The following is a 72089-nucleotide window of genomic DNA, read 5'->3' as shown; positions in this document are numbered from 1 at the left end:
GTTTAATGATGTCATATAATTATATGCAAAAGTACTAAAGTATGGCACACACTAGGGACACTTAGATTAGTGTGGAAACATACCTGAACAGCATTCCGATGTATGAGAATTTTCGGTGCTAACTGTATAAGATAAAAGACACTTTATTCAGTCATGCATCCATACAATGTGTGTGTAAATTTATAAATTGTTTGTAAATTTGAATACAAATGTTTGTGTATTAAACTGTTTATAGTCAGCTATTAAAGATCGATCTCCTGCAATAATGAAGCTGTTTTGTTTTTAATTTTAACACCACACCAGAACTATTTGCAATCTTTCTCACTAAGATGCTTAGACACTATGTTGGACCTCTACAATTCTCTTGAAATGAAGTGAAGTGAAATTATTTTTATATAGCGCTTTTTCCTCAAGTGACTCAAAGCGCTTTACATAGTGAAACCCAATATCTAAATTACATTTAAAACCGGTGTGGGTGGCACTGGGAGCAGGTGGGTAAAGTGTCTTGCCCAAGGACACAACGGCATTGATTAGGATGGCGGAATTGGGGATCGAACCTGCAACCCTCAAGTTGCTGGCACGACCGCTCTACCAACCGAGCTATACCGCCCCTTGCTTACACTGACTGTATCAAGGCTACATTTAGTAGGCTCTAGTATTTTGCTCCCTGGCTCCCAAAGTCCTAGTGGCAGGTGGTAACCACAGACGCCACCTACAGGCGATCAGCCTAATTCTTACCTGTATGATAAAGCTATGGAACGCCTCCACCTTGGAAGTCTGTTGTTCACCCGACAGCATGGCGATATCTTTCAGCAGGGACTTGTTGTTGACCACCTCCTCCAGTTTCACTGCTGAGCGTGAACCTAAACATAAATTTAAAATAGAACAATGTTTCTACTAAAATGTTCCAGTCAACTTGAAAACATGTTATTTACTTACAAGTTTATCTGAATTTTTTGACTTTCAAAAGATGTGCAGGAAAATACTGCTAGTCCCTCACTGCTTTCGGGCAACTTATTTGCTCAAATGGCTCAAACTTGGTTTGAGCCATTTCTTTTGCAGCCTCCTACCGTGCAGTTGTTCATGAGCACAAATTGGGAAGAGGTCGCCATGGTCCTTGTGGATGTTCTGAATGTGTCGCTCCACAGACTTCCACTTGGCAACCAGAAGTTCCCATTCTCCAGGCGGTGTAGACGCTGCTGCCCAGTAGAGGTGGTTGATTATACTTAGCACCCAGGGCTTCAGGTCTTCACAGTCCTTGAGCTTGAGGATGGCCTTCAGTTTCTTCCCGATGGCTACAAACAGAAAAAATCTGAAATTTGTGGTTTAAATACAATATCGCATTCATCTGATCACTGATATGTACACTCTACTTCACAACTTGTCATGCATACAAATAATCCAACTAACATTTTGCAACATGCCAGATGTCACAGCAGTGCCGTGTATTGGGCATGTTTTCGCAAATCCATTTAGCGATCTCTCTGTATCTGTCTGTCACCAGCACCCCGACATCCAGGTCCCAGCTGATCAGCAGCTTCACCATCCTCTTCAGTCCTCCCTCTCCATATGGTAGCTGCCATGACATTCGTTGCTCTGAAATATATATAACAGAAAAGGAATGAGCAAAGAAAAAAATGAAAAAATGGCTCATTATAAACTTAATGCAAGCTTGTGATTCATTAAAATGGTTAATGTTATTAGACAAATTTACTAGGATAATTCTGGAAAATCCCTTATCTGTTATTGTGTTACAAGTGTTTTAGTGAGATTATATGGTCGTACCTGTACAACCTGAAGGTCGAGAACCACATTGGCCTCGAGCTCCATTGTCGTGTAAGTACCGAACTTCTTCTTGTCTGCTCGCCCATCACCACCAAGGACGAGGGGTCGGCCTTACACCTGCTGCATGGTGAGGTGCGTCCGTTGCTGTTCCTCCCACACCTTTTTGATGGCTGGCTGCTGGATGAGCTCCTGGTGGTTGAAAAATGTTCTCTTCACATACGTGACCACTCCGTCGCTATTCAGAACTTGCAACACCTTGCCAGAAGATGCGCCAGTGAAGAGAATGCCAGCAGATCAATCAATCAATGTTTATTTATACAGCCCTAAATCACAAGTGTCTCAAAGGGCTGCACAAACCACTACGACATCCTTGGAAGAACCCACATAAGGGCAAGGAGAACTCACACCCAGTGGGCAAGGAGAACTCACACCCAGTGGGAAATCGGTGACAATGATGACTATGAGAACCTTGGAGAGGACCACATATGTGGGCAACCCCCCCCCCTAGGGGACCGAAAGCAATGGATGTCGAGCGGGTCTAACATGATACTGTGAAAGTTCAATCCATAGTGGATCCAACACAGCCGCGAGAGTTCAGTTCAAAGTGGATCCAAGACAGCAGCGAGAGTCTCGTCCACAGGAAACCATTCCAAGCGGAGTCGGATCAGCATCGTAGAGATGTCCCCAACCATTACACAGGCGAGCAGTCCATCCTGGGTTCCGACGAGCGGTCCATCCTGGGTCCTGACTCTGGACAGCCCGTACTTCATCCATGGCCATCGGACCTGACCCCCTCCACAAGGGAGGGGGGGACAGAGGAGAAAAAGAAAAGAAGCGGCAGATCAACTGGTCTAAAAAGGAGGTCTACTTAAAGGCTAGAGTATACAAATTAGATTTAAGGTGAAACTTAAATGCTTCTACTGAGATAGCATGTCGAACTGTTATCGGGAGGGCATTCCAGAGTACTGGAGCCCGAAGGGAAAACGCTCTATAGCCCGCAGAATTTTTTCGGCTTTAGGAATTACTAATAAGCCGGAGTACTTCGAACGCAGATTTCTTGCCGGGACATATGGTACAATACAATCGGTAAGATAGGATGGAGCTAGACGATGTAGTATTTTATACGTAAGTAGTAAAACCTTGAAGTCACATCTTAAGTGCACAGGAAGCCAGTGCAGGTGAGCCAGTATAGGCGTAATATGATCAAACTTTCTTGTTCTTGTCAAAAGTCTAGCAGCCCCATTTTGTACCAACTGTAATCTTTTAATGCTAGACATGGGGAGACCCGAAAATAAAACAGGATAGCAGGATGTTGCCCGCAGCATAAGGGCCAATGTTTGGCTGGCTGCCCCACCTACTCCTCTGGTCACATGATGCATATTGTATAGTCATGGTCAGCTGTGTACCGTTCGAATCCCAAGAAGGGCTTATGTCCTGGCTGCCGCAGGCTGGACAGTGACACCACTTGACGAGACTCTGGAGGCACGACTTAAAGATGATGTACTTCGGTTCCTTGTGGCAGCCCTCTTCCCGCATCTTGGGAGTACGTGTGGGATCTGGCGAACCGTCAGATTGACACGGATCCGATGTCGATAACCCACTCGGCACATAGCTGACATCGGAAGAACCACTAACAGAAGGCGCAGCGGGACTTGATGCTGGTGCTTCATCAAACAATGCAGGAGGTGGTCGTATCTTGGCTTGCATTCCAGACACACCTGGAGTTGCTATGTTGGGCTGCATCTCGAGGCTGTCAGATGGAGCTGCTGCACTTGACGATGGGACTTCACTAACCTTGGCTGGCCGAGCTCTAACCCTCTCGAGGATCTCTGGGGTCACCTGGTGTCCTAGCAAAAAAATAAAACACAAATTGTTTTAAATAATCTGTTAAAATTAAACTAGGATCACATACTAATTATTGTCTTTGAATCATCTAATTTATCTGTCTACTCTACTCTGCACAGGCCGCTGTGCAATGTGTACTGTGTGTGAAGACTGTGTGGCATAACGATGCCGGATTTGTTCCTTTGAGGATGCGTCGGGCAAGAACACAGCAAAAGGTAAGAAATAAAGGATTTGTTAAAGGCCTACTGAAACCCACTACTACCCACCACGCAGTCTGATAGTTTATATATCAATGATGAAATATTAACATTGCAACACATGCCAATACGGCTTTTTTAGTTTACTAAATTACAATTTTAAATTTCCTGGGAGTTTCGTCTTGGAAACGTCGTGTAATGATGACGTGTACTCAGGACGTCACGGGTATTTAGGAAGTATGAGCGCTAAGCACACACACAGGTAAAAGTTGTCTGCTTTAACGGCATAATTACACAGTATTTTGGACATCTGTGTTGCTGAATCTTTTTTCAATTTGTTCAATTAATATTGGAGAAGTCACAGTAGAAAGATGGAGTTGGGAAGCTTTAGCCTTTAGCCACACAAACACACGGTGATTCCTTGTTTAAAATTCCTGGAGCTGAAACTTTACTATGGATCAGAGTGCGGTCAAGCAAACATGGATCCTACCAAATGTCAACCAGCAGGTTTCGGTGAGAAAATTGTGGTTAAAAAGTTGCCACTTACCGGATATCAGCTGAGCTTGTGTCGTCCGTACAGCTGCCGTCGACACCCCTGAAACATTGGCGTCAACACACCCGTGGACAAACCCCTCCAACTATCAGGTACTGTTAAACTCACTAAAACACTGGCAACACAGTAGAAAGATAAGGGATTTCCCAAAATTATCCTAGTAAATGTCTCTAAAAACATCGGCATACGCCCCAATGCTGTCGCCTTTTTTTAACTCGTTTTTTTAACTCGTTTTTTTTTTTTTTTTTTCTAGTCGGTCGCTATCAATATCCTCAAACACGAATCTTTCATCCTCGCTCAAATTAATGGGGAAATTGTCGTTTTCTCGGTCCGAATAGCACTTTTTGTTGGAGGCTCCCATTAAAATCAATGTGAACATTTGAGGAGCCCCCACACATGCGACGTCATCGTCTGCGACTTCCGGTAAAGGCGAGGCTTTTTCAGGAAGTACCAAAAGTGGCAAACTTTATCGTCGATTTTCTCTACTAAATCCTTTCAGCAAAAATATGGCAATATCGCGAACTGATCAAGTTTGACACATAGAATGGACCTGCTATTCCCGTTTAAATAAGACAATCTCATTTCAGTAGGCTTTTAAAGTAATAAAACAGGCTAGAAACAAAACACTGGTGCTAAACAGAAAAGGCAAACACAAAGCGCTAGCATGGATGCTAGGAAAACAAACGGAAACACAAACACTAGGCACAAAGGCACGACAAGGGAAAACAAAACACTTAGCATGAGAGCTAGGGAAAAAAACGGCGTAGCGTGTAAGCTAGCGAGAATATACATATAAATCAGTCGGCACTGTTGCACAAAGGCAAATTAGGATCCGAGATAGAACAACAAAAAGGGGCAGGCTTATATAAGGCAGTAATCAAAATAGAAACAGGTGTGCGTCGAAAGCAACGGGCAGGTGAAAATAATATGTAACCATGGTGACAGACTAAACAGGAACTAAGGAGTCAAACGACGGAGAGTGATGCAAAAATGGAAACAAAACAACAATCTGTGACGATCCGAGCAGCGGATCGCAACACTGTGATGTGCAGAATAACGTTCATCACCGAAATAGACATACCCTTTGATCTACGATGTATTTTCCCTGTTTGGGTGCTGTTGCTACTAGTCATTGCCGTTGGTGCTGTCCCAATTGGTACCGAGTCTGTCTAGCATCCTTGTTCTCTTGTATTTCCCTGGAAATGGAGAAACAGCTACATGTAATATGGATACCTCATTTACATAAATTATGAATACTTTTTCTATTGGGATTGAACTGTAATCCATTTGAACATTGATTTGGAAAACAAATCGAACCTGATCTTGATCGCCCTCCGCATCAGGCAAATCTAGTGCCATTGCCATTGGTTCATCCACCGCATCCGCCACTGATGCGATAGTCGTACTGGCCATGATCTGATCTATTGTCTGTAAATAAACAAATATACAATACTTTATATTATTGTCTATTGCAGTGGTTCTCAACCTTTTTTCAGTGATGTACGCCCTGTGAACATTTTTTTTAATTCAAGTACCCCCTAATCAGAGCAAAGCATTTTTGGTTGAAAAAAATTGAAAAAAAGGTGAAATACAGCACTATGTCATCAGTTTCTGATTTATTAAATTGTATAACAGTGCAAAATATTGCTCATTTGTAGTGGTCTTTCTTGAACTATTTGTAAAAAAGGATATAAAAATAATAGGGATGATACTTGTACAAAACTAACTTTTTTCTGCAGATGGATGTTAGCTGCTAGCTAGCCATGTCTTAAAGCGCCTCTTCCTGAGGTCATTTCAGTGTTATAGCTTCACCTTTATCTTTAGTTTTTAGGCCAAAATGCGTATGTTTCTGTCTACACACTGTGTCTGCTTGTCAGTACTCCGTGATTGTGCGCTGCCGAACATGCTCCTCTGCTTGTAAAACCAGCAATGTCATGACTTGACACGCCGTCATGCCGGTTAAAATGTTTTTTTTTATAAATGGGGAACCGGTTCTTTTCAAACAGAGTATAGAACCATTTTGTTATTCATTAGTACCGTGATACTATACTAGTACCGGTATACCGTACAACCCTAGTCTGTACCCTAGAATACAAAGACGACAAGCTGAATGCAGGAAAGGGGCTTCTTTATTAGGGACGGTGCATGAAGAACAGAAGCAGGGTTGGCACAAAGGACAAGCGGGTCGCGGGAGAGAAGCGGGTCTCGGGAGTGTACAGCACAACTAGCAAAGCAGAACACTGCAAATGATACAGGGAGTGGCATAATAAGCACCCTGATTATCAGGGACAGGTGAGTCCTGATTGCCAACCAGGAACAGGTGAGGGAGCCAACGCTCAAACTAAAGGCAAGGCGGTAAATGTAGGCAACTAGGAAGTTCGACGGAAAATAAGAGTGCTGGATGGGAAACAAAACAAAATGCAGGAAGTAGGAATAAACATCAGTTGAGATCATGACAGTAAAATATTTACATTTCATTCTCACAACTTTGCAACTTTTGGTAAAACTGGACTGTTTTTCTTGAAAGATTTATTGCATTCTTGTAACTGTTTTTCTTCCAACGTTACACATTTTCTCTCGTAATATGACAACAGGGCTTCACGGTGGCCCTGTGATGAGGTGGCGACTTGTCCAGGGTGTACACCGCCTTCCGCCCGATTGTAGCTGAGATAAGCGCCAGCGCCCCCCGCGACCCCAAAAGGGAATAAGCGGTAGAAAATGGATGGATGGATGAGCTTCACAGTGGAAGAGGGGTTAGTGCGTCTGCCTCACAATACGAAGGTCCTGCAGTCCTGGGTTCAACCCCGGACTCGGGATCTTTCTGTGTGGAGTTTGCATGTTCTCCCGTGAATGCGTGGGTTCCCTCCGGGTACTCCGGCTTCCTCCCACTTCCAAAGACATGCACCTGGGGATAGGTTGATTGGCAACACTAAATTGGCCCTAGTGTGTGAATGTTGTCTGTCTATCTGTGTTGGCCCTGCGATGACGTGGCAACTTGTCCAGGGTGTACCCTGCCTTCCGCCCGATTGCAGCTGAGATAGGCGCCAGCGCCCCCCGCGACCCCAAAAGGGAATAAGCGGTAGAAAATGGATGGATGGAATATGACAACATTTTCGTATAAATTTCTTCGTCATCATTTGACTTTGTCATGTTCTTGTGTTCTGTTGTGTTTTAGTTCTTTTTCCTGCCCTGCGCTCTTTTTTTCCCTATTTCCTCTTCGGCGCCTCGCTTCACAGCCTTACGTGGCCTGGTACTGGTGGTGGATTTCCATTCCATTCAGCGGCTATTTCCCTTCTTCCATTGCCAGGTTGGGCATCTTTGGCTGTGTGGCTGCCTTGTACGCATTTTGTCCCGTCTTCTTCATGACGAGGGTGAGTGCGCAATGCGCTAAATGGCTAATTGAATGATTGTGATAGTGCGTTTGATTTAAAACGAACAATTTAATTGGTCCACCGTGACTGGTTCAGGAATATCACTAGTCTGAAGTGACAAGGCAAAATTTATTGGCAGAGCGTGGATTTTGTGAAACCTGAAAAATCCATCAATTAGCCGCACCATTGTATAAAGCTTGAGAAAACTTTGGCGACATATAGTGCGGAAATTATGGTACATAAAATTGAGGGTTGCCAAAGTCATTGCGATAATAATGCGTTAAATATACATTTATTTTAAACTAATTGCGTTACTAACCAGGAATAAAAGCCCAGCAGAAAAGAAGGACAACAAGCAGGAAGTGGGACGGCGTGGCGCAGTGGAAGAGTGGCCGTGCGCAACCCGAGGGTCACTGGTTCAAATCCCACCTGGAACCAACCTCGTCACGTCCGTTGTGTCCTGAGCAAGACACTTCACCCTTGCTCCTGATGGGTGCTGGTTGGCGCCTTGCATGGCAGCTCCCTCCATCAGTGTGTGAATGCGTGTGTGAATGGGTAAATGTGGAAGTAGTGTCAAAGCGCTTTGAGTACCTTGAAGGTTGAAAAGCGCTATACAAGTACAACCCATTTATCATTTATTTTAAGTCTCCAGCAGTGGTTCTCAACCTTTTTTCAGTGATGTACCCCTTGTGAACATTTTTTTAATTCAAGTACCCCCTAATCAGAGCAAAGCATTTTTGGTTGAAAAAAAGAGATAAAGAAGTAAAATACAGCACTATGTCATCAGTTTCTGATTTATTAAATTGTACAACAGTGCTAATTACCGCTCATTTGTAGTGGTCTTTCTTGAACGATTTGGAAACTAAGGTATAAAAACAACAAAAAAATTGTCGAAAAATAAACAAGTGATTCAATTATAAACAAAGATTTCTGCACATAGAAGTAATCATCAACCTAAAGTGCCCTCTTTGGGGATTGTAATAGAGATCCATCTGGATTCATGAACTTTATTCTAAACATTTCTCCACAAAAAAATAAATCTTTAACATCAATATTTATGGAACATGTCCACAAAAAAATCTAACTGTCAACACTGAATATTGCATTGTTGTATTTTTTTTTTCACAGTTTATGAACTTATATTCATATTTTGTTGAAGTATTATTCAATAAATATATTTATAAAGGATTTTTGAATTGTTGATATTTTTTAGAATATTTAAAAAAAAATCTCACGTACCCCTTGGCATACCTTCAAGTACCCCCATTTGAGAACCACTGGTCTAGAGTAATTTTTTTATCAGAGACTTTCATGTCACGGTGGCAGAGGGGTTAGTGCGTCTGCCTCACAATACAAAGATCCTGCAGTCCTGGGTTCAAATCCAGGCTCGGGATCTTTCTGTGTGGAGTTTGCATGTTCTCCCCGTGAATGCGTGGGTTCCCTCCGGGTACTCCGGCTTCCTCCCACTTCCAAAGACATGCACCTGGGGATAAGTTGATTGGCAACACTAAATTGGCCCTAGTGTGTGAATGTGAGTGTGAATGTTGTCTGTCTATCTGTGTTGGCCCTGCGATGAGGTGGCGACTTGTCCAGGGTGTACCCCGCCTTCCGCCCGATTGTAGCTGAGATAGGCGCCAGCGCCCCCCGCGACCCCAAAAGGGAATAAGCAGTAGAAAATGGATGGATGGATGGACTTTCATGTCGTCAAAACATGTGCAATCCATATGAAATCTGCATCAAAAATGGTCTTACATTTTGTTTTGTAATGTAATCTGTGATATTTACAGTTAAAGTTAAAGTACCAATGATTGTCACACACACTCTTGGTGTGGCGAAATTATTCTCTGCATTTGACCCATCACCCTTGATCACCCCCTGGGAGGTGAGGGGAGCAGTGGGCAGCAGTGGGCAGCAGTGGGCAGCAGCGGTGCCGCGCCCGGGAATCATTTTTGGTGATTTAACCCCCAATTCCAACCCTTGATGCTGAGTGCCAAGCAGGAAAGGAATGAGTCCCATTTTTAAAGTCTGGTATGACTCCAGGACGGACACTCTAACCACTAGGCCACTGAGTAGGTTTATTGACATACAATGTAAATTAGTTTCTAACCTGCTCTGATTGATAGTCAGCAATTACAGAATGTGTAGCAGGCTAAATATTACATGTTATCAATATATAGAGAAGGTAAAACATTGTCATGCAGAGATATGAATACCATCAACTTGTACAACATGGAGTGTAAAGAATATCAGATGCATTTATTTGGGTAAAAATATTACAGATTTCATTACCAAACATCTTTGACAATCAAATCATGATAGTAACAGTCCACATCTTGTGTTGTTTATGCGTGAAACTGGTATCTAAACATGGTGTAGCTCCTCTCCTCCGAATGCAAGTGTTTCTACAGCAGGAATATAAATTCTGTATTCCTACAAAATACAAAATCTGTCAAGACACTAACGCACTGCAGGTATTTATTGAAATTATCATTAAAAGTGTGTTTATGTCCTTTTTGTACTGAGATGTTTAAAAAAAAGCATAATATTAAAAAACAACAACATTTTGTTGAAATAAAACTAATTGTTTGAAACTGGTATATGAACATGGTTAGCTCCTCTCCTCCGAATGCAAGTGCTTCTAAAGCAGGAATATAGATTCTGCATCCTACAAAATACAAAATCTTGCAGGACACTTAATGCACTGCAGGTATTTTTTTGAATTGTCATCATACGCAGAAGGTTTAAAGCACGGGTGTCAAACTCAAATACAGAGTGGGCCAAAATTTTAAACGGAACAAAGCCGCGGGCCAAGGTTGAACAAATTAATCTTTTAATAGGGACCCAAACAAGTTTTGCATTAAATATTGAACAAGCAAGGCTTTTATAACTTTAGTGACATGCAAAATCCAGTTTCAAATAATAATAATGATAATTTAAAAAATATCAATGGCACATCAAATAAAATTTGAATAAAAATGTTATGCCTTTTTTTATATTTGCAATCTTCTGAGGTAAATATAAAAAAAATTCCACAGGCTAATAATACATTTGAAAATAAAATAACAATAATGAATGAACCAAACATTCAAGCCTTTAAGTAGCAAGAGAAAATAAATGAATAAAACGTCAATTATTAGTCAGTTTGCTCGAAGTTTCCCAAAAGAGTTAGTGCTGCAAGGGCTTCTGGGTATTTGTTCTGTTGTGTTACGGTGCGGCTGTTCACCCGAAATGTGTTTGTCATTCTTGTTTGGTGTGGGTTCACAGTGTGGCGCATATTTGTAACAGTGCAAAAGTTGTGTATACGGCCACCCTCAGTGTGACCTGTATGGCTGTTGACCAAGTATGCCTTGCATTCACTTGTGCGCGTGTGTGTGTGTGTGTGTGTGTGTGTGTGTGTGTGTGTGTGTGTGTGTGTGTGTGTGTGTGTGTGTGTGTGTGTGTGTGTGTGTGTGTAAAAGCCACAAATATTATGTGACACGCTGTTAGTATGGAGGAAAAGCGGACGTGACGACAGGTTGTAGAGAACGCTAAAGGCAGTGCCTTAAATGCACGCCCCCAATATAGTTTTCCAGGTGGAAATCGGTAGAAATTCGGGAGAATGGTTGCCACGGGAGATTTTCGGGAGGGGCACTGAACTTCCGGAGTCTACCGGGAAAATTAGGAGGGTTGGCAAGTATGAGTATTAGCGGTGAATGTGGTGTTACAGCGGCACCGACGCTGTATAACACCGGCGGGCCAGCTCTAATGCTAAATAGATATTGCCTCAAGGGCCAAATTAAATTACACAGCGGGCCAGATTTGGCCCGCATGCCAGAGTTTGACACCTATGGTTTAAAGAAACAGCTTGATTAACGCCTAAAAGTAAAGCAAACTAATTGTGTGAAACTGGTATCTAAACATGATATAACTCCTCTCCTTTGAATGCAATTGATTCTACAGCAGGAATGTAAAGTATGTATTCCTACAAAATACAAAATCTGGCAAGACACTAACCACTGCAGGTATTTTTTTAAATTGTTATTAAAAGCGTGTTTATGTCCTTTTTAGGCTGAGCTGTTTAAAAAAGCATAATGTTTGAAAAAAACTAATTATTAATTAAAGCAAACTAATTGTGTAAAACTGGTATCTAAACATGGTGTAGCTCCTCTCCTCTGAATGCAAGTGCTTCTACAGCACAAATATAAATTCTGTATTCCTTAAAAATACAAAATTTGGCAAGTCACTAAGGCCCGGCAGGTATTTATTTAAATTGTCATTAAAAGTGGGTTTATGTCCTTTTTGTGCAGAGCTGTTTAAAAAAGCGTAATGTTTTTTAAAAAAACATTTAATTAAAGCAAACTAATTGTGTGAAACTAGTATCTAAACATGGTGTAGCTCCTCACCTCTGAAATTACTTCTACAGCAGGAATATAAATTCTGTATTCCTCCAAAATTGTCATCAAAAGCGTGTGTTGTGTCCTTTTTTTGCTGAGCTGTTTAAAAAAATCAACATTTAATTAAAGCAAACTTATTGTCTTGTCATGGCAATAAAAAATGACAAATGATCTGTCTAGGGCAGACTTGGGCAAATTAAGGCCCGGGGGCCGTTAAGCTTTTCAATCTGGCCCGCCGGACATTCCCAAATATTTTTTTTAAATCTTTAAGATCGAGAATATAGTTGTATGATGTGCAGTATATCAGATTGTAGGAATTTTTTTTTTTTTTTACCCTTCCCGTTTATATTTTACTGTTTGTTTCATTTTTGTTGCGTTTTGCTTGATTGTAAAATTTGTCGATCGAGAGAGGGTGTGACGTTCATTTGTTGTCCATATTCAGTGTTTTTTCTTTCATACTCAACATTGTAAATCCCACATTCTTTATTTTCATGTGCATTCTGGGTGTCCCATTTTGTAAAAAAGATGTAAAATTAATTTCTGTTTTTTAAGCGGTCTGTAACTAGCGATTTTAGCATTCAGTCAGACATTATTGTGAGGTTTTTTATTAGTTTTCCTAAAATAAATATACCGGCCCCCAGACACATTTTTTCCTCTAAATTTGGCCCACCGAGGCAAAATAATTGCCCAGGCCTAGTCTAGGGTTCACTTAATAATGATGAAAAATGATATCCACCTGTGATAATTTTGAGTTAACTATGAACAAACTGCGATTAATCATGATTAGATATGGAAGTGAATTAAAGGCCTACTGAAATGATATTTTCTTTTTCAAACGGGGATAGCAGGTCCAATGTATGTGTCATACTTGATCATTTCGCGATATTGCCATATTTTTGCTGAAAGGATTTAGTAGGGAACATCCACGATAAAGTTCGCAACTTTCGGTGCTAAGAGAAAAGCCCTGCCTCTACCGGAATTCGCAGACGATGACGTCACATGTATGGGGGCTCCTCACATATTCATATTGTTTGTAATGGGAGCCTCCAACAAAAAGTCCTATTCGGACTGAGAAAACGACAGTTTCTCCATTAATTTGAGCGAGGATGAGAGATTTGTGTTTGAGGATATTGATAGCGACGGATTAGAAAAAAAAAAATTATTAAAAAAAAAAAGTAAAAAAAAAAAAAAATGCGATTAGATTGGAACGGATTCCGATGTTTTTAGACACATTTACTAGGATAATTCTGGGAAATCCCTTATCTTTCTATTGTGTTGCTAGTGTTTTAGTGAGTTAAATTGTACCCGATAGTCGAAAGGGTGTCTCCACGGGTGTCTTGACGCGCAGTGTCTCAGGGAAGTCGACGGCAGCTTTGTGGAAGGCACAAGCTCAGCTTTTTTCCGGTAAAAACTGACTTTTTAACCACAATTTTTTCACCGAAACCTGCTGGTTGACATTCCGTTGTGATTCATGTTTGCTTGACCGCACTCTGATCCATAGGAAAGTTTCACCTCCAGGAATTTTAAACAAGGAATCACCGTGTGTTTGTGTGGCTAAAGGCTAAAGCTTCCCAACTCCATCTTTCTACTGTGACTTCTCCAATATTAATTGTACAAATTGCAAAAGATTCAGCAACACAGATCTCCAAAATACTGTGTAATTATGCCGTTAAAGCAGACTACATTTAGCTGTGTGTGTCCAGTGCTCATATTTCCTTAAAACCCGTGACGTCTTGCGTACACGTCATCATTACACGTTTTCAAGACGAAACTCCTGGGAAATTTAAAATTCTAATTTAGTCAACTAAAAAGGCCGTATCGGCATGTGTTGCAATGTTAATAAATGGGTTGTACTGGTATAGCACTTTTCTACCTTCAAGGTACTCAAAGCACTTTGACACTACTTCCACATTTACCCATTCACACACACATTCACACACTGATGGAGGGAGCTGCCATGCAAGGCGCCAACCAGCACCCATCAGGAGCAAGGGTGAAGTGTCTTGCTCAGGACACAATGGACGTGACGAAGGTGGTACTAGATGGGGATTGAACCAGGGACCCTCGGGTTGCGCATGGCCACTCTTCCACTGCGCCACGCCGTCCCAAATATTTCATCATTGATACATAAACTATCAGACAGCGTGGTGGGTAGTAGTAGGTTTCAGTAGGCCTTTAATTAACTCATATCATGTATTGCTTATGGTAAAAATGTACATCCAGCTTGGAGAAGGCGAACCACCAAGTTTAATTGATTAGTGGTATTTCAGTTTGAGCAGATGAAAAGATAAGGCCCCTTAGTTTGATATTCGCAGGTGGATTGGATCACTTCTCGTAGGAAAAGAGGCTCTAATCGGGACTTTGGAATGCAAACGTGATAACCCTATCCTTGAGAAAAGACTAACTCAATGCCAGAATTTGAGTTATGCCTTAAAGCAGTTGTTTTCCAGACACTTACACACGAACATCTCCTTTTATGGTCAGGATGCGCTCTCCTGACTTACCACACACCCGGAGACAGGAAGGAGGAATACAAAAACTTATGGTTAGGCTTCTCCAAGTTAGGAGTGCCTCGTTTTGTTGACCCGACCTCCTCCAGGGAACTGCAGTTCTGTATGATGACGCTGGCTTGTAATAAAGCAACTTTTTGTTTAGTAAAGCGTCTCCGACGTCTCTTTTGATTCAGCTGCACCGCCGTGTCGCCCTTCTGTCCGAAAAATAAGTCAACTGGTATTTCTAGTAACACAATAAAACACTCGGCAAACAATCTTTCAACTAATAACAAATAAGTTGGGTCCGCAGAATGGCTTAATGCAAGTAGCTATTGCTACCCTGCCGGAGTCTTTCTGCTTGAAATGTCAGTCTCACAACTTCCTCTCATCCATTATGTACATTAAATCGAGTTGGATATGCTCTTACGATACCTGCTCAGTCGGCTAAGACCAGTGGCTTTGAATGGCATAATGGAAGCAAAGGGATGCCGCGCGGCCCCACAAACTGCTGCACCTGCAGTCAACAACAACAAAAAGAGAATCTGGGGCAGAGGAGGCCTGAAAGGGAGACATATAGCAACATCAAGCCTAGATAGCCACAGAAAATAGCGATTCTGCCAAAAGGGATGAAGACAAGATGACAGGAACTCTGTGTGAGATTTCACTTTGGATTTTTTGGCCCCGTGGGGGATGTGTGGAAGCACAACTGACAGGACTTGCGTGGAGAAGTCGGCTCTGTTCATTATAACTAAGTAAAGAAGCCCCCCCCCCCCCCCCCCCCGATGCAAAGCAGCCGCGGATCCTCCGAGGTACTCAACATCTGCCTGGGTAAACTTGGTTTTGCTTCTTCAAAGAAAGAGCGAGGATACTATCAAAAGTGCAAAGATCCGTGTGATGCTGCAAAAATGACGACGCTTGCCCGCGGCAACGTATAAACACACACCATGACAACTTGACTTGAAATTTATTTCACTTGTTTGTAGCTACATTCCTTTTTTTTTTCATCGGTCGAGTCCGTCGCTTTAGAAATATTTATTCCAGATATCAAAATGTGCACATTTGGAAGAACTTAGCAGTTACTTAGCAATTTGCGTCATCGTAAAAACAAACAAGAAAGCCACATTTAAAGGCCTACTGAAATTAGATTTTCTTATTCAAACGGGGATAGCAGGTCCATTCTATGTGTCATACTTGATCATTTCGCGATATTGCCATATTTTTGCTAAAAGGATTTAGTAGAGAACATCCACGATAAAGTTAGCAACTTTTGGTGCTGACAAAAAAGCCCTGCCTTTACCGGAAGTCGCAGACAATGACATCACAAGTGTGGGGGCTCCTCACATATTCACATTGTTTTTAATGGGAGCCTCCAACAAAAAAGTGCTATTCGGACAGAGAAAAAGACAATTTCCCCATTAATTTGAGCGAGGATGAAAGATTTGTGTTTGAGGATACTGAGAGCAACGGACTAAAAAAAAAAAACGCGATTGCATTGGGACGGATTCAGATGTTTTTAGACACATTTACCAGGATAATTCTGGGAAATCCCTTATCTTTCTATTGTTTTGCTAGTGTTTTAGTGGGTTTAATAGTACCTGATAGTCGGAGGTGTGTGTCCACGGGTGTCTTGAGGCCAGTGTCTTAGGGGAGTCGACAGCAGCTTTATGGACGGCACAAGCTCAGCTGATCTCCGGTAAGAAGCACATTTTTACCACAATTTTCTCACCGAAACCTGCTGGTTGACATTCCGTCGTGATCCATAGTAAAGTTTCACCTCTGGGAATTTTAAACAAGGAATCACCGTGTGTTTGTGTGGCTAAAGGCTAAAGCTTCCCAACTCCATCTTTCTACTTTGACTTCTCCATTATTAGTTGAACAAATTGCAAAAGATTCAGCAACACAGATCTTCAAAATACTGTGTAATTATGCGGTTAAAGCAGATGACTTTTAGCTGTGTGTGTGTGTGCAGCGCTCACATTTCCTAAAAACCTGTGATGTCTCGCGTACACGTCATCATTACACGACGTTTTCAAGACGAAACTCCCGGGAAATTTAAAATTGTAATTTAGTAAACTAAAAAGGCCGTATTGGCATGTGTTGCGATGTTAATATTTCATCATTGATATATAAACTATCAGACTGCGTGGTGGGTAGTAGTGGGTTTCAGTAGGCCTTTAAAGCCTACTGAAATGAGATTTTCTTATTCAAACGGGGATAGCAGGTCCATTCTATGTGTCATACTTGATCATAGCGTTCTAATTCTGATGATGTCATACTCATGATTGACCTGAAGGGAAGGAAGGGGGCGCTGATGAGTAAAAGTTGTTTATGAGTGATTTAATCAGGATTGTCCAAAGGGGCAATTTTTTTTTCAATACATTGACAAACGCCAAAGATTTGTATTATTTATTATTTTATAGTTCATTTAATTAACCAAATATATATTATTTATGAATACAAATTGGATTTAATTTTGATCAGAGCTGGGCAAATATTTTCACTCGGGGCCACATTGAGAGAAAAAAATGTGTCTGCGGGCCCAATGTGTATGTGTGTATAAATGATGTATACATATTTAGCTGCAAAAATCTGCTGTACAGTATGTGTGTTTGGGTCCCTTTTTTTTCAGGAACACTAATACCAAAAGTCACAATGTCCGATAGAGTCCTAAAAACATTATGACACACGACCTAAAAACATTTTTTGTAGATTTTGTAATTTGTAGGAATACAGAATTTATACAACTGCTGTAGAAGCACCTGCATTTGGAGGAGAGGAGCTACACCATGTTTATATACCAGTTTTACGCGTTAACAACACAAAATGTGAATTGATCATTCTACATGGATGAAGAAAGGACTGAAAATCTAAACGAGCCGCATGTGGCCCGTATTTTACCCAGGTCCGATTTAGATGAATGCCTCAATTAAAATAAAAGAGAACTTATTTGAACAATACATATTATTACTAAGTAAGCATGCCAAGTAAGGCATGATTATCAGTATATCCGACCCCATATTATTACTTTTGTTTTTTAAGTTTGGACACCCCCAAAATAAAACGTACTTTGTCTTTAGATTAAAATGTGCAATTATATCTTTGCACCACAGAAAATATATATTAAAGCAGAACCCTTCATCGGTCTCACATTATTCAACATAGTGTGAAAATGGATGCTAATTGTTGGTGACAACTGAGAGATTCGCCACTGTAAGCAACACATCGGTGACCTTTCCACAGCGAGCCATAATCACACACTTAACCACCGTGCCAGCGAGGCGACAAAGCGCAGTGACGGCTGACATGTTTGATGCCCTGCCACTCATTGCTCCATCGTTACAAACCATATTCAACCTAATGTAGGCTAAGTTTTAAAACAAACTTTATTTAGGGATACAACATATATAAATCTTTCTCAATTGTGTTGATGGGTAAGACAATCACAAATGTCCCCGTGATCTCCATATTCAAAAATGTTGGTGTCTATTTTTTTTTTCTTTTAATTCTCTAAGATGGTTCTTATATAAGAAAACCAAAACATTGACAAGAAGAAAACCAAAAAAATAAAAAAATGAAGAGAAAAAGTGAAGAGTCCAAGGAAAAGTCCAGCACAGAGAGGGGGGTTCTTTAGTCCAGCTGCTCTTGCTTTATCCTATTAGAATTGGGCCCTCGCTGACTCAACCTCCTCAGTTCCCGCCTCAGAACGTACTCGCTGAATTGGGAGGAGTCCACGCCTCCACCGCAGGATCCGGCGATCTCGAAGCCTCGCTGCTGTAGGCGCTCCAGAACCTGAGAGAGGAAAAAAATGTTCATTTGGGAATATTGTCCAGTCTTGATATGGACGATTGTAGACGACCACAGTGCAGCACACTAAGCATCCATCCATCCATCCATTTTCTACCGCTTATTCCCTTTGAGGTTGCGGGGGGCACTGGTGCCTATCTCAGCTACAATCGGGCAGAAGGTGGTGTACACCCTGGACAAGTGGCCACCTCATCGCAGGGCCAACACAGATAGACAGACAACATTCAGACACTAGGGCCAATTTAGTGTTGCCAATCAACCTATCCCCAGGTGCATGTCTTTGGAAGTGGGAGGAAGCCGGAGTATCCGGAGGGAACCCACGCAGTCACGGGGAGGACATGCAAACTCCACACAGAAAGATCCCGAGCCCGGGATTGAACCCAGGACTACTCAGGACCTTCGTATTGTGAGGCAGACGCACTAACTCCTCTGCCACCGTGCTGCCCCCCACTAGGCTTATAAACAGTAGACAACAGCTTGGTCTTTCAGTTCCACTTTGGTCCTCAGGAGGCAGATTGGATTTAAATCAAACTTGTAAACTTGGTTATTAATTAGTTTGAATTTATGGTCGTAGAGAACCACAGTGTATACCACAGGGCATGTTCTATTTGTTAGTGATACTGTATGTGTGTGTTGAGGCTGTCAAATTTAAAAGCTTCAAACTTGTTTGTGTTTATAAATAATATAAAATATAAATATGAGTATGAAATTGCATTTGTGCCATATCCGTTTTTTTAATTTAATACACCCACACCCACACACATATATGTATGTATATATATACACAATTGTAGCTGAGATAGGCACCAGCGCCCCCAGCGACTTCAAAGGGAATAAGCGGTAGAAAATGGATGAATTGATTGATGTGTATATATATATATATATATATATATATATATATATATATATATATATATATATATATGTATGTAGGTGTGGGAAAAATCACACGACTACTTCATCTCTACAGAACTGTTTCATGAGGGGTTCCCTCAATCATCAGGAGATTTGGTGGTCACCAGAATCTCCTGATGATTGAGGGAACCCCTCATGAATCAGTTCTGTAGAGATGAAGTAGTCTTGTGATTTTTCCCACACCTACATATTGCGCTCTACCACGGTATTGAGCACTATTCTCTGGATAATCCAATCAAGACATATATATATATATACACACACATAAGTGTATATACATAAATATGTATGTGTGTATATATGTTGTGTACATAAAACACAAAACAAACAAACAAAAAATATATATATATATACATATAATGTATACAACATATATACACACACAAACATATTTATATATATACATGTATATATTTACACACATACATATATACATTATATATATATATATGTATGTATATACACACACACACACATATATATATATATATATACACACACACACATATATATATATATACACACACACACATATATATATATACACACACACATACATATATACACACATCATTTTTTCAAATCAGATTTAATTTAAAACAATTTTTATCACTATTAATCAAAGTAAATTACTTGCTTGAATATTTAAATTAACTTTAAAAGAAAGACCCCAATATTTTGAATCAAATGCGGTCAAAATAATTTTGGCGATTGCGTACTTTGTAAATAAAAACAGAATGCAATAATTTGCAAATCCTTTTCAACTTATATTTAATTGAATAGACTGCAAAGACAAGATATTTAATGTTTGAACTGAGAAACAGTATATTTTTTGGCAAATAATCATTAACTTAGAATTTAATGGCAGCAGCACATTCCAAAAAAGTTGGCACAGGGGCATTTTTACCACTGTGTTACATGGCCTTTCCTTTTAACAACACTCAGTAAACATTTGGGCACTGAGAAGACAATTTTTTGAAGCTTTTCAGGTGGAATTCTTATCAAATCTTGCTCGATGTACATCTTAAGTTGTTCGACAGTCTGGGATCTCTGTTGTGGTATTTATGGGTTCATAATGCGTTACACATTTTCAATGGGATACAGGTCTGGACAACAGGCAGGCCAGTATAGCACCTGCCCTCTTTTACTGTGAAGCCACGCTGTTGTAACAAGTGGCCTGGCATTGTCTTGCTGAAATAAGCAGGGGCGTCCATGATAACGTTCCTTGGATGGCAGCATATGTTGCTCCAAAACCTGTATGTACCTTTCAGCATTAATGGTGCCTTCACAGATGTGTAAGTTACCTATGCCTTGGCCACTAATACACCCCCATACCATCACAGATGCTGGCTGTTGAACTTTGCGTCTATAATAATCCGGATTGTTCTTTTCCTCTGTAGTCCGGAGGACACGACTTCCACAGTTTCCAAAAACAATTGGAAATGTGGAATCGTCAGACCACAGAACACTTTTCCACTTTACATCAATCCATCTTAGAAGAGCTCTGGCCCAGCGAAGCCGGCGGCATTTCTAGGTGTTGTTGATAAATGGCTTTCACTTTGCATAATAGAGTTTTACCTTGCGCTTACATATGGAGTGACAAACTGTAGTTACTGACAGTGGTTTTCTGAAGTGTTTCTGAGCCCATTTGGTGATATCCTTTACACAGTGATGTCGCTTTTTGATGCTGTGCTGTGCAGAGGGATCGAAGCTCTGTAATATCATCGCTTACGTGCAGTGATTTCTCCAGTCTTTGCAGTCTAGTCAATAGAATATAGCTTGATAAGGATTTGCAAATCATTGTATTCTGTTTTTATTGAAGATTTACACAACGTGCCAACTACACTGGTTTGGGGTTTTATATGTTTGTCATCTGCAAGCAGAAAAACAATCTGACAGTCAATAGAGAACCCCCGCCTGAACCTGTATGGATATCCTGCAGGGAGCCAGCATCGTCTGCAGTGGACATTTTTTGGGGTATTTTTTCCCCTCAGATTTACACATTTCGGGTGAAAAATAATCACAAATGTCCATTGTGGAGGACGCCAGTTGTTTGACTTTCCTTTAAAAAGTCTATTGTCTCCTTGTTTGTGTTTGTGAGCTCGCCGCCTTGCAGACATCTACAGACGTGTCCTGGGGGCCTGCAGGATCACATTCCATCGAAGAGGCCCCAGGGAGCAGTGTGGCTTTCTCCCGAGCACTTGGCTCGGTGTGGGTCGCTCAGCTCAAAAAAATAAAAACTCCACCCATTTCACCCCCCCCAAAAAAACCCTCCCGGCCCAAGCCCCCGCCAAAACTACAAAGATCCCCCCTCCCCCTCACTGCCCTGCCTCCATTAGCCGCAGATACAGCATCCACCGCCGGCATGCTTTAATAACCAAACAGGATTATGGGCCCCGCCTGGGGACAAGCTGCCAGGGACGGAGCATGCTCAGTGTCTCGCTACGCTCGCTTTCTCTCTCTCTCTCTCTCTCTCTTTGCACTCACTTCAGAGATGGTTTTCTGTTGTTTTGTCTTTTGGAGACGTCCTCAGACGCTGTCCAGATCTGTGTGTAATCTACTCAAATATGCCTCGCTTTCTGTAATAATTCATATTAGAACTCTACTTCAGAAAAGTCAATGGAAACCATTTTTAAATGTTGATTGAAAACATTACCGTACCTTATTACTCAACATAAACTAATTACGTCGTATTTTAATTTAAATGCTAGCCAAAGAACCTACTGTATGTGCTGTTTTTTAAAGAACCACTGCAAAAATGTTTGTCAAAGCTCCTCTTCTGTTTTTAAGGATCTACAAAAAACAATAGCCAAAGATCCTCTATTTGCCAGAAGGGCTTGGCTGTTTTTAAGCAGGGAACGCAAGTAGCTCAACTGCAGATCACATCTATATCACAGCAGGTTTCTGCTGTTTTTAAGGACCTCGTCAAAGATCTCAGTCTGTTGTTTTAATGATCTACAGCATGAACGGTAGTCAAAAGATCTCCTATATCAAGAATGTCAGACTCGTTTTCATTGAGGGCCACATTGCAGTTACGGCTGCCGTCAGAGGGTTGCTTGTAACGGAATAATGTATGAATTTGCCTTTGGATTTCATTATTAATTATAAAAATTGTTTTAGGTAGACTGTCGATTTTACAGTAAAAACTTTACATTTACAAAGTGTTACTGTAAAATAGTGTTTTTCGAATTTTTTACAACATTTACAACGGTAAATGGAAAAACAGTACCACTGTTATTTTTTGGAGGGGGGGGGGTATTAGGGAAAAAGCTGGCAGCTTAGTTGCCATAATTTTTGTGTTAAATTTACATTGGTTTTTACAACATTATAATCATGGAAAAACAGTACAAGTATTTTTTTTATTCTGGCAACTTAGCAGCCAGTTTTTCTACCGTAAAACCAAATGTACCGTCTTTCCATCTACAGTAATACACCATTAAAAACAACAACCGTAGATTTTACAGTCAAAAACTGGCAGCTCAGTCAACAGAATTTTAACGCTAAAAATGTTTAATTTTTTTCTAATTACAGTAATACGCTGTAAAGAACAACGTAAAATGTTTTTTTTTTTATTCTTTTGATGGGTAGTGTGCTGTAAAGTTAAGTATTTCTATTTATTTTATTTAGACAAAAAATGTTTGGAAAGTATGATAATACTGTTTATAGTAATGTTTATGTTTGTTGCAATATTGGATACTGTTAAAGTTTAAAAGGTATGCAATTTCAAGCAGTACATATATTTTTTCTGTCAAAATAAAAAAGGTGAATTGCATTTAGTGAGAAAATATGAAGTACTTTATTTACACATTAAATTTCCAGGTGTTTGCGGGACAGATAAAATGATGTTGCGGGCCAGATCTGGCCCCCGGGCATTTAGTTTGACACCTGTGTTCTATATCATCCTCAGAACCTGAGTTCTCTGTAGAGGACATTTGTGTTTGTTCTGTTTAATGCCCACTGCAGAGAATGATAGCTCTCAAGAGGATGTCACAATAGCATTGTTCTGTTTTTAAAGATATACTGTAACAACATGCTAGTCAAAGAGCCTTTAGGATAATTGCCCACTACTGTATTAGAGGGTCTACTGCAAAAATGCTCTCAAGTTTCCGTCCGGTATGATGTCACTAATGGACCTGATTTAGCCCACGGGGTGCCAGTTAGTTAGTTTTATTTTATTTCGAACATGCATTCAGTTACAATATGGTCCATCACATATATCCAGTTTCTCAGCACCACGTATCCGAAAAGGAGTAGGAAGAAGCAGTTTATTTTCAAAACACTTCCTAACACATATGTTCACTTCCTTTGCTCAATTTTAACGCTAAATAAATCAAATAAATAATCAATGAAGTTGTCATGAATAATGTTTTTTATTTTTTTCTGTTTTTATATATATATATTATTTCTGTGTTTTTTATCCGAAACAAAATGAGGTCATGTAACTTTAAGTCCTTTGGAACTTTACAAATGTGGTTTATATTGGATATTGAACATTTTTGGTCCCAGGAGTGATCCCTGGGGTACGCCGTAAGATATATTTAGCGTGGTAGACCTGTGTTCATCTAGAGTTACGTGTTGCTCCCTGTTGGTTAAGTAGCTTTTTACCCAGTTAAAGACCAACCCCCTGATGTCATACCATTTTAATTTGCTAATTAATATATATTGATTTATTGGTTAAAATACTTATGATAAGTCTATAAACACTGCAGCTGCACACTGCTCACCAACAATTGCATCGGTAATCTTTTTTTGTTCTTTCGATTAAGTCATCGATGTTGAGATCTTACCTCTGTATCCAGTTTTTTTTTTTAATTTTGCCAATCTGTCTGCCTAAAGAGCCTAGACCACAAGTGTCAAACTGAAGGCCCGGGGGCCGTATCTGGTCTGTCACATCATTTTATATGGCCTGTGAACGCCTAGGAAAATATGCATCTATTAAGTACCGTATCTTTTCGTACTAAATGTATTTGTTCTTTTCATTTGGACAAAAACAAATATATGCACTGCATAAAATTGCATACCTTTTTAAATGTTAATATTATGCAATATCTTTATAAAATATCACTTTAGTTTCCACACATTTGTATTTGTTAAAATAAAAATAAATACTTCAATAACTGCTTTACTTATGATTTCAAAGGAAGTTATCTATCAAATTGTACACTGTAAAAAGGACAATGAGACATTAAAATTACAATGTTTTTTTATAGCATGTTCAACTGAAAACTTAAAATTGAGAAAAACTCTACCACTGTTTTTACTATAAAATCTTCCCGACTATGCTGCCTTTTTCTTACTGTAAAATCTACGGTTGTTGTTACCGTAAAAGGCAAAATGGTACCACAGTTATTTTACGGTAACAAACTGGCAGCTCAGTTGCCAGATTAAAAAAATAACAGTGGTACTGTTTTTCTTTTAAGAGTAATATGTTGAACAAACTACCTTAAATTTTACAGTAAAATTCAGGCAACTAAAATGCCAGTATTTTACTGTAAAATAACTTTGGTACCATTTTAAAATGGAAAATAAACAGTGGGTACTGTTTTCCATCTACAGTAATATAATGATTTTAAAAATCGGTAGATTTTGCATTTAAAAAAATGGTGACCAGAATTTCAATGTGAAATATACATATATATATATTTATTTTTTTTACAGTGTGCGTAAAAAATATGTTTAATAATAAAAAGCATAGGCAAATTCGTAAATAATGTATTGTTAAATGCGATCCTCTGAGGGCAGCCATCACTACGCTGTGGCCCTCAATGAAAACGAGTTTGACACCCCTGGCCTAGGCGGTATCTCGTGATTGTTAGGATATGCTGTGATGTGACTAACTAGCTGTTCTTACCTGGACAGAGTTAAGGTGGCAGTAGCCGTTGAGCGGGAAGCGGATGGCGTGAGTGGCGTCGTGGTTCCAGCTGGCATTGACAGAGTTGCACATGACGTCGCCGATCTCGGGGAAGACGTCCTCTATCAGCGCCTTGTCACCGCTCAGAGTGATTCTCTCGCCCAGTTCGGGCGCCACGCGCACCACCACGCACTCGCAGGGACGTGACACCCGGCTCAGCTCCTGGTCCAGGCGCCAGCGCTCTAGCTCGGAGAGCATGGGCTGCAGCTGGAAGTATCTGGCCTCCTCGTACAGCAGACTGAAGTCCTTGGAGAGAAAGACGAAAGGCATATAAGGACACGAGGACAAGTGAGTGATTGTTATTGTCAGTCATCTTGGGTCAAAACTGAGTTAATGTCCTGTCTTATCTATATCCTCATCCTTATGTCCATTTTCTGGAACACATTCAAAGTGTCCGGCTGAGATTTTAGTCTGCACGTATTCTTACGGTTTCTGTGTTTATTCTAACCAGCATGGCCTGTCGTCAACAGCTCTTTTTAGTCGCTGTTCATGCACTCAACTAGATGTTTATAAAGAGTGTGCACACATTTCTCCCAGGTTGTTTACAGTAGCATACAAGCATAACATATGGCGACTACATTAAAAACCATAAATGAAGTACCGTATTTTTCAGACAGTAAGGCGCACTTAAAATCCGTTCATTTTCTCAAAACTCGACAGTGCGCCTTATAACCCGGTGCGCTTAATGTACGGAATAATTTTGGTTGTGCTTACCGACCTTGAAGCTATTTTATTTGGTAAATGGTGAAATGATAAGTATGACCAGTAGATGGCCGTCACACATAAGCGATACGTGTAGACTGCAATATGACTCAAGTAAACAAAACCAACATTTTAAATGTTCCATTAAAAATATATAACATTACACACGGTGCTCAAAAATCTATCAAAATGTTTTAGTACGACTTTGGTAAGCTAAGAAGCTGCACTGCTTGATGAATTGTACTGTGCTTCAACATACGAGTATTACTATGGTGTGTGCATAAGGTAAGACAAGATCTGCCATCTTTTTAGTGACTATTATGCAAAAGCAACTTTACTTACCTTCTGATCTGTATTTGGGATCTGCATTAGTCCTAAAAAATGTGTGCGCGTCCGCCTTTGTAATCCGTCTCGACGGCGTTGTGAATGAGTGACTTCTTTTTCCTCAATCTTCTAGTTATGGGACATTCATCCTCCGTTGTTGCCATTTCATATATAAAGCAGTGTAAAGTTCTTACTTGTATCTGTCAGTAAACTCGCCATGAAAGCTCTAAAACATACCGGCATAGTGAGTTTACATTATTCACCCAAGAAACTCTAGTTATTAGAGAGTTCTGTCGGATGGTTTTTCACGGGACACATTTCCGGCGTTGTTATTGCACTAGTTATGCTGGGCCGTTATTGTTTTCAGTTAAGTCTGAATGTCATTAAAACAGTTAGCTCCATCTTTTGACACTTCTTCCACTCCCGTCCTTGCACGCTACACCGCTACAACAAAGATGACGGGGAGAAGACACTGTCGAAGGTGAGCCACGTAAATCAGACCGCCCACAAAACTACGCATCCTGAAGTGACTGTCAGAAAGCGACTTGAAGGGGGTCTGTAAAACATCATCTAAGCGATATTTTGACCAAAGAACCACCATTGCATGTTATGTAGACCACAAGGAAGTGGTTTACATTTCGAAAAAATTATAATTATATGACCCTTTCATGCGCCTTATAATCCGGTGTGCCTTTTGTATGAAGAAAACCTGATTAGACCCGCTCATCAGCAGTGCGCTTTATAATCCGGTGCGCTAAATGGTCCGGAAAATATGGTAATAATGTTATAGGAGCCAAATATTTATATATTATAAGGTGGAATTATTCTATTTAACAATCTTCTATATGCTTAAAGCACTCTGCTATGTTTAAATATCTAATATACCACAGATCCTCTATGATAGGAGAACTCTGCTGTTTTTTTAAGGATCTACTGCCAAAGATTTACCTTGAGACCCCAGTATGACCGTAGCTTTCTGCTCTTTTTAAGGATTTACTGGAATAATGTTGACCAGAAAGCCCCTTTATAACAAGGGCACTCCAGTGTTTAAAAGAATCTACTGCAAAAAGGTTGTATAGACAAATAACTTTTTGACAAAAGGTACCATGCTGATTTTAAGAATCTGCATTACAAAGGCTGGACAAATAGCCTTTGCTATTTTAGAGGATATGCTGCAAAACATGTACGGACAAGCGCACGCTACTCTTTTTAATGATTTATTGAAAAAAATGTTAACCAGAAAGCCTCTATATAACGGGGGAACTCTGCTTTTTTAGGGAACCTTCTGCAAAAACTTGCAGCCAAAGATCCTCTTTTTGACAAAAGCACCATGCTGTTTTTAAAGATATACTGAATCAATTCAAGTCTAAGATGCTCTACATAATAGAACTGCTTTTTTTAGGGATCTACTGCAAAAACTTGCAGCCAAATATCCTCTTTTTGACAAAAGTATCATGCTGTTTTTAAAGATATACTGAATCAATGCAGGTCTAAGATGCTCTACATAATAGAACTGCTGTTTTTAGGGATCTACTGCAAAAACTTGCAGCCAAATATCCTCTTATTGACAAAAGTATCATGCTGTTTTTAAAGATCTACTGCACCAATGCAAGTCTAAGATGCTCTACATACTGCTGATTTTAGGGATCTTTTGCAAAAACATTTTAGCCTAAAATCCTCTTCATGACAGAGGACATCTGCTGTTTGTAAGGATATACTACAACAATGGTAGAGGACATCTGCTGTTTGTAAGGATATACTACAACAATAGTAGTCTAATCCAATCCAATCCAATCCAATCCACTTTATTTATATAGCACATTTAAACAACAATAACGTTTCCAAAGTGCTGCACAGCCATGTTAAAAACAATATTATGCTCCACCAATGACTGAATAAAACAAAAAATGAATAAAAATAAAACCAATAAAAACAATATAAAAACAAATATGATTAAAAACTATTTTAAAAGGTAAAATCAATTAAAACAGTAAAATAAAAATCAAAGTGTATAAAAAACACAGAGGACAACAGAGGACAGAGGACCACACAACTCACGTAGTGTTAAAAGCCAAAGAATAAAAGTGGGTCTTAAGACGAGACTTAAAACACTCCACTGTGGAAGCAGTTTGAACATGGAGCGGCAGAGTGTTCCAGAGCTTAGGGCCGACCACAGAGAAGGCCCTGTCTCCCCTGGTCTTAAGTCTGGTCTTGGGCACCACGAGCTGGAGCTGGCTCTCGGACCTCAGAGCGTGTGCAGGGATGTAAATTTGGATGAGGTCCGAGATATATTGAGGTGCCAGTCCATGTAAAGATTTAAAAACAAACAGCAATGTTTTAAATTCAATTCTAAAATGAACAGGGAGCCAGTGCAAACTCTGAAGATACTCTAAATAATAAAACTGAAGATACTCTAAATAATAAAACTGCTGTTTTTAAAGATCTCTCTAAAAAACAGTAGAGGACCTCTGCTGTTTTTTAAGTATCTATTGTAACAAAGCTGATTTAAAATCATCTTTATAATAATAGAACTTCTGTTTTTAAGGCTCTTCTGCAAAAAAGGGAAGAAAAAAAAATCATCTTTTTAAAAGAGTGCTCTGATTTTTGTAGGGCAGTGCTAGTCAAATATCTTCTATATCAGTGGTCCCCAACCTTTTTGTAGCTGCGGACTGTATCCCTGCAGACTGTATTGATCTATATTGATATATGATGTATATATTGTGTTTTTTATGTTGATTTAATAATAAAAAAATACAAAAAAAATAAATAAATAATAATTTAAAAAAAATAAATAAATAAATATATATATATATATATATGTATATATATATATATATATATATATATATATATATATATATATACATTATTCAATTTTTTTTACCAATCGGTACCGGGCCGCGGACCGGTGTTTGGGGACCACTGCTCTATATCATAGCTCGGCAAAATACGGCTCACGGCGACATGCCGCCCGATAAGATTTTAAATCAGGCCCGCCGGATGTTCAACATTATATTTTTAGACCTTTAACATCAAAACTGTAGCCGCCATTATGCTGTGCAGTGCTATTTTTAAATGACCGTCAGTCATGAACTATAAAAAGTATTTCAATGGTTGGAATCCGTGCTTTTGGGTGTTATACAAGGTATTACGGTAATCTAGGTCACAGCAGCTCAGACCAGGAACAAACCAGAGTGGGCGGGGTTTGTTTCAGAAAAGCCAGCCCGAAATGCATGTGTCAGAAACAGATGTGGAAGCAGATTTTTACGTGATAGTATATCATATTGTAGGTGTGTATTTGACTTCATAGTTTGCTGTTTGTTACATTTTTGTTGTGTTTTGCTTGATTGTAAAAGATCGAGGAGCTGGTCTGAGAAGTAAAAGAGGAGCGATGTTCCATCCATCCATTTTCTACCGCTTATTCCCTTTCGGGGTCGCGGGGGGCGCTGGCGCCTATCTCAGCTACAATCGGGCGGAAGGCAGGGTACACCCTGGACAAGTCGCCACCTCATCACAGGGCCAACACAGATAGACAGACAACATTCACACTCACATTCACAGACTATGGCCAATTTAGTCTCGCCAATCAACCTATCCCCAGGTGCATGTCTTTGGAGGTGGGAGGAAGCCGGAGTACCCGGAGGGAACCCACGCATTCACGGGGAGAACATGCAAACTCCACACAGAAAGATCCAGAGCCTGGATTTGAACCCAGGACTGCAGGACCTTCGTATTGTGAGGCAGACGCACTAACCCCTCCGCCACCGTGAAGCCGGAGCGATGTTCATATGTTGTTAATATTCAGTGTTTTATTATTCATAGTTAATATTGTAAATCCCACTTTCTTTATTTTTTTGTACATTTTGCGTGTCCCAGTCGGTAAAACATTGTAAAATTCCATTCCGTTTTTTTGAGGTTGTCCTTCATAACGTTTTTAGAACTCTAATGGACATTGTGACTTTTTGCATTAGTGTTCCTGGAAAAAAGGGACCCAAACACACATACTGTACAGAAGATTTGTATAGCTAAATGTGTATATATAATTTATACACACATACACCTTGGCCTCCCAGACACATTTTATGCGGCAGTCGAGTCAAAATATTTGTCCAGCTATGCTCTATATGCTTTTAACACGGCTGGATTGATGCACCGACTACAAAAACAACCGGCAAAGATACTCAGCATGACAGGAGCACTGTGCTGTTTTCCAGAAGCCTACAAAAATGCTTTTTTTTTTCTTTTTCTTTTTTGGCTGTTGGGTCTCAAACGCACCACATTGAAGTTTGGTCCCGTAGCGGGAACGTGGCCTTTGCTGCAATTTGGGCCTGTCTTTGCTTATTTTAGCTGACATACTTTCTACTGATGGAGCCTCGCTGTGGATAATCTATCAGATGATGTGCTTCTTTGTTTTCTCCCGGGGGGCAAGTCAAGTAATTACTGACTAAATGGTACACACGAGTTAAATGGTAGGAATACTAATGGGTCGCATGTCGCGTAATTCGCCGTTGCGACCAAATGCGGCGCGGAGGAATATTTATTTTCTCAATGACGGTTTATCTCTTTCCCTTTAATATCTTTCATCTTGCTCGGAAGACCTCTGCTATTATTTTTTTGCAGCGTCTCTTGTATGAATTGAGTAACCGCCAGCCTTGCATTGTGTGACTTGTAGAAGCGCTGATTGGCTGATGACAATCTCTTACTTTGAAGTCGTCCGGGATGAGCAGCTTGGACGTCCTGAGGAAGTTGAGGATGTAGCGGAACATGTGTCCGTCCCTGTCAATGAAGTAGTGCTGCTTCAGGCTGTCCAGGACTATGGGCTCTGTGCCATCAAAGAGACGACCGATCCTGTGCACACACAGCGAAAGGGATGGGCTGGGTGGGAGCGTCAACAACTATTTGAGCGGCGCTGATGCACAGCTACTATAAAAAGACAAGGAAAGGAAAGAAAGAGATTAAGAGAGGTCAGGGCCAGCTGGTTGCGCTCTGCCCGAGGCGGGAAGAGTGCCAGTCGCCCTCTGGCACACAGCCTACAGCGACCTCCCAGCCTCCAGATGGCCCCACATGCCCTTTGGCCTTTACTGCTGCTGTGACATCTGTCAAAACAACCAAGTCGCCTTTGTCTGCACGCTGCATTCTGCACATTTGGGGTAGAACAACCTGATCCAAAAAACTGCTTCTTTCACGTGGAAAAAATTCATCACGTCTTGAAACATTTGAGACAAAGCGGGGCGCAGTACTTGGCGACAACCAACAGAGGCACTGTTGTTTAGTCTCAGCGAGTCCGCTCGTAAAGAAGAACAGCTAAGCTAAGCTGTGGCACAACTGCTATGGGTCGCTACTTGAATTGACACTGGCATGGAAACAGGAGTTCAGAACATTTAGAGATTCTAACAGATAAAAAGACATTCGCGTGGAATCAATTAATGTTGATTAGTTATGCCTGAAAGATATTGAGGAAAATAAAATGTAATTGTTAGCTACAACTATCAACTTGGTAGGCAGAATTCTTCAAGTTAACGCAGAATTGACATAGAAACAGGAGTCCAGAACATTCTGAGATACTTCCAAGTCTTTAAAATGTAGGCTTGCTAAAAGTACGACACTTGCATGGAAACAGGAGTCCGGAACATTAAGGAAGGGAGCACCCGTTTACAAATAATATCCATGGTAATATTTTCAAAACTAAACCTCAAATAGAGTGCACTACTTAGCTGCTACATAACAAAAAGCAATGAAACAGCGAAATGTAACACTTGCACGGAAACAAGAGTTCAAAACAGTAACTCTTTTCGGTCATTCAAATTAATCCTTAATGAGACTGTCAATTGCATGGAATCGATCACTGAGGCAAAATGGAGTGCACTACCTGGCTGCAACCAGCAAAGGCGCTATCTTTAAATGCTGCATTCACACTGACTATGTTTACACTGCAGACCAAAGTGGTCAAAAATCAGATTTTTTTCCAGTTGACAGTTTGGATTAAAAGTAAAATGAGATCTTGCTCAGACTCCAGTAAAAAGGCGCACAGACCCCAATGTCACTAGCATGCGCAGTTGGATAAAGAAAAAAAAGGAAGTTGACCGGATTCCATAAATGAACAAGGAAGTTGCTACTAATGCTACAAAATAAAAGTTGTCTCATCTTAAAAGTGAGGTTTGAAGTTATAATAAAGTAACTTCAAGAGGTAGTCACCTGAAATGGTTTTCACTTGAAGCTCATCGAGACAATGCCAAGAGTGTGCAAAGCAGTAATCGGCGCAAAGGGTGGCTATTTTGAAGAAACTTAAATATAAAACATGTATTCAATTATTTCACCTTTTTTTTGTGAAGTACATAACTCCACAAGTGTTCATTTATAGTTTTTATGCCTTCAGTGACAATCCACAATGTAAATAGTCATGAAAAAAAAGAAAACACATTGAATGATAATAAAGAGGGGACACACGTCTGGCCTGTACTGTATCTATATACTTTGATTCGGAAAAATATTTGCTTATATATGAGTTGAAAAATAAATCTCACATAATCTCGTCAATTTAACAGCCATAAAAATAGTAGAACCCTCCCAAATATATTACACTATATACATCCATCTATACATTACATTACTTTTACGTAAAAAAAACGCACACATTTTTAAGGTGTTGCGACTTTTATTTAATTTTGTAGTAGTAGCGACTTCCTCCCGGTCAACTTACTTTGTTTTCACTTTATCGAAGTGCGCATGCAAGTGACGTTCAGGCCACATTGGGGCCTGCGTGTGTTTACCCTGGAGTCAGATGAAAATGACATTTTACTTCAGTCAGCTGGATTAAAAAACATCCAATTTGGGCCACTTTAACTTGCAATGTCAACGCAGTCTTTTATCCCTCTACAAAATGAATGACTATATGGACATGGTGCATCAGGATAGGCAAATACATCTCTGAATGGGGACATATTTTATTTTTGCACACATTGTTACATTATTGCATGTTGAAAACTCACCTTGATTCTGGGAATTTGGTGAGGGTGGCCAGGCTGCTGGTGTACATGTGTCCCCCCACGTCGATGTGCACGGGGGCGTTGGACTTTGTGAGCTGCGCCGGCGTGGGGATGCCCTGGTTGCTCAGGGGGGACACTGGCGACCGGGTGATCATAGGCCTGGACATGCTGGAGCGATTATCCTGATTGGGGACAAGAGAGAGAGAAAATACGATTATTTTATAGTTTTCCCTGCAGCTCGACCTTGACCTGAATGCTCCCATGAATCTGCACCTGCAGGCCATAAACTCCCCAAAAAATTAATTTGAGGGAAGCTGTAATAATAGCCTACCCTTAACCCATGGGTGTCAAACTCATTTTAGATCGGGAGCCACATAGAGAAAAAAACACTCCCAAGTGGGCTGGATTGGTAAAATCACGGCACGATAACTTAAAAATAAAGACAACTTCAGATTGTCATACAGAACTCATCACTGTCATTTATATTTATACACCCAGCTCAACTGGCTCCATCCTGACAAGCGACGGCTGTACCACTGGTCTCTATTTGTTTTCAAGTGTTTTTGTTTTAATCTACCAGCATATTTGAAATGTTTTCTTGTGCCCTTTACATCATCCTACCCTCTAAGACACTCTCAATATCCTACATTTACTGTCCCTACTGTGCGTTAAGTCTTTTCTTATAGAGCCCCCATTAACTGGAATCATCTGCCTGTCTCTATGAGGTCTTTAGCAGCCATTGGTCCCTTCAATATATATCTTATGGTTTATGTTAAAACTGAATGCCACTGTATGTAGTATGCCCTTGGTTGGAACTTAATTTAATAATACTATATATATTTTACTGCATAAATATGTTGTTCTATTTCCCTCCGGGTACTTTGGCTTCCTCCCACCTCCAAAGACATGCACCTGGGTATAGGTTGATTGGCAACACTAAATTGGCCCTAGTGTGTGAATGTGAGTGTGACTGTTGTCTGTCTATCTGTGTTGGCCCTGCGATGAGGTGGCGACTTGTCCAGGGTGTACACTGCCTTCCGCCCGATTGTTGCTGAGATAGGCACCAGCGCCCCCCGCGACCCCAAAGTGAATAAGCTGTAGAAAATGGATGGATGGATTGTCTGTCTGTAATTGTTTGTTGTGTAACTTGTCCTGTGTTTTATTGTATTGTGTTAATTTTAAATGTCTTTGGTCCCCCTTGAAAACGAGATGCTGCATCTCAAGGGGTTTTCCATTAATAAATTCAAAGATTGTTTTTTGTTTAAAAATAGAACAAGCACATTCTGAAATTGTACAAATCATACTATTGTTTTTATATTTTTAAATTAACTGTTGCAGTTAATAGTATATATACCTTGAATGTTGTCTGTCTGTCTGTGTTGGCCCTGCGATGAGATGGCGACTTGTCCTGGGTGTACCCCGCCTTCCGCCTAAATGGAGTTGAGATAGGCTCCAGCACCCATCACGACCCCGAACGGGGCAAGCGGTAGAAAAAAGGATGGATGGATACTTTATTTGTCCTTATTTATATTTTCTGAATGAATTATATGATAATGTTCATTAGTCAACTTATTGGTGTTAATTTTCAATCCATCAAGATGAAAAAATTATATAGAAATCAAATTACAGTATGTTTTTTAAGTAGTTTTCTCATTTTCCTCGACTGATGTACTAACATCAGGTGGTTTCTTTTGTACATACCGTATTTCCTTGAATTGCCGCCGGGGCGCTAATTAATGTAAAACCTCTTCTCACTTCTGCGCTTACCAAAGGCATGCGGTAAAAGTAAGCAAGCGCTAATTGTTTTAAAACCTCTTCTCACTGCGGGACTTACCAAAGGTATGCAGTAAACATCTGAGTGTGATGTAAGCTTGGACTTCAAATCCTACTGAATAGCTCTTAATCTTCTTGAAAATGATGACAGAGGAAGTGTCACTCGTGACGTCACAAGTTTGACCAGGCGTTAATAAATGATAAATAAATGATAATTGGGTTGTACTTGTATAGCGCTTTTCTACCTTCAAGGTACTCAAAGCGCTTTGACACTACTTCCACATTTACCCATTCACACACACATTCACACACTGATGGAGGGAGCTGCCATGCAAGGCGCTATCCAGCACCCATTAGGAGCAAGGGTGAAGTGTCTTGCTCAGGACACAACGGACGTGACAAAGTTGGTACTAGGTGGGGATTGAACCAGGGAACCTCGGGTTGCGCACGGCCACTCTGCCACGCCATCCCAAATACTAATACTAAGCCTGATCCGGTGTTGTACCGGAATCTGTTACCCATCGGAATTTGTAACTCCAGGGGGCGATGTTCCCATGACGTTTGTTTGAAGGCCAAAGAAGAGGAGAAGAAGAACACTTGCGTAAATGGCGTAAACTATCCTTAATGCTGAAATGTCAGTTGTCAGAATTTCAGCATTAATAAATTACACATATCCTGGAAATCAATGACTTACTTTCATTATAGTATGAGTCCATTGTATCAGCTGTTGATTCTGTCTCACACACATACATTGTATTATATATATTGGAAAATGTATGTGTGTGAGAGAGAATCAACAGCTGATACAATGGACTTATACTATAATGAAAGTAAAACATTGATTTCCAGAGTACCGGATTTTTCGGACTATAAGTAGCAGTTTTTTTTCATAGTTTGGCCGGGAGTGCAACTTATACTCAGGAGCGACTTATGTGTGAAATTATTAACACATTACTGTAAAATATCAAATAATATTATTTAGCTCATTCACGTAAGAGACTAGACGTATAAGATTTCATCGGATTTAGCAATTAGGAGTTACAGATTGTTTGGTAAACGTATAGCATGTTCTACATGTTATATTTATTTGAATGACTCTTACCATAATATGTTACGTTAACATACCAGACTCCTTCTCCGTTGGTTATTTATGCCTCATATAACGTACACTTATTCAGCCTGTTGTTCACTATTCTTTATGTATTTTTAAATTGCCTTTCAAATGTCTATTCTTGGTGTTGGGTTTTATCAAATAAATTTCCCCAAAAAGTGCGACTTATACTCCAGTGCGACTTATACTGCGAAAAATACGGTATGTGTAATTTATTAATGCTGAAATTCTGACAACTGACGTTTCAGCATTAAGGATAGTTTACACCAGGGGTCTCAAACTCAATTTACCCGGGGGCCTCTGGATGCAGAGTCTGGGTGAGACTGGACCGCAAGAAAAATATTTCTTAAAAATATTTTTGCATACTCCTCAGCATGTTTAGTTTAATGACGTTTCAAATTGTATTCCTTGTGTACCACAACTTTCTCTGTGCCCCTGTGCTCAACTAAGAAATATTGCATCTCCCACTTTTCCTGGAATTGTCTTTGCTCGTCACTAACCTTTCTCCTCACTGCAAGCTTTGAAAAAGACATGTTTGGGGATGTGGAATATATTTGTATTTAGCCGGCGCACGGAGAATAATGTTATTTCCGCAATGTGTGTCGTTCAAATTAAACGATAAAAAAAACTTAACAGTTTGAATTGGTCCAGGTTATCTGGGATTGTTATTACTGACGGACAGGTGTCGAGGTGTGACTGCAGCCATGCACGTAAGAAAACCCTCATCTCCATGGCAACATCTCTGTCGCTTTAACTCTTTTGCTGCTTTTCCACTAATGCAGGTGTAGGCAAGCCAGAACGTTGAAAAAGTCATTTTGGACACAGATAACTCAACGCTGTCAAGCGCCATTCATATAAAACTTGCGGGCCACACTAATATTAAAGGCCTACTGAAACCCACTACTACCCACCACGCAGTCTGGTAGTTTATATATCAATGATGAAATATTAACATTGCAACACATGCCAATACGGCCTTTTTAGTTTACTAAATTACAATTTTAAATTTCCCGGGAGATTCGTCTTGTAAACGTCGTCTAATGATGACGTGTACGCAAGACGTCACGCGTTTTTAGGAAGTATGAGCGCTACGCACACACAAAGCTAAATGTCGTCAGCTTTAACGGCATAATTACACAGTATTTTGGACATCTGTGTTGCTGAATCTTTTGCAATTTGTTCAATTAATATTGGAGAAGTCAAAGTAGCAAGATGGAGTTGGGAAGCTTTAGCCTTTAGCCACACAAACACACAGTGATTCCTTGTTTAAAATTCCCGGAGGTGAAAATTTACTATGGATCAGAGCGCGGTCAAGCGAACATGAATCCAGACCAAATGTCAACCAGCAGGTTTCAGTGAGAAAATTGTGGTTAAAAAGTCGCTTCTTGCCGGAGAAAAGCTGAGCTTGGGCCGTCCATGAAGCTGCCGTCGACTTCCCTGAGACATTGGCGTCAATACACCCGTGGAGACACGCTTCCGACTATCAGGTACTATTAAACTCACTAGAACACTAGCAACACAATAGAAAGATAAGGGATTTCCCAGAATTATCCTAGTAAATGTCTCTAAAAACATCAGAATCTGTCCCAATGCATTTGCGTATTTCTTTTAACTCGTTTTTTTTTTTTTTTTTTCTAGTCGGTTGCTATCAATATCCTCAAACACGAAACTTTCATCCTCGCTCAACTTAATGGAGAAATTGTCGTTTTTTCGGTCCGAATAGCACTTTGTGTTGGAGGCTCCCATTATAAACAATGTGAATATGTGAGAAGCCCTCAACATGTGACGTCATCGTCTGCGACTTCCGGTAGAGGCAGGGCTTTTCTCTTAACACCGACAGTTGCGAACTTTATCTTGGATGTTCTCTACTAAATCCTTTCAGCAAAAATATGGCAATATCGCGAAATGATCAAGTATGACACATAGAATGGACCTGTTATCCCCGTTTAAATAAGAAAATCTCATTTCAGTAGGCCTTTAACTCATTTGCTGCTTTTCCACTAATGCAGGTGTAGGCAACCCAGAACGTTGAAAGGGTCATTTTGGACACAGATAACTCAACGCTGTCAAGCGCCATTCATATAAAACTCGCGGGCCACACTAACATTAAACTGTCAAGGTGGGGGCCGCAAAATAACGTCTCGCGGTCCGCATGTTTGAGACCCTTGGTTTACGCCATTTACGCAAGCGTTCTTCTTCTCCTCCTCTTTGGCCTTGCCGTTTAACCATCAAAAAACGCCATGGGAACATCGCCCCCTGGAGTTACAAATTCCGATGGGTAACAGATTTCGGTACAACACCGGCCCTCGGGCCGTACGTTTGACACCCCTTCTAAATAGACTATTTGCGGCACACACACACACACACAAACGGCCGCAAAAAAGTTTCTGGTCCAATCGATGTTGCTCGGTGGTTAAAAAGCCCAAATAAAAATGATTGGAAAGAGCGCGTTTACCTGCGCCGGCATGACGCTGGTCGGAGAGGAGGTGACCGAGTGGTCGTTCTGCTTGAGAGAGGCGGCGGGCAGCGGCTCTCCTCGCACGGCGTACATGAGCGACGTCTCGCGGCACTCCGCAGCCCGCATCGGCACGCGTTTGAGGGGCGCGTGCACCGCCTCGTCCGCGGAAGTGATTGTCCGCTGTCGCTTCCTCGCCTTCTGGTGCGTCAAGTCCATGATATCCGTCTCGTCCATCTCCTTTTGAGCTTGACGTCCTTTTGGCCGGCTAAAAGGCACCTTCTTCCGGACAAGAGGAGGCGGTTGGGTAGAGCGAGGCTGTCAGGCGGAGCAGCTCGCTTGCAATGGCTGGGAGAAGTCAAAGCCCCCGACAACATTAGCATCGCAGCGCCTGCGGCTCTTTCTTCCAATCGAGGCTGTCGCTCTTTCACTGGCAGCAGGTACGACTGTCGCATTTTCACAGCCGAACCAATCCTGTTTTTACTCCTTCTTTTCCCCCCCTTTTTGTCACAACTGATCTGGACACCCCCCCACCCCCTCTTCTGACCTTTGCTCCCCCTCCCTGCTTCCCTCCTCTTCCAACACACACACACACACACACACACACACACACACACACACACACACACACACACACACACACACACACACACACACACACACACACACACACACTCTTGAATTTCTTACCTTCTTGAGACCTCCAAAAAATGCCTACCTCTTTTAGGACCACCCTTTCTAGATATATAAAGATTTTTATTTATTGTTATTGATAGTTTATCGAGTATGTCATAGTCAGCTCCACATCATACATGTAGTACAAAATTTCCATACATATCTCTATTGAACAGTTTTGTGCTCAATGGCAATATTATTATTTCACAAAAAAATCATCCATCCATCCATCCATCCATCCATTGTCTTCCGCTCGTCCCGTTCAGGGTCGCGGGGGATGCTGGAGCCTATCTCAGCTACAATCGGGCGGAAGGCGGACAAATCGCCACCTCATCGCAGGGCCAACACAGATAGACAGACAACATTTACACTCACATTCACACACTGAGGCCATTTTAGTGTTGCCAATAAAATTTGATTAAGAAAATTGCCGCAAGGCATATAGTATGCGCCTGCCTTTACTTACTGCCGGGTCAAACTCGCTTCCCAAAATAATTAGCGCATGCTTAGTATTACCGCCTGGTCAAACTCCTGACGTCACGCGTGACACTCCCCCTGTCACCAATTTCAAAATGGAGGAGGGTGATTTCAATACCGGTAATTAGAAATCGCATAAGAGCTATTCAGTAGGATTTAAGGTCCAAGCTTACATCACACTCAAATTTTTACTGCATGGCTTTGGTAAGTGTCGGAGTGAGAAGAGGTTTTAATATAATTACCGCTTGCTTACTTTTACCGCATGCCTTTGGTAAGCGCAGGAGTGAGAAGAGGTTTTAAATTAATTAGCGCCCCGGCGGCTATTCGAGGAAATACGGTATTTCAAAAGAGTAAAATGTCCAGCATTAAAAGATTACAGTTGGTACAAAATGCATCTGCTAGACTTTTGACAAAAACAATCAATCAATCAATGTTTATTTATATAGCCCTAAATCACTAGTATCTCAAAGGGCTGCACAAACCACAACACAAACCACAACGACATCCTCGGTAGAGCCCACATAAGGGCAAGAAAAACTCACCCCAGTGGGACGTCGGTGACAGTGACAATGATGACTATGAGAAGCCTTGGAGAGGACCGCATATATGGGCAACCCCCCCTGTGCACTTAAGATGTAACTTCAAGGTTTTACTACTTTCGTATAAAACACAACACGGTCTAACTCCATCCTATCTTGCCGATTGTATCGTTCCATATGTCCCGGCAAGAAATCTACGTTCAAAGAACTCTGGCTTATTAGTGATTTCCTGGGCTCCAAAAAAGTATGTGGGCTATAGAGCGTTTTCTATTCAGGCTCCAGTACTCTGGAATGCCCTCCCGGTAACAGTTAGAGATGCTACCTCAGTAGAAGCATTTAATTCCCATCTTAAAACTCATTTGTATACTCTATTCTTTAAATAGACCCCCCTTTTAGACCAGTTTGATCTGCCGTTTTTTCCCCGAATCTGTGCCCCCCCCTCTACTTTGTGGATTCGGTGACCACAGATGACGCGATAGCTGTCCAAAGTTGGGACCCAGGGTGAACCACTCATATGTGCACCAGTTGGGGACGTATCTGCGCTGTTGACCTGTCTCCACTTGAGATGATCTCCTGCTGGCCTCACTATGGACTGGATTCTCACACTATTAACTATAGATCCACTATGGACTGGACTCTCACACTATTAACTGGAGCCACTATGGACTGGACTCTCACAATATTATGCTATATCCACTTGACGTCCATTGCACCGGTCGCCCAGGGGGGATCCCCACATCTGCGGTCCCCTCCAAGGTTTCTCATTTTCATCCCAATGGGTTAAGTTTTTTCTTGCCCTAATGTGGAATCTGAACCGCGGATGTCGTTGTGGCTTGTGCAGCCCTTTGAGACACTCATGATTTAGGGCTATATAAGTAAACTTTGATTGATTGATTGAAAGGAAAAAGTATAAACTTTTTGAATCCACCCTTTTTTTACACAGTTACTTTAACTGACATCCAGTTTCCTTTGAACCATATTTTATCAAATTCATATGGGTCCACATATTGCAATTTGCCCATAACTATGTGCTTACAATTCTTAATTTATCATAAGTAAGTCATATAAGTCATTAATACTCATATTTAAAATAAGCCTAAACCACACTTTACCGAACCAGAATATTAGATTTGTACAATTTCTTAAAATGCCCAGTGTTTCAGCAGTGTTTGAGCTCATCACTCATTTACAACATTAATAATATATAAATGCTGTACAAATATAAAAAAGCTTGTTGTGAAAAATGAGTTGGAAATTCACAAGAAAGAGGTCACAGTTTCACAAGAAAAACGTAATTTTACTCAACGCAAGTCAACATTTTACAAGAAAAACTGAACATCTGCGCAGTTTCAAAGTTGGAATTTTACTCATAACAGTTGTAATTTTGCAAGAAAAACTTAACAGTTTGTCAATTTTATGAAAAGAGTTGTAGTTTTACTCCACAAAAGTCACAATTTCATAAAAAAAACTATCAATTTCATTTTGACAAAAACTGACAAATTATGACAAGTCATAATTTTACTCAAAAAATTTCACCTTTTTAAAAAAAAATTGGCAATATTGTGATAAAAGTCTGAATTTTATACGACAAATGTCAACATTTTGCAGTCAGAAGTAATAATTTTACATGGAAAAAAGAAATACTTTTACAAGAAAATATTGCAATATTACAAAAACAGAAAGAATATAAGAAATTGTTCCCAATTTTATAAGAAAAATTTCGACACATTGTAAGAAAAAGACTGCTTTTAGTTATTTTGTTGTTGTTGAATTGTTTGTTTGTAATTTGTTTTTAATCTTCATTATTTACTTCAAGTTATTACAACATGTCTCTATATGCATATTTACTTATTTTTTTAAATACATTTTGGCCAAAGCGGGCGCATTTCAATTCATTACACACATTTGTTAAATTTTTACACACATTTTATACATTGACCAGAGGGGGAACATTTTTAAAACCGACACACAGTCAATTTGAAAAATCCCTCCTTTTTGGAACTTCCTTAATTTTGAACAGATGGACCATGTGCCGCACTTTGGGCAACCCAGGTGTAGAAGCTAACTGTTAATGACCACTTTAGTCTTAGTACCGTAGTGTATTTGTTCATCCTACGGTCACATATGGGACACGGGTTATCTTATGTCAGCACCGGAAGTTGTAAAATCAGCTGTGCACCTGGCGGGATTTTTCGGGGATGAATAGGGAAGTCCTTTTTTAGCTGCAATCTTGTTTTATCATATATTGCTGCCTTTGCACTTGTCAATGTTTACTTTTGTGTGCACATTAAATCATCAAAAAATCCTGACTTTGGAGCAATGTTCACAGACTGTAATATTTGTCTCTCTATTATATGCAATCGGTTTTCCGTATTGGGACCATGATTTCAGTCCTAAATTGTTCACCGGTCCTCATATGGAAGGTACTTTTCTTTGCTGATGTCTCAAGAAGGGTAGAAATACAAGAACACACACACACACTCTACATAAGGCTGCAATTCAGCTAACAACCAACTCATCACACACAAATCCAATCTGTGGCCCACCAGATAGCACTGTTTTTATTACCTTACATGTATTTTATATGAAATACGGAGCAATATTCCTGTGTGTGCACTAGGGTTGTCCTGATACCTATATTTTAGTACCGGTACCAAAATGTATTTCGATACTTTTCTGAACAAGGGGGACCACAAAAAATGGCATTATTGGCTTTATTTTAACAAAACATCTTAGGGTACATTAAACATACACTTTATTGGCAAAAAATTTTGGCCGACTGCTTTGACTCACTTATGAACTTGCAGTGCCATCCCATTCCTAACGAATAGGGTTCAATATGATGTCGGTCCACCTTTTGCAGCTGTTACAGCTTCAACTCTTCTGAGACCATTCTTCCAAAAGTGCATTGGTGAGGTCACAGCCTGATTTTGTCTCTCAGTCTCCATTCTAATTCATCCCGAAGGTGTTCTATCGGGTTCAGGTCAGGACTCAGTGCAGGCCAGTAAAGTTCAACCATGTCTTTATGTACCTTGCTTTGTGCACTGGTGCACAGTCATGTTGGAAGAGGAAGGGGCCCGCTCTAAACTGTTCCCACAATGTTGGGAGCATGGAATTTTCCAAAATATTTTGGTATCCTTGAGCATTCAAAGTGGTCCATGCAGCTGACGTCGACTTCCCTCAGAGACTGGCCTCAAGACACCCGTGGACACACCCCTCCGACTATCAGGTATTATTTGATCTCACTAAAACACTAGCAACTCAATAGAAAGATAAGGGATTTCCCAGAATTATCCTAGTAAATGTAAAAACATCTGAATCCGTCCCAATGCAATCGCCTTTTTTTTTTTTAACTTTATTTATTTATTTAAATTTTTTTTCCGGTCCTTCGCCATCAATATCATCATCAACGAATCTTTCATCCTCACTCAAATTAATGGGGAAATTGTCGTTTTCTCAGTCCGAATAGCTCTTGCTAGTGGTGGCTCCCATTATAAACAAAGTGAAGACGTGAGGAGCCCTCACCCTTGTGACGTCATCGTCTGCGACTTCCGGTAAAGGCAAGGCTTTTTTATTAGCACCAAAAGTTGCAAACTTTATCGTCGATTTTCAGCAAAAATATGGCAAAATTGCAAAATTATCAAGTATGACACACAGGATGGACCTGTTGTCCCCGTTTAAATAAGAAAATCTCATTTCAGTAGGCCTCTAATATTTGATAATGAAACTTTAGATAGTAAGAAATTCAGAATATTTTTCGTAATAAAGGTGATTATTGTCTTGGGGGAGTGTCTCCACAGTTTATAGAGACACATAATTAGCGGTGACTGCATATACATGCACATTTTTCTCTTGGCTCTTGGACTGTCACACTCCCTCCCTTCTCCGTGTCTGCCCTGCATGCTCCGTAGTATTGTCTTGTCTCAACTTTGTTGTTGCCTCTTTTTGAACTAAAACGAAACAATTTAATTAATCAACTGGCCTCTCAACAAAATTGACAAGATCTTGGGTTCTGGGGAGCCAGTCTGTCTTGACGGAACGGTTGTTGCTGGACACATGACGGATTCGTGGGAGAAGCGGAGTGCCACGTGGCTTGAGACACTTTTCAGTCGATGACGCTGATATCTACCTATATGGATATCATGAGATTGGGAGTAAGCGTTGCAAATTTGAATATGCTGGCAGCCCTTCAAGGTACCCTAAAGTTGCCAGGAATGTTTGGAGGATGTGGACAGAACTTTGGGCTTTCATTTTTGTGGTTTTGGATAACATCCGACCGTCTGCCTCGCAGGATGAATTTGAAGACCAGAACTAGACAATTAAGAGTCAAAAGTTTAAAAATGTTTCTTGTTCTCAATCACAACCATTCTAATCTTGATTGCTTCCCATGTCAACAATTTGGCAAAGTTGTTGCTTCAAGATTCCCCTGTTGCAAGTTTTGCAGTTTCTGTGTGAAATGTTTGTGTGCTCATCGGCTATCAAGTTTTTTTCTCAGCCCCAGTCTGTGCCCCTTCCCCGGTGGATCCCAGTCTGAGATCGACTTTTTAAAAATAATCTTTCCCCACGTTTTACGGGGTGCCGCAAAGTTTAATTTCATTGTACTTGTGCAATGACAGTATAGTGCATACCTCATCATACCATACCACTAAATTAGTCTGATTTCTCAAATAATTCGCCTTTGAAGCAGCATCCTACAACCCATAAACACACCTTATTCTGATCATGTTTGGCTTTTGAGAAACCAAGCTAACACACCTAGATTATGCGATTAATAACCAGATCTGTCAGCCAGAGGGGATTAGCATTAATGATCGGCATTGAAAAGCAATAATCGGCAAAAGCGATTACGTACTTTCACACGGAAATCTGCCGATAATGATCAGCAGCCAATCGATTGGCACATTCCTAAAAATAATGGATATGAAACATATTGATATAGGCTTCTGTTCTATTGTTGAACAGCCAAGGATTTTTTCATTTTGAAGATTTAACTCCATCCATTTCCTACCACGAGTCCCTTTTTAGGGACGCGGGGGGGCTGGAGCCTATCTCAGCTGCATTCGGGCGGACGGCGGGTACACCCTGGACAAGTCGCCACCTCATCACAGGGCCAACACAGATACACAACATTCACACTCACATTCACACACTAGGGCCAATTTAGTGTTGCCAATCAACCTATCCCCAGGTGCATGTCTTTGGAGGTGGGAGAAGGCCGAAGCACCCAGAAGGAACCCACGCAGTCACGGAGAGAACATGCAAACTCCACACAGAAAGATCCCGGGCCCGGGATTGAATTCAGGACTACTCAGGATTTTCGAATTGTGAGGGTTAGGGTTAAGGTTGAACTTGATTTATTCAAAAATGGTCGCAGGTAGTTATACAGCGTATTTTCTCAATATTGCAAATACATAGGTTGGTCAGTCAGGAGCAAGAATGACTCTGGAGAAGTCTTCATTCTCTTTAAAGGGCAAGGTCAGACAAGTCCAGTGTGTTCAAGGTTCGGTGATGTGGTGATGCACCCTAGAGATGTTTTCAAACGGTTTGTTTTGAAACTGAAGCTGTGTAGCTAAAATATTTCTGTCTTGATGCCTTAAGTCCTGTATTTTGTTACTTGTTCCTGCAATAAGTGAACTTTGTTATTGCTATAGTTATTGTAATCATCAACAGAAAAGACTAATCACAATCGAAAAGAGCAGCTTGCAAGCATTTTTGAAGTAACAAGGGAAGGATTTCACACAGCTCCAAGACATACTGTATATATATACACAGTATATATACAAGCCACATATATAAAACCGGTACAAACGATTTGTAAAAGTTTATTTACACACCTTAGTTGTTTCCAAAAGGTGCCTGTAACCCGGCAGTAAAACGGTTGATCAAACAAAACATAAGTCATTGTCATGGACCCATTTGCTGCAGAAGGTGGCTCTCCAATCAGCTAAACAAACTCAATAAATCCACGCTTTTGGTGAATTTACATAACGGAAACAATACAAAAAGAATGACATTGTAAGTTAATAATACTAACACAGACACTGGTAAACGTGTAAGCATATTAGCTAATGCTAATGGCGCTAGGTTCATTGCATTAGAATAGCACATACAAATATGCAGTAAAGACTCCTACAGACATCTAGCATGGAATGGTTTAGTAAGTAAGAATTGTTTTAGTTATATTGTAAAACTTACAAACGATGTTTGGAGTGATTAGTGAAGAGTATTTTCGAGAAGAAACGGTGTGGATGAATATACATCCGTCACAGAACAGGAAAGTATATTGCCAATCCGCAGAACGAACTCGTTCAAGAGATGGCGCCGTAGCACAAACAATAACACGCCCTTTTATTGTCTCTATCGGTGTAATATAACATCTATTTGTTGAGCACAAAACCTAATGACTGTTAGCAAAGAAAAGTCAATAAATTGCTTCAATGTTTTTATAAGCATTGGAAAAAAGTAGCGGCTTATAGTCCGGAAAATACGGTAAGTAACAAATTCAGCATCGCAGTAAAACCAGTAACAATAAAGAAAATAGAAATTGTGTGTATCAGAATCCCAGGGGTTCCTAAATGCAACGCCCTTGCCGTGACTTAGGCTGTTGTGTTGAGGTACAGCACAATGTGCCTGTGGCACAGCACTATGTGCCTGTGGCGACAATCACATTTAAAATTAGCTTTCTCTGTACTCTGTGTGCCTCTATCGGAACACCACATCACATAATATCACCTTCAAGCACTTGCTGCAGGTGGCTCAGCCTGCATTCATTTAACACTTTTTTCCGCCTATGTTACTAACCCTTATGTCGGCATCGGTGCCATTACAGAGCTGAGTTCTGGTACCCATCCCTAGTCAATGTCTCTGACGGAGCAGGAAAGAGCGCAACGCGGGCTTTAGTGTTTGTTGTACATGCCATGTACCGTATTTTTCGGACTATAAAGCGCACTTAAAATCCTTTTATTTTCTCAAAAATCAGACTGTTGCCTTATAACCCGGTGTGCCTAATGTACGGAATACTTTTGGTTGTGCTTACCGACCTCGAAACCATTTTATTATGTACATGGTGTAATGATAGGTGTGACCAGTAGTAGCACATAAGAGATACATGTAGACTGCAATATGACGCCAGTAAACAACACCAACACTTTAAATGTTCCATTGAAAATAAAGAACATTACACACGGCACTCAATAATCTGTCAAAATGTTTTGATATGACTTTGAAGCTGCACCGCTTGATGTATTGTCGGCCCTTTACGACTAGCGTTGATAGAGATACAAGTATTAGTATAGTGTGTGTATAAGGACTGCAAAATGGCACCCATTAGTAGACATATTATCTGACGTTTTGTTTCAGGATATTATGAAAAAGCAACTTTTTTTACTTTCTGGTACCTGCAGATGTGTATTTGAGATCTGCATTAGTCCTGAAAATTTGCGAACTTCCGCCACTTCCGTGCCGATGCCGTTGTCGATAAGCTTCTTCTTTTTCTCTATTTTTGTGTTATGGGGCATTCATCCTCTGCTGTTGCCATTTCTAATATAAAGTAGTGAAAGTTCTAACTTGTATCTCACTATGGACGTGCTAAGAACTACCAGTGTAGTGAGTTTTCATAATTCACCCACGGAACTTTAGTTCTCCAACTTCGTTGTTCTCCAATTTCATTGTTCTTTGAACCTGTTCAATGTAATAATGACAATAAAACTCTATTCTATTCCAGAGTTCCGGTCGAACGTTTTTTTTACGGGACACATTTTTGGCGTTGTTGCACTAGTGAACCACGGATAAGGAGATGCTGCTCCGTTGTTGATTAGAGTAAAGTCTGAAAGTCATTAAAACAGCTAACTCCATATTTTGACACTTCTTCCACTCCCGTCCTTCGACGCCACTCCGCTACAACAAAGATGACGGGAAAAAGACGCTGTCGAAGGTGAACCACGTAAATAAGACCGCCGACAAAACGGCGCATCCCGAAGCGACTGTCAGAAAGCGACTTGAAGATGATCTGTAAAAAATCATTTTTGCAACATTTTGACCAAAGAACCACCATCACATGTTATGTAGACCACAAGAAAGTGTTTTAGATTAAAAAAAAAAAAATCATAATATTGCCCCTTTAAAGGCCTACTGAAACCCACTACTACCGACCACGCAGTCTGATAGTTTATATATCAATGATGAAATATTAACATTGCAACACATGCCAATACGGTCTTTTTAGTTTACTAAATTGCAACTTTAAATTTCCCGCGGAGTTTCTTGTTGAAAACGTCGCGGTATGATGACGCGTGCGCGTGACATCACGGACTGTCAGGAAATATTAGCTCAGCACTATTTACGGCTAAAAGTCGTCTCTTTTCATCGCATAATTACACAGTAATTTGGACGTCTGTGTTGCTGAATCTTTTGCAATTTGTCCATTTAATAATGGAGACTATAAAGAAGAATGCTGTTGGTAGAAAGAACGCTGTTGGTGGAAAGCGGTGGATTGCAGCTGTCTTTAGCACCGAGACACAGCCGGTGTTTCTTTGTTTTTAACACAGAGCGGTCAAGCGAACATGTTTCTCTACGTCAACCAGCATGTTTTTGAATGGGAAAATTTGGATATATATCTTACCGGAGACATAATTGGATTATTCATCCTCCTGCAGTAGCTGTTTGAAAGGCAGCTATGAGCTTGGCTCCTCGGCTTCTCTCTGAGACACTGTGTGTTCACTACAGCCATCCGACCTCGAGGTATGTCTTTACAATCTCACTAAAACACTATTAAAACAATAAGCAGATAAGGGATCTTCCAGAATTATCCTAGTAAATGTGTCTATCTACATCTGACACGCTTACACTGCCGCCGCCCGGAGCCGTCGCTTTTTATTTTATTTTTTCTAGTCCTTCGCTATCAATATCATCATCCACAAATCTTTCATCCTCGCTTAAATTAATGGGGAAATTGTCGTTTTCTCGGTCCGAATAGCTCTTGCTGCTGGAGGCTCCCATTATAAACAATGTGAGGATGTGAGGAGCCCTCACTCTTGTGACGTCATCGTCTGCAACTTCCGGTAAAGGTGAGGCTTTTTTATCAGCACCAAAAGTTGCGAACTTTATCGTCGATGTTCTCTACTAAATCCTTTCAGCAAAAATATGGCAATATCGCAAAATTATATAGTATGACACATAGAATGGACCTGCAATCCCCGTTTGAATAAGAAAATCTTATTTCAGTAGGCTTTTAATGCGCCGTATAATCCCGTGCACATTTTGTATAAAAAAAACCTGACTGGACCCGCTCATCGGCAGTGCGCCTTATAATCCGGTGTGCCTATGGTCCCGAAAATACGGTAATCAATGGTTTTGCTCGTCTCGTTATTTACTTTTAACTGGATAACAGACATGAATAGAAATACAAAAAAAATTCCGGAACAATGCATACAGCAGTGACTATACCACAGCGACTAATGTGTTGACCACTCTATTGCTTTTGATTCGGACCACAACATGTCCTGTGAGAAGCACCATCAGGACAGTGGGTAGAGAAGGGAAATGTGGAGGCTACACCAATTTTAATAACACTCAGATTCAAATTAATTAGTTCAACCAGTGGCCTTAAAACATGCACACTCCAGTGCCTTTGCTGGCAGTGTGAGTTTCACACCTAAGACAGCCAATTAGCAATTAAGCTTGCCTTTAAGTGCAGGCCTGCAACGTGTGTGTGCGTGTGTGCGTGCGTGCGTGTGTGCGTGTGTGTGTGTGTGTGTGTGTGTGTGTGTGTGTGTGCGTGTGTGTGATCCTGGTCTGATTTGCATGCCATTTGTGCTCACGCTGATAAGCAAGCAGGCAGCAGCCATACATAGTTTTAAAATTCAACTCCTGAATCCCTCGCAGAAGGCAAGGGGAGCTGCGGGGCAAACGGGAGCGAAATCACATGGCTGCTCTTCAAAAGGGGACCTGTGTAAGGCAGCCGGCAAAGTGCGTGGGATCACACTCAGAATGCAGGTAATTTGTTCCCTGACTAATTTGTGGAGATGATGGTGTGTGTGTGTGTGCGTTTGAGAGCAAGGAGTGTGCCTGTGGAGAGTTAAGTTCTGAAAACAGCTCGGTGGAATTGGATTTCCTCAAAGCCTTGTCATCGCAAAGGTGGATTGAGTGTAAAATATGTGAAGCATTATGGAAAATAGCAGGAAAGAAGACATGCAGGAGAGGGAGAGATGTGGATGCCGGGTGGGTGGGAATGAGCTCTTATAGCAGCCGTGTTATGTTAGGTTGGCGGAGGGACACAGTCGCGTGTGATAATCACTGACGTCCTCAGCACTTTTATGTCTTTGAGGCTTGGCACCGGCTGAAAAGACGTCACGCATGCGGCGTCTGCTTCCTCCTGACCTGTTGCCTCGCTTGCTTGTTGTTAAAAATCTTTGGATCTATGATTTGTAGTCTCTCCTCCCGCCAGTTGACAGAGGTAACTGCCACTTTGCCCGATGAAATTAGAGTCAAAGCCCAAGGTCGTCGTGCGCGCTACATATATGTCCTGCAAGCAATGGGGTCGCTCCTCACGCCAGTTATTAGGAATAATTGCCCCCTTGCATAAAAGAAAACAAGACTCAAAATAATCCATGAGGTTAATTAAAACCATGTACAAGCAAATGCATGCGTGCTACGAACATGAATGACCGCTCAAGGGGGCTGCTTATTAATGATAGCAGCCAACTTCTTTTGTTATACAAATAAACCAGAAAGACACAACATACAGTACAGGCCAAAAGTTTGGACACACCTTCTACGCATTTAATGCGTTTTCTTTTTTTTCATGTCTATTTACATTGTAGATTGTCACTTAAGCCATCAAAACTATGAATGAACACGTCTGGTAGAGAGGTAGTCTCCTGAAATGTTTTTTACTTCGCAGGTGTGCTTGAAGCTCATCGAGAGAATGCCAAGAGTGTGCAAAACAGTAATCAGAACAAAGGGTGGCTATTTGGAAGTTTTTTCACATTTTTTTGTTAAGTACATAACTCCACATGTGTTCATTCATAGTTCCGATGCCTTCAGTGACAATCTACAATGTAAATAGCCATTAAAATAAAGAAAACTCATTGAAATGAGAAAGTGTGTCCAAACTTTTGGCCTGTACTGTATTTCACCAAGTCATAGACCATGGTATGCCCGCTCACGCATAGGTAAATGCTTTACGTCATACGATGCAGTTAATGCCATCACTCCTACTGCCAGATCATAGAAATGACCAGAAAAGACTAGAAACAAAACAAGAGAGTCAAAGACCTGAGTAAGTTCGTCCGTGAACGAGCACATGTATATGCGCTGCCTGCTTGTACATATAATTAATGAAATCACTCCTCCCGCCAAGCATTGATGGCAATAACTATATTGCATAATGTAAATCAATAGGACACAAAATTGACCACAACATCAGATTACGGCACAATGAATGAGATCCTTTCTCCCAACAGTTATTGATAACAACCACCTTTCATAATGGTGATACAAACAAAGCCAAAAGCCCAGTCTATACTTGCACGACCATGACATAGGGGTATCATGCAACTAAAGCAATCACCCACACTGCCATTTAATAATGTTTACCACCACATTCCATAATTAAAATTGATTGATCAACTGGAATCTAATCTAAACAAAGTTAAAAACATGGTGTGCATGCACTCAAACATATGTTTACATGAAAATCATAAATGCAAAATAAATAATGCAATTACTCCTCCCGCCAGTAATTATTTATAACTGTCACGTCTCTTAATGGCAATAAACAGAAACACTCATGTAAAGTGAATGATCACGGTACAACATGCGCATCTTATCATCAATGCAATCCCTCCTTTTGACAGTTATCAATGATAACAACCTCCTTGCTTAATAGAAAAATTTCAAAAATATCCACTTTGTCAAAGCCCACTGTAAGCGCCCAGACGCACAAGCCTACACAACCTGGGCATATCATACAACTAATGTGGTCAGTACAGCCGCTGCCAAATTTCTACCACCATATTGCACAATTGAAATTGATAGAAAGCCTAAAAAAGTTCAAATGAAACGTGGTATGCTCACGCACAAGCATATGAGGGGCTGTTAGTGACATTATTCAGAATTACCTCTTACATGATGATTCAACTGATATTGTTATCTCTCACACGCACAAGTGAAAACCTTTCACACACACACAAGTGAAATCCTTTTACACATACTAGTGAAAAATAATTCCAGGTGTGTGTCTGTGTGAGAGAAAAAAAAGATATTTGTGTTTATGAGAGTGTTTCAGTAGTGTCCGTGAAAGAAAAAATGGCAGTTGTGTGTATGCAAGAAAAGCATTTCAGTTGTTTATATGTTAGCATTTCAGTAGTGTGTTTAAGAGTGTTTCAGTAGTGAGCATGAGAGTGTTTCAGTAGTGTGTGAGAGGAAAAACATTTCAGTTGTTTATGTAACAGCATTTCAGTAGTGTGTGTGAGAGAAAAACATTTCAGATGTTTATGTGAGAGCATTTCAGTAGTGTGTGTATAAGAGTCTTTCAATAGTGTATATGATAGAAAAACATTTCAGTTGTTTATGTGAGAGAATTTCAGTAGTATGTATAAAAGTGTTTCAGTAGTGTGTGTGAGAGTGTTTCAGTCGTGTGAGTGAGAGAAAAACATTTCAGATGTTTATGTGGGAGCATTTCAGTAGTGTGTGTATAAGAGTGTTTCAATAGTGTGTACGATAGAAAAACATTTCAGTTGTTTATGTGAGAGCATTTCAGTAGTGTGTGTATAAGAATGTTTCAATAGTGTGTATGATAGAAAAACATTTCAGTTGTTTATGTGAGAGAATTTCAGTAGTATGTATAAAAGTGTTTCAGTAGTGTGTGTGAGAGTGTTTCAGTAGTTCATCCATCCATCCATCCATCTTCTTCCGCTTATCCGAGGTCGGGTCGCGGGGGCAGCAGCCTAAGCAGGGAAGCCCAGACTTCCCTCTCCCCAGCCACTTTGTCTAGCTCTTCCCGGGGGATCCCGAGGCGTTCCCAGGCCAGCCGGGAGACATAGTCTTCCCAACGTGTCCTGGGTCTTCCCCGTGGCCTCCTACCGGTTGGACGTGCCCTAAACACCTCCCTCGGGAGGCGTTCGGGTGGCATCCTGACCAGATGCCCGAACCACCTCATCTGGCTCCTCTCGATGTGGAGGAGCAGCGGCTTTACTTTGAGTTCCTCCCGGATGGCAGAGCTTCTCACCCTATCTCTAAGGGAGAGCCCCGCCACACGGCGGAGGAAACTCATTTCGGCCGCTTGTACCCGTGATCTTATCCTGTCGGTCATGACCCAAAGCTCATGACCATAGGTGAGGATGGGAACGTAGATCGACCGGTAAATTGAGAGCTTTGCCTTCCGGCTCAGCTCCTTCTTCACCACAATGGATCGGTACAACGTCCGCATTACTGAAGACGCCGCACAGATCCGCCTGTCGATCTCACGATCCACTCTTCCCCCACTTGTGAACAAGACTCCTAGGTACTTGAACTCCTCCACTTGGGGCAGGGTCTCCTCCCCAACCCGGAGATGGCACTCCACCCTTTTCCGGGAGAGAACCATGGACTCGGATTTGGAGGTGCTGATTCTCATTGCGGCCGCTTCACACTCGGCTGTGAACCGGTCCAGTGAGAGCTGAAGATCCCGGCCAGATGAAGCCAACAGGACCACATCGTCTGCAAAAAGCAGAGACCTAATCCCGCGGCCACCAAACCGGAACCCCTCAATGCCTTGACTGCGCCTAGAAATTCTGTCCATAAAAGTTATGAACAGAATCGGTGACAAAGGGCAGCCTTGGCGGGGTCCAACCCTCACTGGAAACGTGTCCGACTTACTGCCAGCAATGCGGACCAAGCTCTGACACTGATCGTACAGGGATCGGACTGCCACAATAAGACAGTCCGATACCCGATACTCTCTGAGCACTCCCCACAGGACTTCCCGAGGGACACGGTCGAATGCCTTCTCCAAGTCCACAAAGCACATGTAGACTGGTTGGGCAAACTCCCATGCACCCTCAAGAACCCTGCCGAGAGTATAGAGCTGGTCCACAGTTCCACGACCAGGACGAAAACCACACTGTTCCTCCTGAATCCGAGGTTCGACTATCCGGCGAATCCTCCTCTCCAGTACACCTGAATAAACCTTACCGGGAAGGCTGAGGAGTGTGATCCCACGATAGTGGGAACACACCCTCCGGTCCTCCTTCTTAAAGAGAGGGACCACCACCCCGGTCTGCCAATCCAGAGGTACCGCCCCCGATGTCCACGCGATGCTGCAGAGTCTTGTCAACCAAGACAGCCCCACAGCATCCAGAGCCTTAAGGAACTCCGGGCGGATCTCATCCACCCCTGGGGCCTTGCCACCGAGGAGCTTTTTAACTACCTCAGCAACCTCAGCCCCAGAAATAGGAGAGTCCACCACAGATTCCCCAGGCACTGCTTCCTCATAGGAAGACGTGTTGGTGGGATTGAGGAGGTCTTCGAAGTATTCCTTCCACCCATCCACAACATCCGCAGTTGAGGTCAGCAGAACACCATCCGCACCATACACGGTGTTGACAGTGCACTGCTTCCCCTTCCTGAGGCGGCGGATGGTGGTCCAGAATCGGTTAGAAGCCATCCGGAAGTCACTTTCCATGGTTTCCCCAAACTCTTCCCATGTCCGAGTTTTTGCCTCTGCGACCGCTGAAGCTGCACACCGCTTGGCCTGTCGGTACCTGTCCACTACCTCTGGAGTCCTATGAGCCAAAAGAACCCGATAGGACACCTTCTTCAGCGTGACGGCATCCCTCACCGCTGGTGTCCACCACCGGGTTCTAGGATTACCGCCACGACAAGCACCAACTACATTGCGGCCACAGCTCCGATCAGCCGCCTCGACAATAGAGGTGTGGAACATGGTCCACTCGGACTCAATGTCCAGCACCTCCCTCGTGACATGTTCAAAGTTCCTCCGGAGGTGGGAATTGAAACTTTCTCTGACAGGAGACTCTGCCAGACGTTCCCAACAGACCCTCACAATGCGTTTGGGCCTGCCAGGTCTGTCCGGCATCCTCCCCCACCATCGCAGCCAACTCACCACCAGGTGGTGATCGGTAGAAAGCTCCGCCCCTCTCTTCACCCGAGTGTCCAAAACATGAGGACGTAAATCCGATGACACAACTACAAAGTCGATCATGGAACTGCGGTCTAGGGTGTCCTGGTGCCAAGTGCACATATGGACACCCTTATGTTTGAACATGGTGTTTGTTATGGACAAACTGTGACGAGCACAGAAGTCCAATAACAAAACACCACTCTGGTTCAGATCCGGGCGGCCATTCTTCCCAATCACGCCTCTCCAGGTTTCACTGTCGTTACCAACATGAGCGTTGAAGTCCCCCAGCAGAACAAGGGAATCACCCAAGGGAGCACTCTCCAGTACTCCCTCGAGTGTACCCAAAAAGGGTGGGTACTCTGAACAGCTGTTTGGTGCATAAGCGCAAACAACAGTCAGGACCCGTCCCCCCACCCGAAGGCGGAGGGAGGCTACCCTTTCGTCCACTGGATTGAACTCCAACGTGCAGGCTTTGAGCCGGGGGGAAACGAGAATTGCAACCCCAGCCCGTCGCCTCTCACTGCCGGCAACGCCAGAGTGAAAGAGAGTCCAGCCCCTTTCAAGAGAAGTGGTTCCAGAGCCCTTGCTGTGCGTCGAAGTGAGTCCGACTACATCCAGCCGGAATTTCTCTGCTTCGCGCACTAGCTCAGGCTCCTTTCCCCCCAGTGAGGTGACGTTCCACGTCCCAAGAGCGAGCTTATGTAGCCGAGGATCGGACCGCCAAGTGTCCTGCCTTCGGCTGCCGCCCAGCTAACATTGCACCCGACCTCTATGGCCCCTGCTATGGGTGGTGAGCACATTGGAGGGGGGACCCACGTTGCCTCTTCGGGCTGTGCCCGGCCGGGCCCCATGGGTACTGGCCCGGCCACCAGGCGCTCGCCATCGTGCACCACCTCCGGGCCTGGCTCCAGAGGGGGGCCCCGGTGACCCGCGTCCGGGCGAGGGAAATCTGGGTCCTTTGTTTTTACTTTTCATAGAGGTTTTCGAGCTGCTCTTTGTCTGGTCCCTCACCTAGGACAAGTTTGCCTTGGGAGACCCTACCAGGGAGCCCCCGGACAACATAGCTCCTAGGATCATTGGGACACGCAAACTCCTCTACCACGGTAAGGTGGCAGCTCAGAGAGGAGTCTGTGAGAAAAACATTTCAGTTGTTTGTGACAACATTTCAGTGGTGTGTATAAGAGTGTTTCAGTAGTGTGTGTGTGAGACAAACATTTCAGTTGTTTATTTGACAGCATTTCAGTAGTGTGCATAAGAGTGTTTCAGTAGTGTGTGTGAAGGAAAAAAAATTCTGTTGTTTATGTGACAGCATTTCAGTAGTGTGTATAAGAGGTCATTCTGAATAATGGCCCTTCATACAAGCATATTTATACACATGCCAAACATAAATGTATTATAATTAATACAATCACTCATCAGATAACTATCATATCTCATAATAGCAATAAACAGAAACATGTGCAATATAGGCGTTTCATACAATTATTGTTAACAATCCTCCTGCTAGTTATTACTGCAGACCGCCACATTGTATTATTTTAAAAACAAATACAGCGGAAATTAATCCATAAAGTCAAAATCCACAGCATGCTCAAAAATATGCACGTGCAAAACTTGAGTCATGTAATTACTCATCCTGCCAGTTATGATACCTTTTGTGTGCTCTTTTCATGCCACATAATTGATGCCATCGCCCCTCCCGCCAGTTATTAACGCTAACTGCCACCTTTCATAATGCAAATAAGCAGAACAGGTCAAAATAAATCATGGCAGTCGCAACAACACAGCCCTGCATCATGAAGTGATGCCATTTTAAACAGGGAGGACGCTGTAGCGCAGTGTGAGCGTAACCCGGCCAGGGACACTGCCATCCTGAAATGTAGCCAAAAAGCATCAACTTTCTGTCTGCGTGTGCGTGCCGGTTTTTGTGTGTGGGACCGAGACCACGCATCTTTCAGTAATGTCTCCAGCCCACAATGCTCTACAGCACCACATCACACAAGACACACAATTAGCATTTCAGATCAGAACATTAACATTCAGTCGAAGCCGAGGCAGACTGGTATATTTACATAATCTGGATGGGTTGTCTCTGTTTTGTTGCCACCCGCGGCCATTTTATCTCAAATGTCCACACAGCACAGACGCATGCCGAGTTCAGTCGAAACCAGAACTAACAAAAACAGGCTGTGTTGAAACTTTTCCACGGCGAAACTTTTTTCCCGCAGTGATGCTTAACTGCACTAACTCATACTGAAACATTATGTAACCCAATTTGAAGTATGATGACCACCACATTGCAGCATGTGCGTCCCCAGGAAATAAAATGTTAAAAAGCATGACCAAATAACTTTAAAATGTGTTTTTAATTTTTAAAATTTGATCTGATTGCTTACTCAACGAATACGATACAATTTAAACCATCCTGATAAATCTTGGTAAAATTGCATTTTTCCCCCATCATTATACTTTCTTAAATGAGACTTTATCATGAAATGTAATCATTTAAATTCTTCAAAATTTTATATATATATTTTTTGTTGTTGTTTTGTTTTGTGTTTTTGTTTTACTAGTTATCACAGTATGTACTTAAAAAAAAAACAAGAAAACAAATATAAAAATCTCACTTAATGGTGTCCTAGGTGTTCTCTCAGTCCTGTTACCCTGATACTGATAATACCCCTCTGACAAATGTGGTCACATGGTCCAAAAGAAGTTGCATTATTCATTTCCTCTACAACTGTGGTATATGTACCACAAGTGGCACTTGGGCTACATCTAGAGCACAAGTGTCAAACTCGAGGCCCAGGGCCAAAACTGGCCTGTGACATCATTTTATCTGGCCCGTAAACACCTGGAAATGATGTGTCAATAAAGTACTTGAATATTTCTCACTAAATGTAATGTATTTTTTTCATTTTGACAGAAAAATATATATACTGCTTGAAATTCCATACCTTTTAAACTTTCATAGTATCCAATATTGCAACAAATATTAAAGTATATTATCATACTTTCCAAACATTTTTTTATCTAAAAAAAAAAACGAAACTTAAATATCTGTTTGACTTATGATTTTACACCAAACTACCCATCATCCATCCATCCATTTTCTACTGCTTGTCCCTTTTGGGGTCGTGAAGGGTGCTGGAGCCTATCTCAGCTGCATTCGGGCGGAAGGCGGTGTACACCCTGGACAAGTCGCCACCTCATCACAGGCCCAACACAGATAGACAGACAACATTCACACTCACATTCACACACTAGGGCCAATTTAGTGTTGCCAATCAACCTATCCCCAGGTGCATGTCTTTGGAGGTGGGAGGAAGCCGGACTAACCGGAGGGAAATCCAAGCAGTCATATTAATAAAAAAAAACCAATACAATTTACGTTGTCGTTGTTGTTTACTAACCTGACTCTCGCCAGATCCTTGTAGTTCAACACAAGGATCTGGGACTTCTTAATGGGAGATGTATTTCAGAATGCGGGGCCTTGTAAAAAAAGTCATTGTATGTGATTGGACAAACCACTAGTCCGTTATTTTGAATGACATACTACTTCAACCACTCACTTCGAAATCAACCCGTGACACTGATAAGAGCGATGCTGGGAAATCCAAATCAGAACAGCCAACATATTGGATAACGACGGAGCGAAAAGTTAATAAATGCCTTCAAAACCGTTCACCGTTCATCTTTTAAAGAATTAATATTCAATGGATTGGACAAAACAGTTGCAATAGCAGAATCAATGTCAGCACACGACTCCTCGTTGCGTGCCGCCATTGTTATTTGAATCAAATAGTCGCTTGTGCGCTACGTCACTGTGGAGAGGGGCCTGGTCCACAAGTTCCCTGCGGGCGGGGTGTGTGCAGGGGCCGGCTACGGAGCAGCCAACAGGTGAGTGGATATCTCAGCTGGAACGAGTTATCTAATCACCTGTTACTTTATTAGCAAGGCCGGAGACCATGAGCGGGAGAGATGGTTGCACAGGAGGAAGAAGCAGAGTGAGAGAGAGAGGACGACAAGACCTTTTGCTGAAAAGCACCAAAGACTTTTATTTTAAAATAGAACAGTGTTGTACCCTAGGGGCTCTGGTTGTCTGGACAGTGTGTGGTGGTCTGAGGGACCCACTGGAGAGCGAGCTACACAGTCACATCTATGAAATACCGCCCGGTGATCCTGATTGGTTCATTATTTTTTGCTATCTTGAAGGAGTTTGCATTGCCTTCGATCCCAGAACCTTGGGTGGAGCTCAGCGAACTACAAGGATCTGGCGAGAGTCAGGTTAGTTGTTTACAGCATATTACTGTAAATTGAAAAAAACTACAATTTTTTCTTCGTTAAAAATTCTGTTGACTGAGCTGCTATACTTTTACTGTAAAATCTTGTTTTAGCGGTGTATTACTGTCAATGGAAAAACGATACATTAGTTTCTATGGTAGAAAAACTGGCAGTCGAGTAGCCAGAATAAAAAATGTGCTTGTTTTTTAGCTATTTCCGTTAACCCCTCCCCCCCAAAAAACAGTGATACTGTTTTTCCATTTACCGTAAAGAAAGCTATATTTTACTGTACAATTTTGTAAATTTAATGTTTTACTGTAAAATCAACAGTCTACTGAAAACAATTGATATAATTAATAATGAAATCCAGAGGCAAATTCATACAATATCAAGTGTTACAAGCGGCCCTCTGATGGCAGCCATAACTGCGATGTGGCCCTCATTGAAAACCAGGTGGACATCAGGTATGCCAAAGAATCACTTAATTAAATATTCAAACATAGTGTTACTGTTCAAAATGTCCGTAATGTTACAGTGGCCCAAAAAATGTATATATTTGTGAAATAGAACCTCTGCATTGTTTTTGATGAAAATATAGGCTTACTATGCTACTGTATTTAAATGTTGATCATAATGGTGGTACTTGGAAAGCCAAAGATTTTTCTGAGGTGGTAAAAAGCCCCAGTCAACTATGACTGGGGCTTAGTTTTAAAAATTCCAGCAAAACTCATGTAATTTACATTGTTTGCTGTTGTTTATTTTTAAAAATATTGTTTTATTGCTGAATTAGTATAATGTGCTTACTGTCACCATATTATTAGCATAATTGTCATTGGGCTATTTTTCATTTTTGATCATTCTATGCAAAAATGACTCTTTCCTGTCCCTGTCAGTCATGTTACGCAAGTGAGTCATCTTCTGCCTAGAAACTTTGTACACAATGTTGCCACCGATGGCCAAATACACATTTTGAGTAGTTCAGTATGTGTATTTTCAGATTTAAAGTTGAAAAACAAAGATATGTAAGTTTATTTTGAGAGCGTTACATCAAGCAAATGGCATCAATTTAGTGCAGCTGTGTCAAACTGGTTTTCATTGAGGGCCATATCGCAATGATGGCTTCCTGCAAAGGGCCGCTTGAAACAGCAAATATTATAAATTATGCATTTGATTATTGAAACTGTTTTTTTATGTACACAGTAAAACAAATTAAAAAAACATCTGTAGATTTTACAGGAAAATAATGGCAACTCATTTACCAGAATTTTACTGTGGAATATACAGTTGTTGTAAATGGAAAAACCATAACACTTTTTTAATTCTGCCATCTGAGCAGTCAGATTCTTACTGTAATTGTTTGTTTTCCACTAGTGGTAATACACCTTAAAAACAACAACAAAAACTGGCAGCTCAAACACCAGACTTTTTATCGTAAATAAAGTGTGTTTTTCTTTTCAATTTCCAGTAATACACTGTAAAGACCATCGTAAATACTAGCGTCAAATCTATTTAATTTTTTGCAGTGTACAATTTGATGGATAACTTGCTTTGTAATTAGAAGTAAAGCAGATATTTGAGTATTAAATTTTATTTGGACAAAAAAAGGGGTTCCAATATTGGATTCTATTAACGTTTAAAATGTATGCAATTTCATGCCATACATAATTTTTTTTCTGTCAAAATGTAATAAAAAAAATATGAGATTTTTTATTGACGCATATTATTTTCAGACCTTTATGGGCCATATATAATGAACTGGCGGGCCAGATCTGGCCCCAGGGCCTTGAGTTTGACACATTAAATTTCCCAGAACTCCAGGTTTTCTTGGACATTTTTCCCAATCCAAATGAATTGGTCAAATAGAGCATTATTACCTTTAACCCTTGTGTAATGTTCATATTGTTGATATTCAGCCAGCCTGATACTCAGTCTGATGGACCCACAAACGCCTTAATGCCATACAATCAAACACTTTTATGTTAAAATACTGAACAGATGTTCACCTTATCCCAATAAACATCTGTTTAGTCTTTTAACATAAAAGTGTTTATTGTGAGGCATTAAAAGCCACAAAATGCAATGGGTCCATCAGACACACACACACTGGCTGAGTAACAACAATATGAACGTTGCACGAAAAATTTCTCTGCCAGTTTCTGCATCCCACAGGGATTCTTCTTTTGTTTTTCTGCACCTGCGGTTCCCACACAAGGTTGCAACATTGATTGTCAACACTGTCTGCTCTCATTTTCTCGCACATTTGACCCTCTGATGTTCTGTGTACCTATACTCTGTCATCGGTAGGTTGGGAGTTCAAACCCCGGCCGAGTCATACCAAAGACTATACAAATGGAACCCATTACCTCCCTGCTCGGCACTCAGCATCAAGGGTTGGAATCGGGGGTTAAATCACCACAAAATGATTCCCGGGCGCGGCACCGCTGCTGCCCACTGTTTCCCTCACCTCCCAGGGGGTGAACAAGGGGATGGGTCAAATGCAGGGAATAATTTCGCCACATCTAGTGTGTGTGTGACAATCATTGGTACTTCCTGTCTAGGCCTGCTGTGTGTGTGTGTGTGTGTGTGTGTGTGTGTGTGTGTGTGTGTGTGTGTGTGTGTGTGTGTGTGTGTGTGTGTGCGTGTGTGTGCGTGCATTCGTGCGTGCGTGTGCGTGTTTCCACACTTCTATTAGTCCAGTGGACCCTGGCATCTTATATGTAATAGAAATGTGTTAGGGGGTGTATGGTGTGTTTGGTCATTACATATGTATTTTGATGTATGTTTTTCACAGAAAATGAGCCAAAGTCAGTGAGTCTCAGTTTGAAAAATTAATTAATTGTATCATTTTTCTTTTAATAAAAAATGAAAACGGGTCCTACAGACCCGAACACCACACAAGGGTTAAATAATTACTGCATTTTACACAATTACAGTGTGTATGCCTGCCTAATTGAGAGTATTTTGCTCAACAAGACAAGAAACGACTTTAAAACATTCAATTTGCGATGAAAAAGCAATCGGAAGACATAGTTTATTAATTATGTCGGATTATATCGGCATCAAAGTAAATTGAGTTGAGTTGAGTTGAGTTTAAGTTTATTTCGAACATGCATACATGCAATACAAGGTAATGCATCACAATTTCCAATTTCTGTATTAAACATGTTCGAAAAGGAGAAGGAAGAAGCTGAGCTTATTTAATCCTACCCCATTTCCTTTACATAGTGGTTGCCAAAACTTTTCTTCACTTCCTGTTCTCAACTTATTCACAATATACTCCATAAGTAATAACAATACAAATAAATAAATAAATAAATAATAATTTGTGAAGTAAGTTATATTTCATATGGTGAGATGAGTAAGATTATCTACAAAATGAATGGAACCGATGAAATAATTTCAGACTGTTTATCATGGTTCTTCTTCTAACACTTTAAGTTTAAAGAGTTTCTTGAAGTGGATTATATTCGTACAGTGTTTGATTTATTTGCTTGATCCATTTTTTATTTTAATTACACATTCTGACACATTGAAGGTCTCCCTGTTTCCATCATGGGGGTGGATGTGGAAATGGTTGAGTATTATAAATACCTCGGAGTACACATCGACAACAAGCTGATTGGGTCAAAACACGCTGAGGCTCTCTACAAGAAGGGACAGAGCCGCCTCTACTTCCTCAGGAGGCTAGGATCCTTTAACGTCTGTACGAAGATGTTCTAGTGGTGGTGGCGAGCGCTTTCTTGTATGCCGTGGCTTGCTGGGGCAGCGGGCTGAGAGTGAGGGACGCAAACAGACTGGACAAGTTGGTATAGAAAGCCAGTAACGTGGTGGGAGTGGAGCTGGACTCTCTGGCGGTGGTGTCAGAAAGAAGAAGTCTAGCAAAACTCCTAGCCATTATGGACAACACCTCCCACCCACTACACTCGGACCTTGCGGAGAGAATGAGCACGTTCAGTGGAAGGCTCAGACTCCCTAAATGCAACACGGAACGACACAGGAGGTCCTTCATACTGACAGCCATCAGACTGTATAATGCATATGTTCCTTCTTGACTGCACTTAAATGTAGACTATATGTAGAATATTTTTATACTATTCATATATTATATATTATTAATATATAATATATGTCATAAATTATTTATTATTATTATTGTTTATTGTGAGCGAACTGTGGTGCTAAATTTCCCCCAGGGATCAATAAAGTACTTTCTGTTCTATTCTATTCTATTAAGTGTTGTACGTGCATACAAATGTTTTAAATTACATTTTTCTCTAAGATTATATTTCTCCTCTTTTGTTGAGAAGAACTGTTGTATATTCTAGGGTAGCAGGTTAAAGTTTGCTTTGTGTTTAATTTTAGCTGTTTGCAAATTCACTATGTCGTGGAATTTCAATATTTTTGATTCAATGAATAAAAGGATTTGTATGTTCTCTAATTCCAACCTTATGTATTATTCTAACTGATCTTTTTTGGAACACCCTTAAAGGCCCACTGAAATGAGATTTTCGTATTTAAACGCGAATAGCAGGTCCATTCTATGTTTCATACTTGATCATTTCGCGATATTGCCATATTTTTGCTGAAAGGATTTAGTAGAGAACATTGACGATAAAGTTCGCAACTTTTGGTCGCAAATAGAAAAGCCCTGCCTTTACCGGAAGTATGTGCGCGGGACGTCACGAGTTGCAGGGCTCCACACATATTCACATTGTTTATAATGGGAGCCACCAAGCAGTAAGAGCAATTCGGACCGAGAAAGCGACAATTTCCCCATTAATTTGAGCGATGATGAAAGATTTGTGGATGAGGACGTTTAGAGTGAAGTTGATAAAAAAAAAAGAAAAGAAAAGGCGACCGCTCCAGGCGGCGGCAGGCGGCGTTTCAGATGTAATTAGACACATTTACAAGGATAATTGTGGAAGATCCCTTATCTGCTTATTGTTTTAATAGTGTTTTAGTGAGATTCTAAAGACATACCCGAAAGTCGGATGGGCGCGGTGAACGCCAGTGTCTCTTAGAGAAGCCAATGGAAGAGCCAAGATCACAGCTGCCTTTTTGAGCTGCAGGAGGAAGTCCCATAATCCACTGATTTCTCCGGTAAGACTTAATATCACAATTTTCCCATCCAAAGACATGCTGGTTGACAGAGAAAACATGTTCGCTTGACCGCTCTGTGTTAAAGCTTCACAACAAACAAAGAAACACCGGCTGTGTCTCGGTGCTAAAGACAGCTGCAATCCACCGCTTTCCAACAACAGCATTCTTCTTTATAGTCTCCATTATTAAATGAAAAAATTGCAAAAGATTCAGCAACACAGATGTCCAAAATACTGTGTAATTATGCGGTTAAAGCGGACGACTTTTAGCCGCGAGTCGTGCAGAGCTAATATTTCCTGACAGTCCGTGACGTCAAGCGCATGCGTCATCATTCCGCGACGTTTTCAACAATAAACTCCGCGGGAAATTAAAAATTGCAATTTAGTAAACTAAACCGGCCGTATTGGCATGTGTTGCAATGTTAAGATTTCATCATTGATATATCAACTATCAGACTGCGTGGTCGGTAGTAGTGGGTTTCAGTAGGCCTTTAAAGGCCTACTGAAATGAGATTTTCTTATTTAAACGGGGATAGCAGGTCCATTCTATGTGTCATACTTGATCATTTCGCTATATTGCCATATTTTTGCTGAAAGGATTTAGTAGAGAACGTCCACAATAAAGTTTGCAACTTTCGGTGCTAAGAGAAAAGCCCTCCCTCTATCGGAATTTGCAGACGATGACTTCACATGTTGATGGCTCCTCACATATTCACATTGATTTTAATGGTAGCCTCCAACAAAAAGTGCTATTCGGACCGAGAAAACGACAATTTCCCCATTAATTTGAGCAAGGATGAAAGATTTGTGTTTGAGGATATTGATAGCGACGGACTAGGGAAAAAAAAAACGCGATTGCATTGGGACGGATTCCGATGTTTTTAGATACATTTACTAGGATAATTCTGGGAAATCCCTTATCTTTCTATTGTGTTGCCAGTGTTTTTGTGAGTTAAACAGTACCTGATAGTCGGAGGGGTGTCTCCACGGGTGTCTTGACACCAATGTCTCAGGGGAGTCGACGGCAGCTATGGACGACACAAGCTCAGGTTGTCTCCGGTAAGAAGCGACTTTTTAACCACAATTTTCTCACCGAAACCTGCTGGTTGACATTCCGTCGTGATTCATGTTCTCTTGACCACGCTCTGATCCACAGTAAAGTTTCACCTCCAGGAATTTTAAACAAGGAATCACAGTGTGTTTGTGTGGCTAAAGGCTAATGCTTCCCAACTCCATCTTTCTACTTCGACTTCTCCAATATTAATTGAACAAATTGCAAAAGATTCAGCAACACAGATGTCCAAAATACTGTGTAATTATGCGGTTAAAGCAGACGACTTTTAGCTGTGTGTGTGTGCGTAGCACTCATACTTCCTAAAAACCTGTGACGTCTTGGGTACACGTCATCATTACACAACGTTTTCGAGAAGAAACTCCCGGGAAATTTAAAATTGCAATTTAGTAAACTTAACCGGCCGATTTGTGACCGCCGATCTGCTTCTCCAGCCACTGAAAGGGAGAAATGCAATAGCTCGGCTAAGGTAGACAGCAGAAAATACAAAGAAGACTTGCTCGGGGGCTCTGAAAAGCCCTGCGGGCAAAGATCAGCTATAGCTCGGTTGGTAGAGTGGCCGTGCCAGCAACTTGAGGGTTGCAGGTTCGATCCCTGCTTCTGCCATCCTAGTCACTGCCGTTGTGTCTTTGGGCAAGACACTTTACCCACCTGCTCCCAGTGCCACCCACACAGCTTTAAATGTAAAAAAAATAAAATAAAATAATTGGATATTGGGTTTCACTAGGTAAAGCGCTATATAAATATAATTCACTACGCTTCACTTCCCTTCATTGATTTATAAACCATCAGACTGCGTGGTCGGTAGTAGTGGGTTTCAGTAGGCCTTTAATGAAATAAATGAAATGTACTTTTGATTATATCAGCATCAAAGTGAGTTTCAACAAAGTGGATGCTGTGTAGTTTTGTAACAGCGCCATCAAGTGGACACTCCTAACATAACCCTTCAGCATTTCCGGATAAATGTACCCTTTTACCCCCTTCCCGCACAACAATGCACAATAAAATTACATTATGTAGTGTTACGGATCTTTAAATGTGTCTTAAATTAAGAATCTTGGAATAATTTTATATTTTATCGTGTTTGGGGTACACGTGTTTTAACCCTTAGTCCAAGTATAGGCTTATTATAACACAAGTAGTGAATGTAAAAGAATGCCGTGTTGTATTATCCTCAATAGTATGATTACAAAGTCTTGGTTTTGTAGAGAGAAAAACAAGAACGAGGGAAAAAACGCCCCCGGCAAAATGACTCCTCAATGGCGTTTTTCAAGAGCAAACATGGGCCAGCCAGGAAACAGGATTGTTGTTTTCAACTTCAAAACGGTTTTAAATCGAATTGAGAAGCTTTTTGAGTCACTTAGGAGCGAGTTTGGCGGCGGACGTCGAGGAAGGACAAGTACGTACATCGACGATGACGCGCAGACTTTGTCACCCCCAGCGTACCTCGACACAAATGCCACGATTAGACAACATCGACGAGTTTATATTCCTACGTTTAAGGCGCCAGGAAGTGCTTCCATGTAGCGAAGAAGAAGACGCGCGTCTGGCACATGCGTAAAAGCCGCTGCGCCCACGGTGCGTCGTCCCCCAGCCAAGAAGCACAAATCTCCGCTTACCTTCTTTTCCCCTTCACCTTCTTTTTCCCCCAATAATCTTCCGATTTGTGACCGCCGATCTGCTTCTCCGGCCACTTCCAGGGAGAAATGCAATAGCTCGGCTAAGGTAGACAGAAGAAAATACAGAGAAGACTTGCTCGGGGGCTCTGAAAAGCCCTGCAGGCAAAGATCAGGATACAATTAGCTCAAGTCTCTGCCTCCCAGTCTAAAAGAGAAGCACAACCTCAGTCTTTTCTCTTTTTTCTCCCCCCTTAAAAACTGTTTTCTACAATCGAATAAAGAAATCTGTTTCTTTTCCTTGAATTTAAAACAGGCTGGCGTCTGAGAGAAGCTGATTTTAATCGTTATGATTAGTTTTGATGTATCTTTCCCTGCGGGCATTTCTCCACAAAATGGATGGAGTGTTTCTTTGCCAGGGAGAGGAAAAAACACCACTTGATGATAATTATATAGATTGCTTTTGATTGCCCTCCATTTTTCAGCCACACCATCGAACATACAACATGTCTGCCGCACACACACTTGTTGAATTACTTTCTCGGTATAACTTGCTCCCTTTGGACTTACCCCCCTCTTTACTCTTGCCTAGCTTGCCCCAATCAGGACTGAATCAGCGCCTGAGGCCCGTGTGTGTGTGTGTGTGTGTGTGTGTGTGTGTGTGTGTGTGTGTGTGTGTGTGTGTGTGTGTGTGTTTGAGCTCATTTCTAATGTTCAGCCATGCATGCTTTCAGCAATATGAAGACCCTCACAAAGGCCAAAAAGTGAATTAAAGGCCTACTGAAATGAGATTTTCTTATTTAAATGGGGATAGCAGGTCCATTCAATGTGTCATACTTGATCATTTTACAATAATGCCATATTTTTGCTGAAAGGATTTAGTAGAGAACATCCACGATAAAGTTGTCAACTTTTGGTGCTGACAAAAAAGCCTTGCCTTTACCGGAAATCGCAGACGATGACATCACAAGTGTGGGGGCTCCTCACATATTCACATTGATTTCAATGGGAGCCTCCAACCAAAAGTGCTATTCGGACCGAGAAAACAACGATTTCCCCATTAATTTGAGCGAGGATGAAAGATTTGTGTTTGAGGATATTGATAGCGACGGACTAGAAAAAAAAAAAGTAAAAAAAAAATGCGATTGCATTGGGACGGATTCAGATGTTTTTAGACACATTAACAAGGATAATTCTGGGAAATCCCTTATCTTTCTATTGTGTTGCTCGTGTTTTCGTGAGTTTAACAGTAGGTTAAACTCACGAAAGGTGTGTCTCCACGGGTGTCTCCACGGGTGTCTCAGGGGAGTCGACGGCAACTATGGACGGCACAAGCTCAGCTGATCTCCGGTAAGATGTGACTTTTTACCACAATTTTCTCACCGAAACCTGCTGGTTGACATTCCATCATGATTCATGTTTGCTTGACCGCTCTCTGATCCATAGTAAAGTTTCACCTCCAGGAATTTTAAACAAGGAATCACCGTGTGTTTGTGTGGCTAAAGGCTAAAGCTTCCCAACTCGATCTTTCTACTTTGACTTCTCCAATATTAATTGAACAAATTGCAAAAGATTCAGCAACACAGATCTCCAAAATACTGTGTAATTATGCGGTTAAAGCAGACGACTTTTAGCTGTGTGTGTGTGCAGCGCTCATATTTCCTAAAAACCTGTGACGTCTTTCGTACACATCATTACACGATGTTTTTAAGACGAAACTCCCGGGAAATTTAAAATTGCAATTTAGTAAACTAGACCGGCCGTATTGGCATGTGTTGCAATGTTAATATTTCATCATTGATATATAAACTATCAGACTGCGTGGTGGGTAGTAGTGGGTTTCAGTAGGCCTTTAAATGTGCATACTTTGCTTTCATGTGAACAACATATTTAGTGATCACATGATCGCAAATTTAAGTCCAAAAATAATAGTTCGCCCCCTATTGGTAAAAATATTGTTTGTCATCCGCGATGTCACAAGTGCCAAAGTCAAGGCCCGGGGGCCAGATGGGGGCCCACCACGTCATTTTCTGTGGCCCGCAAAAGCCTGGCCATTATCGTTTCTTTTGCAAAAAAATTTTGCAAAATTCATTCCATTTTGACAGACGAACAAAAAAAAAACATGTACTGCATGCAAATTGTTTAAAATTCTCTATGTTTGTTTATGTTTCCAGAGACTTTTATTTTGAAGCATTTCTTGACACTTCCCTTTCCTTCCTGTAGGTGTCACTTCCGCTTCCTTTTTTTATCGTTTCTTGCGAAAATGTATTTATTCGTTCCATTTTGACAGAAAAGAAAATCATGTACAGCATGCAAATTGTTAAGAATTCCATCCATCCATCCATTTTGTACCCCATGTTTATTTACATTTCCAGAGACTTTTATTTTGATGCATTTGTTGATGACAGTGGCACTTCCGCTTCCTTTTTGACTGGTGTTAATGTGTGGTTACTTGTTTTCTCCCTGCTAGATTCAATCCGGTCTGTAGTCTTGACGATGTGAGTATGTTGATGATTGTATAAGACTCATTTATATTATTAATAGACATTGCTGTGTTTGTGTAATGTTTAGTGGTGTTTTCAGAACATTATTGCTGCTGTGTTGTTGAGCAGCTACCGGCTAAAATTGCTTTGCTGCTGCTAATGTGGCTAATTCACACATTCTATCGTGAAACTGCAATATATTGACAGCTTGTTTGTGCATTTTTGTTTTCTGATCTTTATATTATGTCTCTAGTACTATACTTTAAACATATCTATAGGCATAAGACACGGATCGTTGTTTAAGAAATATTAATAAGTATTTTACTTGTGTATCACCTTCGTCTTTTAGTAAAGGTTAAACCGTTTTTATCTTTTAACCTTTTTGAACAAGTCGTGCATGCTTTTATTTCAAGTCGCCTGGACTACTGCAATGCACTTTATGCTGGCATTACCCAAAAACCTCTCTCCCGGTTGCAGTTAGTCCAGAACGCGGCAGCACGACTTTTAACAGGGGCCAGGAAACGCCAGCATATAACCCCAATTCTTCAGAGTTTGCACTGGCTCCCTGTTCATTTTAGAATTGAATTTAAAACATTGCTGTTTGTTTTTAAATCTTTACATGGACTGGCACCTCAATATATCTCGGACCTCATCCAAATTTACATCCCTGCGCGCGCTCTGAGGTCCGAGAGCCAGTTCCAGCTCCTGGTGCCCAAGACCAGACTTAAGACCAGGGGAGACAGGGCCTTCTCTGTGGTCGGCCCTAAGCTCTGGAACACTCTGCCGCTCCATGTTCAAACTTCTTCCACAGTGGAGTGTTTTAAGTCTCGTCTTAAGACCCACTTTTATTCTTTGGCTTTTAACACTATGTGAGTTGTGTGGTCCTCTGTCCTCTGTTGTCCTCTGTGTTTTTTATACACTTTGATTTTTATTTTACTGTTTTAATTGATTTTACCTTTTAAAATAGTTTTTAATCATATTTGTTTTTATATTGTTTTTATTGGTTTTATTTTTATTCATTTTTTGTTTTATTCAGTCATTGGTGGAGCATAATATTGTTTTTAACATGGCTGTGCAGGACTTTGGAAACTTTATTGTTGTTTAAATGTGCTATATAAATGAAGTGGATTGGATTGGATTGGATTGTATTGCAGATACTAACCTAACCCAAAGTACTGCTGTGAAAGGGACAAGCGGTAGAAATGGATGGATGGATGGATGGAATCCAACTGATGACCGTGTGTTCTCTGACCAGAACCCCAACATGGTCAATATCCTTATAAACCAGTCTCAGAGTATATACTCAACACAAATGCATATATTATAAACTTTTATGTGAGCCAATTTATAAAATGTTTTATATTATCATACATTCCAAACATTTTTGTTGAACTACAAATAAATACTTAAATATCTGCCATATTTTTTGGACCGTAGGCCACTGAATGATCTTTTTTCACATATAAGGCACACTGGATTATAGGATTAAAGGAGTCATATTATTATTTTTTTTTTCTAAATGTAAAATACTTACTTGTGGTTTACATAACATGAAATGGTGGTTCTTTGGTCAAAATGTTGCATTTATTATGTTTTACAGACCATCTTCAAGTTGCTTTCTGACAATCAATACAGGATGCATCATGTGGGCGGTCTTATTTACGTGGCTCGTACCTTTGGCAGCGTCTTCTCCCCGTCATCTTTGTTGTAGCGGTGTAGCGTGCAAGGACGGGAGTGGAAGAAGTGTCAAAAGATTGAGCTAACTGTTTTAATGACATTCAGACTTTACTTAAATCAATAAGGGGGCAGCATATTCTCATCCGTAAACAACAAGGTCGGAAATGTGTCCCGTGAAAAACCGTCTGACCGGAAGATTTCTAATAACTAAAGTTCCATGGGTGAATTTATGTAAACTCACTACACCGGTATGTTTTAGCGCTTTCATAGCGAGTTTACTGACAGATACAAGTAAGAACTTTACACTAGTTTATATTAGAAATGGTATCAGCGGAGGATGAATGTCCCATAACAAGAAGATAGAGAAAAAGAAGACGCTTTTTTATCGACTACGGTGTTGCCACGGACTACAAAGGTGGACCATGCAATTTTTCAGGATTTATGCAGAT

The 72089-nt window shown here is 41.0% G+C and overlaps 1 protein-coding gene across 4 annotated transcripts; it reads right to left on the bottom strand.

Annotated features, from left to right (window-relative positions):
• Positions 1 to 17981: 17981 nt before the first annotated feature.
• kctd1 (potassium channel tetramerization domain containing 1) lies at positions 17982 to 67856 on the bottom strand. Of its 4 annotated transcripts, none has more exons than XM_061920294.1 (5): positions 67484 to 67856; positions 33262 to 33440; positions 30976 to 31120; positions 25187 to 25492; positions 17982 to 18405 (listed from the first exon to the last, which is right to left on the bottom strand). In XM_061920294.1, exons 2-5 carry the CDS (start codon positions 33423 to 33425, stop codon positions 18244 to 18246), a joined length of 777 nt encoding a protein of 258 aa, XP_061776278.1. In that variant the 5' UTR covers positions 33426 to 33440; positions 67484 to 67856; the 3' UTR covers positions 17982 to 18243. The 4 variants fall into 4 exon arrangements, with proteins under 4 accessions (XP_061776278.1, XP_061776277.1, XP_061776276.1 ...); XM_061920293.1 differs by lacking the exon at positions 67484 to 67856 and adding an exon at positions 57482 to 57504; XM_061920292.1 differs by lacking the exon at positions 67484 to 67856 and adding an exon at positions 38598 to 39121.
• Between the last annotated feature and the right edge of the window lie 4233 nt (positions 67857 to 72089).

The sequence above is a fragment of the Nerophis ophidion genome, linkage group LG14 (genome assembly GCF_033978795.1).
Source record: "Nerophis ophidion isolate RoL-2023_Sa linkage group LG14, RoL_Noph_v1.0, whole genome shotgun sequence".
Lineage (NCBI taxonomy): Eukaryota > Metazoa > Chordata > Actinopteri > Syngnathiformes > Syngnathidae > Nerophis > Nerophis ophidion.
Note: the sequence above shows the minus strand (reverse complement) of the source record. Positions and strands in the feature narration are given on the sequence as shown.

Bases quoted from the DNA above. Each gene is read 5' to 3' on its own strand.
- kctd1 (XM_061920292.1), bottom strand. From the start codon at position 38,834: ATGGACGAGACGGATATCATGGACTTGACGCACCAGAAGGCGAGGAAG. The intron at 31,121-33,261 runs GTGAGTTTTCAA...GTGTGTGCACAG, and splicing joins ACCAAATTCCCAGAATCAAG to GATCGGTCGTCTCTTTGATG. The intron at 18,406-25,186 runs GTAAGAACAGCT...TTCCTCTCTCAG, and splicing joins GCCACCTTAACTCTGTCCAG to GTTCTGGAGCGCCTACAGCA.